The sequence below is a fragment of the Gymnoscopelus braueri genome, assembly GCF_963280865.1.
Source record: "Gymnoscopelus braueri genome assembly, chromosome: 14".
NCBI classification, from domain to species: domain Eukaryota; kingdom Metazoa; phylum Chordata; class Actinopteri; order Myctophiformes; family Myctophidae; genus Gymnoscopelus; species Gymnoscopelus braueri.
In genome coordinates this window covers 40,697,723-40,758,670 of record NC_137619.1, presented here as the reverse complement: position 1 = coordinate 40,758,670, position 60,948 = coordinate 40,697,723, and the positions used below count along the sequence as shown (strand labels likewise).

General features: G+C 41.2%; 5 protein-coding genes across 5 annotated transcripts; 2 read left to right on the top strand and 3 right to left on the bottom strand.

Annotated features, from left to right (window-relative positions):
- Window positions 1-227: 227 nt before the first annotated feature.
- On the top strand, window positions 228-3,093 carry mgme1 (mitochondrial genome maintenance exonuclease 1). The gene is made up of 4 exons (XM_080449144.1): window positions 228-870; window positions 1,965-2,202; window positions 2,301-2,433; window positions 2,600-3,093. Exons 1-4 carry the CDS (start codon window positions 342-344, stop codon window positions 2,738-2,740), a joined length of 1,041 nt encoding a protein of 346 aa, XP_080305270.1. The 5' UTR covers window positions 228-341; the 3' UTR covers window positions 2,741-3,093.
- A 1,876-nt stretch (window positions 3,094-4,969) lies between these two features.
- On the bottom strand, window positions 4,970-10,420 carry LOC308100642 (uncharacterized protein). Its single transcript, XM_080449707.1, has 10 exons — window positions 10,094-10,420; window positions 9,904-10,011; window positions 9,678-9,798; window positions 9,250-9,382; window positions 8,654-9,038; window positions 6,832-6,948; window positions 6,568-6,678; window positions 6,385-6,490; window positions 5,963-6,089; window positions 4,970-5,801 (listed from the first exon to the last, which is right to left on the bottom strand). The coding sequence occupies exons 1-10, from the start codon at window positions 10,166-10,168 to the stop codon at window positions 5,399-5,401; spliced, it is 1,686 nt and encodes a 561-aa protein (XP_080305833.1). The 5' UTR covers window positions 10,169-10,420; the 3' UTR covers window positions 4,970-5,398.
- A 1,609-nt stretch (window positions 10,421-12,029) lies between these two features.
- On the bottom strand, window positions 12,030-14,460 carry cst3 (cystatin C (amyloid angiopathy and cerebral hemorrhage)). Its single transcript, XM_080449374.1, has 3 exons — window positions 14,170-14,460; window positions 12,613-12,723; window positions 12,030-12,307 (listed from the first exon to the last, which is right to left on the bottom strand). Exons 1-3 carry the CDS (start codon window positions 14,371-14,373, stop codon window positions 12,215-12,217), a joined length of 408 nt encoding a protein of 135 aa, XP_080305500.1. The 5' UTR covers window positions 14,374-14,460; the 3' UTR covers window positions 12,030-12,214.
- Window positions 14,461-15,144: 684 nt separating this feature from the next.
- ephx5 (epoxide hydrolase 5) lies at window positions 15,145-21,019 on the top strand. The gene is made up of 9 exons (XM_080449478.1): window positions 15,145-15,380; window positions 15,873-16,086; window positions 16,198-16,378; window positions 16,472-16,681; window positions 16,765-16,894; window positions 17,171-17,382; window positions 18,969-19,077; window positions 19,360-19,485; window positions 19,585-21,019. Exons 1-9 carry the CDS (start codon window positions 15,358-15,360, stop codon window positions 19,784-19,786), a joined length of 1,407 nt encoding a protein of 468 aa, XP_080305604.1. The 5' UTR covers window positions 15,145-15,357; the 3' UTR covers window positions 19,787-21,019.
- Window positions 21,020-23,754: 2,735 nt separating this feature from the next.
- Window positions 23,755-29,125, bottom strand: mad2l1bp (MAD2L1 binding protein). The gene is made up of 5 exons (XM_080450010.1): window positions 28,764-29,125; window positions 26,911-27,165; window positions 25,733-25,981; window positions 25,061-25,326; window positions 23,755-24,605 (listed from the first exon to the last, which is right to left on the bottom strand). The coding sequence occupies exons 1-5, from the start codon at window positions 29,026-29,028 to the stop codon at window positions 24,078-24,080; spliced, it is 1,563 nt and encodes a 520-aa protein (XP_080306136.1). The 5' UTR covers window positions 29,029-29,125; the 3' UTR covers window positions 23,755-24,077.
- Between the last annotated feature and the right edge of the window lie 31,823 nt (window positions 29,126-60,948).

Below are 60,948 nucleotides of genomic sequence, written 5' to 3'. Positions count from 1 at the left end.
AAGTGGAGATAAAGGTTTGACCCAAATAAATAACTACCAGCAATTCAATGGACAACCCGGACGTGTTTCAATGATACACTGCGAAGAGCATTATGGGATTTAGTGTTTTTTTCCCTTCCTGATTCATTCTTAAACTGAAACAAGGAACTACGGTTCCCAGGTACGAAGATAAGTTAGATAAAATGTGTGTAACACCAAATAATGTCGTATGAGAGGCGGAGCTGAGAGCATGAAACCAGGCTGAAGTTAGTGATATCGCCCTCTAAACACAAAGTGACACAGTGGTGTGTAATGTTTTTTATATACATGGTGTTTGTTTATTATTGTCTGAAAGCAGGAGAATGCATGCTAACCAGTTACTGAACTGTATCAAACGTGTGGTGTTCTGTACTAAACGAACCCCTCGGTGCACATGCTTGTTTGAGAGGTATTTTTCTGTCCATCACATCCTGAGATCTTCCAAGAAGAGGACCAGCCCATACAGTTCAGTGGACAGTGGTCGATATTCTTCTCTGGTCAAATCTGTTGTGTCCAGTAGGGTCTCCTCTCAAACCCCTGAAAGCATTGAAGAGGAGAACTCGCACTTTTATGGACCGGTGGTCAAATCTCACACCAGGACATCACAGCTCAGAGTGCCTAAACATGTTCACCCATTCTTAAACTGTGATGATGACGATGGGGCTCGTGGACGTGAGTTCTTTGGACCCCCAGCTCGGATCTCTTTACAACGGGACGGCACGTCCTCAGTCCCCAGTGTGACCCGCGTCCTTCAAGACACACTTTCCCCCCAGCAAAGATTCTATCTGGAGAGGTGGAAGAGGAGGATGATCACAGAGCTGGGAGAGGAAGGCTTCAAAGAGTACACTCAAAGTAAGTTTAGATATTTTGCGCAATAAAATCCTTTGATCAGAGCAATTTGGTCACTGGTTATGGCCATTTGAAGCATTAAACACTGCTGCCTGTATAGTGTCCAATTCTTTTTTGTGTGTGTGACTATTCTCATGCCAAACCCCTCCCCAAACTGTGCCAAGTTTGGAGAGTATTGGAGCATCGGTGGGCCTGTGGCACCTTGGGGCCCCTAATGGGGGGGGGGGGGGTGCTGGTGTGACTATTCTCACAGACAGATACATGACACCTGAACATTGTTTACAAGTACCAAGTTTGGGGCGGATTGGAGCAACTGTGTGCGTGGCTATGGCCCCTTGTGGAGCGCCAGAGGGCCACTGGTGTGTCATGGCAAGAGTCCTGAACAGTGTTAGAGTTTGGTGTGCCTATGGCCCCCAGACCACATGTGACCCCTGGTGTTACTATTCTTATGACAGACCCCTCAACAGTAGTTTGGTGCTGATTGGAGAAACGGTCTACCCACCCTCTAATACTACCTAGACTCTAGGTAGTATTGGTGTAGAATTTGTGCACTCATGAAATGTATGAATTAATTAGCCCACTAAATTACTTTTATTGTGGTAGAGTTGGTGCTAATTAGGGCTGCAACTATCGATGATCTTCTTAGATATTATTCAATTGATTACTTTTTCCATTAATCAAATTATCAAAAAGCACGTTGTTATATATATATATATTTTTATACATCAACAAATCAACAAAACACTGAAGCTTTTACTTATTTTATACTTTGTCGCAAAACTGTCGGAAAAAAAACTACAAGCTCAAATACGTTGTTATTTTTCTCTTCTCTTTTTTAAAGTTTTCACCTTTAACGACATGCCCAAAATAGGGATTGATTAAATTATTTCATAAAATTATCGATATTTTTTTATAATCGATTAAATCAATTAGTTCCATTAACCGTTGCACCTCTAGTGCTACTTTTGTATGGAAGCATGTAGATCCTTATCTATCTTAAGCTACGGGGTTAATGGTTTCCTGTAAAACCTGTCTATGCACAATCCTGTGGGTTTATGATTTTATTATATATATATATTTTTTCCCCCCCAAAACAGATATATTTAGGCAAGGGGGGCTTTTCCATAATGCAGTGGAGGACACTCTCGCACAAGATGCTACAGCGACAGAGACGAAGCCTGATGTGATCCCAGGATATCCGTCTGAAGTAGAGGGATACATGGAGAGTATCGGTTACATCCTGGAGGACATCAGCGGAGTAAGAGCTATCGAGAGCACTGTACATCACGGGACACTAGATTATCGAGGTATTGTGGATTGCGTGGCCCTCTACAGGTAAATGTCTTAGTTTAAAATGCAAGTAACTATATTCTTTTGGTCTTCTGATTTTCTTAGTTCCTCTGTTCCCTCATGTATGCTACTTCTATCCACAGGGGTGTGCTGTGTGTGATAGAATGGAAAACCTCAGAGAAACCCAAACCCCACCTCAGCCTCACATATGACAACCCTCTTCAGGTGGCAGCTTACGCTGGCGCCTTGAATGGCGATAACAACTACAAGTACCAGGTGCTGTGTTTTAAGATGACATAACCCTACAGTATATATACATTGTTGTACATCAAATAGCGAAAATAGCTGATCTGCAGGCTCTTACACCATCTCGTCCATTCCTTTTCTCCTGTACTCTGTGTCTTGCATGTGCTTAATATGTTGTTTTGGTTTCCCCTGGCAGGTTGAAAAAGGACTGATTGTTGTGGCCTACAAAGATGGTTCACCTGGCCACGCTCATCCTTTGAACTCAACACAGATGTTGGACTACTGGGAAAGGTGGCAGGTACGCCTCGAGGAGTACATGGAGAAGAGGTCACGGTGAATGAAGTTACAGCTTGGTTTCCCTCTGTGGCTGTTTCAATGTGTACTCGGCTAAAAGGACATTTCATGCATGTGCTGAATGCTGACATGATTCTGCAGTGCCTGTTTTTGGAGGAAATATCATGATTTTGAAAGGACTATTAACTCATTTTAGAAATCTATTTTAATTAGTATTCTATTTTATTATCAATAAAGTATGGTTTCATAACACTTACTGAATGCATTTATAATGTATGTCTGACTGATGATGGGGTTACCTGCAAGGATTCATCCACCAGATGTCACCAGTAAGGAGAAAGCTTTGTATGGCTTGAGAGCGCTTAGACACCATGGGTGATAAATCATATACTGGAAGCCTAAAGCCAGATTCCAAACCCGAAAATCTCGGCCACTCGCTCACTCCCACTCGGTCACTCCGACTCCAAACCGGATGTGCTAAATTCCAATTACTCAGTTGCTTCTTGGAGGAGGCGAGTGGAGTCGAGTGGAGGAGCCGAGGAGGCTCTCTACTTCCGCATTTAGCGAGTGTACATCAAGTGTAGGCTCGACGACTCTCCACAGCTCCTCCGCGGCAGACTTCCGCATCACGTGTACACTTTTTTTTTGTTTTTTCCCTTCTCCCGTGACGTATACATGGTCCTCCTCCACATGTGGCCACACAAACAATGCTTGAAACCCGAAACCATGCCCCGAAAACACCGGCTGCCCCCCACCCCCCCCTTCGCCCCCGCCGATCACTAGTTGCGCATCTCTCACACACACACACACACACACACACACACACACACACACAGTGTAAATTGACTGAAAAGACGCAACAATACGATATAAAGTATAATACAATTAGCCTATATACATTGTATATTGTGCACACTTATTCTGTCTAAAGCTGATAGTTCATTTCTCTCCTTGCGTCATGCCTCAATGCAGTGCATGGGCTACTATAAATTACTGTGACAAAGATTATGTTTAAAATAATGTATTGTATTTATATATAGACTGAATATAGAAGAGGACACTTTACGCTTTAACTATAGCCGTATTCATTCAATTATGAACCGATTCTTAAAATTTAAAATTCTCTATTAGCTGTGAAGTGTCTTCTTTCAGTCATGATTTATTTCGCTATCAAGCAAAATCACAAAATCGTCTGAGTTTTTTTCTTTTTTCTTCGTCCCAGAAGTGGGAGGATATCACCCAAACTCTCAAAACCCCGGACATTTGAAGGATTTTATAAAACCCCCCCAGACAGCCCCCCAAAAGAGGATATGTCCGGGTAAAAGAGGACGTATGGCTACCCTGCATGAATGATGTAATTCAGAGTCAGACATACTCTGTAATATACGGTGGCTGTTATAAGCAGCAGTGCCGTGCGGGACTGCTGCGGGGGGTGGGGGGTCTGGGGACTGTAAGAGCAAAAAGAGGGACGGGTAAGGATTTAATTCATAAATGTTTAATCATCCTGGCGCTTCGTTCACTATTTCAGGAATGAATGGCTTTGCACAAAATGTTAACTATAAAGATAACAATGTGGCCATCCACATTGATGAATTGTCTATTCTTATATTCTGTATTATTCTATACCTGCATATTATTCTATGTATATTTTCATCCACGGCTCTGGTCCAGCTGTTTGAGACGTCATAAGTGATCGCGGAATTTTCCGTCGCTTTGAAATGACGGACCCAGTGCAGTCCGATCCTTTGACGGCAACCACTCGACCACTCGTCCTCACAAATAATCCTCGGCGCCTCGCAGGGGCGGGGCTTAGGCGCGAGTGGAGGAAGCGAGGAGAGTGAGCGAGTGACCGAGCTTTGGGGAATGGAATCTGGCTTTAGTGACCCTTTGACGTTTTTATTTTATTGATTTCTTTATTTGCAAAAATGCTAAACAAATCAAAAACCTTTTATACCCATGCTGTCTTTGAATGCCATCTGAAGGGCATTAAGATACATTTGAACCTTTTATATACATATTTCACTTGAAACTGTGAATCAGTTCAAATTAAATGCTGTAGCTTATCGGTATAAAAATCTACATGAAACTGGCCTGGTGGGACCTCATCTAGTATTACTGTAGACAACAGTCATGATGAAACTTCATTGCCAGTGGGATATGAAGTAATTCATAAGTAATTTAAGGACAATATGAGGCACTTAGTTAACAGTAGCAGGTAGGGCTGGGCGATATGGATAAATCAAACATGATATTTTTGACCATATTGTGATAACCGTTTTCCAATTTTACAAAGTATAAAATAAGGCTTAAGTGATTAACACCAGGAAAAGATGACATCCCAGACGATACAGTTTCATATGACAAATAGTGAAAATAGCAGATCACCAACTCACAACGTGTCAAGATGTCGATGTGACATGGGCTTGTAGATCTGCTGATTCTGCTATTTTTGGAAAGTCCAGTTTTCAAAATGTGCCCAAATGAGGAACATCAATGTCAATATGGTTAGTTTATGACTTTTAGATGATCTTTTGATTGATTGATTGAATACTTTATTTGCAGATTGTACAGAGGTACTGTCTTCAAAGACTTAAAAGGATAACACAAAAAGCCCTCTGGGCTTGTTTCCGTTGTGGTCCTGTAATCTTTACACTTTACACTGTATCTTTGACACTAAGTTCACATTTGTAAGGAGTTTATTTCATAGACTGTTGAAAGCAAGCCATGCAGCCCTGTATGAGGGGTCTTCGGTGAAGCCCATGTTCTTAAAGAGCCTGAGGGACACTGCGTTCTCTTCCTCAATGAAGCAGTACACCGGGTAGCCCAAAGCATGCAGTTTCTTGGCCATGCTGCTGATGAGAACTTTGGCATATCCTTTGCCCCTGTGTCCTGGCAGGGTGTACAGCATGCCCATGGCACACGACGTGTACGTCAGAATCCAGGCGACAGGCTGTTGGCTTTCTTCGTCCAGCACACAGCAGGAGGGGAAGTTTACGATCATTTCCTGGATCATCCCGACACTGTCCTCGCCTTGCCCAAAAGGCCATGTCTTATTCACCAGGGCGGTGTGGGATTCATCCAAGGAGCCTACTGAGACCTTTGAGCTGATGCAAAACAAAGAGTACATTCAGCTTTCAAGACCACAAATGTATTTGGTTTGTAAACTAAATTGATGAAAAGGGGAGGCCCATTACTACACAGTAAAATCCTCAAAGTTAAATTTAATTCTGAGTGTAAAAATGAACCCTGTACAGCGGATCTGTACCCGTCTATTGGGGAAAGGATGGACATGTCCTCAAGTGTCATCATGTGGCATGCTGCTACTTTCCTCCCAGACACATTTTTCTCCAAAGCAACTTCCATGATTATCACCTCGTGACAAAGATCTATTCCTGGAATGGGATTGAGTGACATTTCTTGTAATGAAAATAAAAATAAAATGTATCATTCAAATAAGCTTGCTTTGGGTTAATTTTAATCTGTCAATGAAATCTAGTGCTCAATTTTATTCCCAATTATTAGAAGTGTTTTTTCAGCACAGATGTTCTGATTAAGTAGCCTACTAAAACATGAACAGACCCTTGTGCTTATTTCGCTTGAACTATGTCATTTAAATAAATACAAATCTATTGGGGTGATATAATTTATTAGGACCAAGGAAAGGAGCCAAAGTAGGTACATTCTTACCAAAGCAAAGATATTTGGTCCAGTTAATGTTTGTCTTCCTTATGATTTCCTTTAGGGAAGCTTCTTCTTTAGCAAAGATGGTTGTGACTTTAAAGAGGTCACCCCTCTGCAAAATATATATAAGCAAACACATGAGATACAAAGAAGAGAGAAATTGACTCTTATTTAATTGATGCAAATTACCTGTTCACATTTTGGTTGGCAGACAATGACATTGAATTCTGGCCAGTGGTCCACTAGAAACCTGAATGAGTTGCACTGACATCTGTTTCGGAGGACCACACAACCATAAACCTTAGAAATGAAACAAATATTACATTTCAAGACCTCTCATTCTATCAAGGTAAATAGGCATGCAGGATTTGTTTCCACTTAGGCTACTTGCAATATGAAATATGAACAACTTATTGTGAATGAATCAGTATGTTATGTTATTTCATGACGCACCTGTTGTGACTGAGGTAAAAACATTTTCAACTGGGTCTCAACTATTTTTAGCTGGTCTTCTGTCAGTTCCATGTTGATGTAGGATTCTTTTTGCCGATGATGACATTCAACCACTGACATTCATCCAAGATAACCTACAATAAATAAATACACAATATACATGAATCCAAATGTAGTAATTCTAAATAAATTACTTCTATGTATTTCTTTTTATATTTTAAAGTTAACCAAACATTATACATTTCAACAAGTAATGTTCTTTTTTTTTTAACTGCAAAACCCATCTATTTCTATTGTGTGTTCAGTTGTAGGTATTATTGATGTCTGTGTTTGTATGTAATTTATATTCAGAGAGAGAGAGAGAGAGAGAGAGAGAGAGAGAGAGAGAGGCTCAGAGCCATTCAGAAGCTCTGAGCAAAACCAAATTCAAATCATAAACTACATAACAGTTACAGAGCAGTTATGGTTTTGAACAACCTTTGAACAGGAACAAGTGTGGCAGTCATGCAAGAATTAGCCTACCTAGCCTACCAAAATCTCCGCGATAGCAGCTTGTAAAATGGCTTTGGCAGAACAAAGCGCGACTTGGACAAGTGTCTTAAAAAAAATCACGATTGTTGATATATAATTAGTTTTTTACTTCTAGCTTGTTATGAAAATCTACACAGTACTATTTATTTGACGTGAAGACAAACGATTCTCCCCGAATCCCCGCCCCCGCCTCTTGAGTTACGTTCAAGTTCACTGTCGTTAACATGTTTGTGAATGTTACTGTGTGTGTGTGTGTGTGTGTGTGTGTGTGTGTGTGTGTGTGTGTGTGTGTGTGTGTGTGTGTGTGTGTGTGTGTGTGTGTGTGTGTGTGCGTGCGTGCGTGCGTGCGTGCGTGCGTGCGTGCGTGTGTGTGTGTGTGTCTGTGTGTGTGTGTGTGTGTCTGTGTCTGTGTGTGCGTGCGTGTGCGTGTGTGTTCATCATAGGCTCCTTTGGATATTGTTTTGTTTTATTTTTGTACTTGATGTACACACTACCTTCTTGAAAATATGCTTGAAAATAATTCACTGGAGCAAAATCATAAAATAATATAGGCTACTTTGTTAGTGGAATTGCATTGATATAACAGCTTGGGAAATACATAGAAAAGGGCTTTACAGTCAACTAAAATAATCTTTATACATTCTCAGTCTCAGAACAGAGCAAACATCACCAGTGTGCTGAATACCATACCTTTTATTGTATATTATTTGTTACTTTTTATCTCATTCTTAGCTCTCTGTGCCTACTCTTACATGCTCCTATCCTATATGTTTCAGACTTACTGTTGTTCAGAATCAGAATCATCTTTATTGTCATATCACAGGTTTACAGGTGTAAAACAGTGGGTGAAATTAGTTTTTGTGCAAGCTCCATCGTTTTTGATTATTTCCAGAGAGAAAGAAAAGAAAAAAGAGACAATAATTAAGGTATCTACGTACAGTTTTACACATAGCATATACAGCAACACCTGAATTTCCCCACAAAAAGTTTAATGCACCATTACAACTTAGAACAAATACAATAATTAACAGTTGCATGAGGTCTTTAAATGAATGGTAGGCCTATATTAACCTGGAATTGAATGGTCTTTTCTACATAAAATGTAATGAAAGTAAAATATAATAAGCAAAAATCAGCTCCCTGTAATCTTGTCATTACTATATTGGATGTCTGTAATGATGGTGATATAGGATCTTAAACTACATTTGCACGTGCTTCTTTAAATTGGGCTACTCTGGATAAGAGTGTCAGCCTGCAATACAAAAGCATAGCAAGCATATCAAAAGTTAAATTCGAACCAAGCAGCCCTGTATGAGGGGTTTTCAATGAAGCCCATGTTTTTGAAGAGGTTGTTGGACATTGCGTTCTCTTCCTCTATGAAGGCATACACTGGGTAGCCCAGAGCATGGAGTTTCTTGGCCATGCAGCTGATGAGGACTTTGGCATAACCCTTTCTTCTGTGTTCTGGTAATGTGTAGAGCATGCCCATGGCACAGTAATCATACACGAGTATCCAGGACACAGGCTGGCCCTGGTCATCCTCAATGCAGCAAGTAGGGAAGTGGGTGATGATGTTTTGAATCCTCCGGTATCCCTTGTCATTCCCTCCAAACTTCCAGGTTTTATTAACCAGCTCAGTGTGGGAATCATTAAGAGATGACAGCTTCAACTCTGCACTGTTGGATTGGGGTGGGGGTACAATTTATCTGGTTACATAAAAGGTACATTTCAACTTTTATCCACAAACAATATTCAGCTGGAACAGCTATACTGCACAAGACCCTGAATGTCGAAAGTTAAATGGGAAATGGTCTAGCTTTTTTTCTTTATGGGGCAGTACATTACGTATTATGTAGTATAGTGTACTGTACATAGGAGTAAGCCTACCTTTCCATTGCCAACGGGGGTAGAAGGCTACAGTCTGGTAAATATAGCTGATGTACCAAAACAAAGCCTCTAGAATTGATGTTTCTGGCTGAGGCCACTTCTTTTAACATGGAGGCATGAGAAAAATCAAATCCTGTGGAGCAAAACAGCAGGTTATGCTATTTGAGCACAATCTGGTCATTTCTCATGGAAATTACTGTCACCCAAAACAAGGATGATAAAGCTGATTGTTAGCTGATGTTCCAAGAGAACAGCACCATCTAGGGAAATTGTCTTGTACTGCTGCTAAATAGCTGATATGGGGTTGGTGAATGTATTTAGTGTTTAGGATATTTAAATTAGTCATATAGTTTTGCTAGGATTTGTGCCTGTGAGCTCATGCATGAAATCTCAATATGTTCTACCGTAACCTGCAGTAGGCTACTCACCTCCGATTAGGAAATAAGTGCTCCAGTCAATTGCACTCTCCTCAGTCAGCATTGCTCGCAGCACCTGCTCATCCATGCTATAGAATGAAACCCTTTTCATGCCATCTAAAGCCCTCTTGTTCTGTGGAGTAATCTTAATTTGTCATAACGTTCAGGACAAGATTGCAAACACGTTGATGATCATAGAATTCATAACAACTCAAGGATTCCTTGAATGCAAATTTACCTTAGCATCAGGGCGGCAAATGATGACTTTAAAATCAGGCCACGTATCCACAACAACCTCCAATGTACTCGGTTTATTTCTGTTCATACCAAACAAGAATCCATATACCTGCAAACACATGTTGCCATGCCAGCCATTATAAATGAATATTGCGAAACAGGAAACTCTTGCATCACATAAATAAAGTTACCTTTAAACTTTTCGGCAAATGTTTTTGCAGAAGTCGCTCAGCAATTTGTAGATCATCTGAGGTTAGGACCTTCATGTTTGCGTTCTCTGGATTAGACACTATAGGCTACTACAGCTTTAAACTACTACAGCTTTGAACTACTACTTCACTGACGACGTCCCTGGCCAATATTCGCTTGGCTTTGAAGAGTGTCAACAAACATGGTGCACAGCTCGCAGAGCTAGTTCAGACAGGCAACTCAAGGCAGAGCGCCAACCTGATCCGGTGACCTTCTCCTTCTTCTTCTACATGCACTCTTCTCTGATCTGCGCGGTTATTTAAACTTCACTGCCCAGTGCCACCTGTTCATTCTGTCTTATCTGGCTGCGCTGTCGTGCTGCTGCTGTTGCTCCTCTGCTGTCATCGCCGTCTCCTGCTGTAACATCTGCTGTCTGTCGCTTACCTCGCTGTATGCTGTTGGCCTGTTGCTCATGAATATTCTTAATCCCACCGCCTCCCCGGCATCCACCTGTAGGCTCTGTTTCTAGATTCCCATGGGGTCTTAATTCATTCCCTGACAATTCTATTTGGCATGTAACATTTATTAAAATGTTCATGCTTACAGGGAATGAATAGATTCAGAGCCCTGACGTCAAACTATGCTTCATATATCTATGCTCAATTATGCTCAATAAAAATATATTCTAAATCTAATCCAAGGGTTGTCTGACTGAAATGTCCATAAAGGTCATGTGATAATGTTAATGTTTTATCTAGACCGGACTTTTGACCTGATCATCTACACAACATGGCCGCGATTATGTCGACCCCAGTACAACATTTTAGAGTGCGTGAGTGGTGCTGGTTGGTTGACAATTTCAACCAGCCACACACACCTCAATATTGAGCTTTCTCTCACATTTAGGCCTATGTGTAGCCATAAATAAAATATTGTAGGCCTACCTCTCCTGTCATGACAGTAAAATTATAAAATAAGGGTCAGCAGAACATACAAAATGGGTTGAGGGATAGAAGGGGTGCAGGAAGGTGGGCTGGGTGGCTCTGAATGTGAATATACATTTCTATAGTTACATATGCATATTTCACAGTTAGTCTACATTGTTGACTAAGTTAGATGTTTTGACAATTCATTATGTATTTTTGTGAGTTTGAGTCACAGGGAGACTCCAGATTAAAGTCCTAGCCAAAAAAGTTAAAGAACCCATGTGCTTGATCATTAAAAAGAAATAAGGTGAGTGAGAGTGCAATACTTAGGCCCAGGGCATCAGACAGCATTGAGGGACCTCCAACACCATGCCAACTGCCATAAAACGTTTGCATAAGGGGCAGTAGGCCGCCTATGGGCCATTGATGTATCATTGTGTTGCCCTAAACTTCCACAAAGACTTATATTAGTTTACTATCTCATTAGCATTTTGCAAACCATGTGACAGCTGCGAGGAAAGTGTAGAAAGGCACATGCACTGCACTTCAGATGGTATTCAAACAGGCCAGATAGGCAACATTGCTGATGGTCACATTCTGATTGCACAAAATGATTACCCTTTTCCAGTTAGTCATGGTATGATAATGATAATACCAGAGCAGAAGTTATGCAGGAACTGTCTTGACACAAGATTCACTTCCTTTTTATACACAAAATCTAGCAAAGAGAGACAATTTATATACAGAACATTTCCAGTGTAATTAAGTGGTAGAATAGCCCCAACAGTGTTGGATTAATTCTAGTTAATATGACAAGTTTCATAGACTACTTGCATATGCATGATATAAATAAAAAAAAGTCTGTCTCAATTTCTTTAAGATAATGGTATATCCTTTTCAGAATAACTCCAACCATTGAGAAATATTTAGCAAAGACTGTCTGCAACAATGCATGCATCAATTAGAGGAAGTCAGTCTGAACTTGATACAGACGAGTGCAGGACAAAATTACTATGTTTTAAGTACTTTATTAACAAGTTAATCCTCTTACAGAGTTGCATAGTTATTTCCTTTTATAGTGCTATCGTATTAATTGGTGACTCATGCTAGAAAATGGCAACGTAACATAAATTGACAAATTGGGAAATGAAATGTTGAGGTTATATCAGCAAAAAAGCTCATCTTGGAGATGGTGGTTTAGTTGCTTGCTGCTGGCAGGCAGGTTTGCTTTGTCACCTTGATCATACCTGTCCATGGTTGGCTCCACACAGTAAATTCGCACTGGTAAGGCTGGGGGAGGAAAAATAAACGGAGAGGAAAAAATAAGCTCACAGGCCAAAAATACGGAAGATGTCAAAAGATCTGCTTTTCAATATAAAATGAATAGTGCAGTCTCACATATAATAGAATTCTATAAAATCTGTAACAATGTTGTAACATTATTATTCATTAGCTTGTAGATGTACCACATCCACATTAGTACTATTTTCTATGTGAGGGTTCCTTCACTATTACAAAGAAAGTAGCCTTTTCATTTGGCATAAATTAATGTCTAGATAGCTGCATAAATAGATATACGTAGATTTCACCATTACCCGAGCCAGTTGCAAATCCTCGTGAACCGCACACACTGTCTCTGTGCCGCCTCTCCTGCATGGGGTCTTTCCCATCTCCACAGTGATGATGTACTTCATGCCACTCACCACCTGAAAGGGAGAAGCAGGAGAGAGATGGATTCAGAACTGGTGGTGCGGGTTTAGGGTCATAGTTATACTCAAAAGGTCAAATACTCTGTGCCTTAGCGTAGGAACCCCCCACTTCACTGGGGGAGATATTAGGCTTTTGGTCTTCAAGCAGAGGCTCTGAGCCACTCAGCCTGTTGGCCTGAAAGTCTAATATCTCCCCTTGGCCGAGCCCCGCAAACATCCTGTTATAACACATTAGCATGTACTTACAGTGTAATAGTCTTATTCCTAATTCTAAACCTATACGATTACATGAAGTCTTGGTTAATAATTATTGTACAACATCTCTTAAGCTTTAGAATAAGTCCACACACATTATACATTCATGATTGCAAAGAAACAGCAGTTAAAAATACAATGAGTCAGCAAAAACAGCAGTTACTTCAGGACTGAATATTTTCCCCAAATTTCTCTTTGTTAACAACACACAGAAGGTACATCTTCTGTAGGCCTCATGGCTGTGGTTACACACACATATATATATATATATACACATATATATATATATAGAGAGAGAGATATATACATATATAATTTTTCTCTAAATTACGTTATGAGATAAGCTTCAGTATGGCTCAGGCAGGGTATTTATTTAGTCAATACACGGACAAGCGTCCTGTGACTATGACTCACAATTTATGAGCCGTTCCAAATTATGCCCATGAGCCAAATGATCTGGTTCTACATGGGTTGTTTTACAAAGTTTAAATTAGATAAGATAATATAGACCTTTATTGATCCACATGGGGAAATGCATGTGTCATAGCAGCAATAGCAGTAAGGGTGAAAGATACAGGTAGAGATATAATAATAAGAACATTTATATGTATGAATTCTCTATTGTCTTTGATTATGACATGCTATAAATGCTACCTGTATCTAGGCTGCTTGTGGTTAAGCTATCACGCACAACCAGGCTAGATTAAAAACACGCAGTGGTGGAAAGTAACCACAAAGTCAACACCAGAGGGAGCTCCACAATATTTTTTTGTGGAGATTTGGCTGAAACAAAGGGTTAAATTCGTTCTACTGCTATGCCACCAAAATGTGGAACGCCCTACCAACAGTCATAAAAACAAGTGAATCCTCTACTCTCCTTCCCCCTTGTTGGAAAAAAAAGCCATAGTGATTTTTTGGGTTTAATCCTTTTAGCAGACCATGTATAGAGCAATAGCCTACTTCCTGTGCTTTTTTTTGTCAAACTGTTAATAAAGTATTCAATCAATCAATCAATACTCAAGTATTTTTTTTATTCTGGGACTGAACAGAGCATTTCTACATTGCAGAAGTAAAACATTTGAGTACTTTTCCCCCACGATTGAAAACACGATTATGCTTTTCAGTCAGATTTAAATGAGAGAATGTACAACATTCCTAATTCAAAAGCATCCCATTATACGAACATACCTGCTTCTGGACCTTCACCACCTTGTGCACTTGGCTCAGGTACGCGTCGTTGGATCTCAGGTTGTGTTGGACCACAGCGAACTGCAGGGCCTTCTGAGCCCCCTCTTCGTTGACATCTGCGTCAGTGAAGCCCCCCACCATCCCCGCGGTGCCCACGGCGCAGACCGCCGCTAACACCACGGCCACGACGAGCTTCCACATCATGATGTTCGACAAAGAAAGAATAAAACACCCTCAACGAAAACAAGTTCACGTTCGGATAGTGGATACAGACACTCGCGACTGACTGTGCTGTTTATTATATAAACAAATTACGTCACAGCCTGTCTGTCTGTTTAGGGGTGGGACTACCAGAGGAAGCAAACAGCGTTGCCAGATTTTTAGAGAGAAACAAGCAACCAGGTCTATGAAAACAAGCCCAAAAGAAGTGAGCCCTTCGCCCTTTAAACACATTGGCTATTTTCAAAGAAATCTTGGAATATTTTTGAAACATTTTAGCAACACAAATCTTGTATGGGGGTCCCTGCTGGCATAAACTATTTTCAGATGGGGGTCCGCAGACAAATACATATTAATTTGGGGTCCTTGAAAATGTTTGAGAAACACTGGTTTAAACAACATTAGGAAGCCCAAATAAGAAACTACACTTAGAAACAAGCCCAAAAAAACACAACCTACAACTACCAATATAAGCAAGTTTATAGAAAAACAAGCCCAAAGTCGCTTATAATAAGTGAACATGGCAACGCTGAGCCAGACACAAAACACGTCACATGTTTGTTAGACTGGGATCGATTCATTTAGCAGGCTGTAGATCCGGTCTAGAACGGATACGGAAATCATCTATTATGTGTTTGGAAATGACGGGATATATTAGGCGGGCTCTAGACAGAATCTGAGCACTGACTTCCACTGAGCAGTTCTTTCCACAGGCCGGTGACGCGTGACGCGAGGTTATTGTTGACGCTATTGGCATCAGGTGTTCGTTTGACAGACCTTTTCCGCTTGTGAAAGTTCCTCCAGTCATCCATTAATATCCGATAAAGAATGTAATAAAGTGCAAAGTACAGGCAGCACAGGCGAGCAAGGTTCAGTGAATTACAGTATTTTCTGCTGTGCTGCTCTGGGTTGTGATATTGAAACATTTCCACCTACTCTTCCAGTCAAGAAGCCTCCGAGCATAACACAATGCAGAGACTTGTTATTTTGAAGTAAGTCGCCCCTTTCACACAAATCTGAATTAATCCCTTTAAAACTTGACTCCAATTCTACAAATGTTTTCTAAATCTTAACAGTTTTCTGAAAAACTTATGTTGCTATAATGGTGGTGCTGGTGCTCAAACTTTTTTCACGTCAAGGACCCCCAAAACGATATGTATTTGGGCCTCGGACCCCCCCCCCCCCCCCCCAGAAGCAAAGATTTGAGTTTAAAATGTTTGCTCTAAACTATATATTCAAAGATTTGCACACATTTTCGAGATTTTTTCAAAAATAGCAGATCTACAAGCTCATAGCTCTATTTTTGAAAAGTATAAAATAATGGTTAAAGTGGTTAAAATAAAAAATGACACAGATGCTTTCCCGGTTTTAATGACTTAATAATCCCTCAGATCATTTGCATATTATATTATCTATGCACAACACAACCAGTGCATGGTTGTAGTGAAGTAAAGGTTTCTTTCTCTTTGATTTAAACATTGCAGACAAGCTTTCTTCAATTTGGAGCCTGCTCAACAGCAAGTTGTAATAGGGTCAGCTGTGGCAGGTGGGCTGATCCTGGCATATCTGCTGAACAAGAAAAAAGAAGTCAGAACCATCCCTGTTGGGGAAGGTTGGTGGGGAGCAGGAGAAAAACCTCAAATAGAAGATCATAAAATCTATTCATTTGAAGTGCAAACTTCAGATGAAGAGATTACGGTAATTAATTTGGTTTAATTAATTTGATTATTTGATTAATTTGATTATTTGAATCAATGATGAATCATTAATCATATGTAGCATTCATATACACGTGTATATTTTCCGTAGGACCTTCATGAACGTATTGACAGAACCCGCTACACAGATCCTTTGGAAAATGGCTGCTTCCAGTATGGCTTCAATTCCTCCTACCTCAAGAAAGTAGTTTCCTATTGGAGGAATCAGTTTGACTGGAAAAAACAGGTTGTGGTCCTTAACAAGTACCCACACTTCAAAACCAATATTGAAGGTAAGCCCTGGTTGACAGTGACCATAATTTACCTGTTTAGCCCTGATCGTATAATATCATATTTGTCACTTTCTCCTTATTGCTTTTCCTCAGGATTGGATGTACATTTCATCCATGTTCGACCACCTCAAAAGGAGGGCCAGAGGGTTCTCCCTCTCATGCTTGTCCATGGCTGGCCTGGCTCGTTCTTTGAGTTCTACAAGATTCTTCCCCTGCTGACAGATACCCAGGATGACCTGGCATTTGAGGTGATCTGTCCATCCATCCCTGGCTATGGTTTCTCAGAGGCCCCTCATAAACAAGGTAAATGTAGATGCATCAACATGTAGATTTCAGTGAGATCAAGAAAGAAATGTCCCTGGATTTGACCCCTTGTGTCTCTCCAGGATTTGACAGTCTTGCTGCAGCAAGAATCTTCCTGACACTGATGGAGCGTCTAGGTTTCTCACAGTTCTACCTGCAGGGGGGGGATTGGGGCTCCCTCATCACCACAAACATGGCTCAAATGAAGCCACAGTAAGAATGGAATCTAAATAGAAGTCTTAATCTAATAATTGCATTGGAATTTGCTGTAGTCACTCTTTCCAGACAGAACGTTGTGAAATTCTTGGTCATATTGTGAAACACTGCCCACAGTGTAAAAAAATAGCAGAGCCTATCCCCATTGCTCTGTAGAAGATTCTGAAGAGGAGAATTACAGCAAGCTTCACCGAGCCATGTTGATAAAACCGTCCTCAACCTAATGATGTATTTCTAGATTTTTAGATTTCTCTCTGCTCCTACTTTTTTCAGGTGTGTGAAAGGTCTCCATCTGAACATGATTTCTGCACAAAAAGGTTTCAAAGTGCTTATGTCAATCCTGTTTGGACGCTACGTGCCCTATCTGGTGGGCTTAACTCGTGAAGATGTCCGTCGCCTGTTCCCTTTCATGGAGAAGAATTTCTATGAGATCCTGAGGGAAACGGGCTACTTCCATATACAGGCCACTAAGCCAGACACAGTGGGTGAGAACACCCACCAGAGTGAACATTATGAACAAATGTAGACAATCACTTTAACTGTTCATTAGTCAAAATAACTTCTATCTAATTGTTGAGCTCTTGGTTATGACAGTTGTGATGGGAAATTATATACATCCAGTTGAAGCTGATAAAAATCAAGTTTATTTGTGGAATCCAACAGCATCAAAAACAAACACGTTTGTCTTCAATGTCTTGTCCCCAAAGCCCAAGATGGCCTGCACCCTGAGCTAACTCTTTGCGCGTCCCCCCAGTGTATTTATACTTTTCTCTCCCAAGTATTCAAAAGTACATGCTTTGAAAAATACTTAAAGTAAAAGTAGGGGTACATTTCTTAATTTTTATATCAATGAATTGTTGTAATGAAGAGGCGAGCGGAGGGGGAAGCCAGACACAGGGCTAGTGTGAGAGCAGAAGTGTGGCCTTCCCTAAAATTGAATTTTCCCTAAAATTGAATTTTAGGGAAGCCCAGAAAGGGCTGGGAAGCCCAGCCCTTCCTCATAATTTGTATTTGAGGGAAGAAAAAAGAAACGGTGAACTTAAAAGTACTCAGTACTTTACACCCTTCCTAGAAATGTACTTGAGTAAAAGTAAAATATGTGTCTTGGAAATGTAATCAAGTAAGAGTAATACATATGAAAACAAATCTAATACTCAAGTAAAGTACAGATCCTCAGAATTTGTACTTGAGTACAGTACTCAAGTACATTTACCCTGTGTGTGTGTGGGGGGGGGGGACAGGGATCAAGTTGCTTTAGAGGTTGCTGGTTTGAGTCTAGAGCGGATACAGAAATGGTGCGTGCGTGTATGTGTGTGTACAAAATGACCAGATATGGAAAGCGGGCTCTAGACCTGGTCACACTGGTAATTCAAAATGAAAACCAGACTTTCCATGCGGTGGATGCGTTTTCATGAAGTTGGACTCGCACACCTGGTCTTGTGAAGTTGATGGTCATAATGACACGGCTACTCATTCACTCCTACTTTAACTCTTACCCTGCCAGAGTTTTTTCAAAAAGTCTGTAGCCTCTGCCAGGGTTTTGACCGATTTTGGTACCTTTTCGCATAGCCACAGAATATTTTTCTCCAGTATGATTGATCCCAGATAATTTCTAATCACAGATGAGATTCAGGTGTGGTTTCACAAATGTCAACGAGGTCAATTTGACCTTGTTGTCATGTGTTGTTTGATGTTTGAAAATAGCTCAAAACCAGTAGTTTCAAACCAAAAAACATTGTGAATTGTTTGTCCGTTTCAATTTTAACATTGAAGTGGATGGAGCAGCAAATCTTTGGGAATTGTTATCTCCTTATTCGTTTGGAATATCGAAAAGGTGTCAATCTTTTTTTTTTTTTTTTTTCAAAGACGTTTTTAAACGTCTTTGGCAGGCAATAGCTGAAGGCCCAAAGACGTTTATAAACGTCTTTGGCAGTTATAGAGTTAAACTTCTAGTTTCCTGTTTAGGTGTTCAGGCCTAAAAGCACAGTATCAGATGCTTTTTTTTATTACAATGTTTAGTTTTGTTGACTTGAGTACATCATTCTTATTGGCACTTTAATCATGTCTACAGGCTGTGGAGTGAATGACTCTCCTGTTGGCTTGGCGGCCTACATACTGGAAAAGTTTTCTTCCTGGACTGACCTCGAGAACAGAAACCTGGAGGATGGTGGATTAGAGAGGTAGAAAGAAAGACTCTGCTCAATTACCAATACTGCATTTTACGAGGAAGAGATTGCATGAAAATAATGTTGCACTTACATTTTATTCATCCATTGTGGTATAGTTATTGCATTGTGTTGTAATATTTTCATGTCAAAACAATCTCGATAATAATGAAAATAACATATTGAAAATGTATTTAATATACTAGTAAGGACAACTTTTTATCTTTGAAAGGAACATACTGTACTTTAAGTCATGCACCTTGGTAATAGCTGGTAGTACTTATTTTATTTATGCAGGAAGTTTAGCCTGGATGATCTTTTGACCAATGTCATGATCTACTGGACCACGGGATCTATTGTCTCTTCCATGCGCTTCTACAAAGAGAACTTGAAGACTAACATTGAAGACAGAGTGGATTCAAGGTGCCACTTTAATTTAACACTGGTGGTGACCTCAGTTTGGTTAAATAATGGCATTTGCAGATTTGAAAGACTCTAAATTGGCTTTGTTTCCTTTCTTAGGACTGGGATATTCGTTCCCACAGGACTGGCCGCCCTCCCAAATGAGCTGATGCACTGTCCTCGTTCATGGGCAGCAATGAGGTTCCGGAACATCTACTCCTACTCTTACCTGTCCAGAGGAGGACACTTTGCTGCCTTTGAGGAGCCACAACCACTAGCTGATGACATAGTCCAGTTTGTTAAGAAAGTGGAGAAGTTATAATGCTGTAGAACTAATGCTTGCCAACCCATGTAATGGTGATACATTGCCTTTGAAGTTCTGCACATAATGTGTGTGTGTGTGTGTGTGTATGTGTGTGTGTGTATGTATGTATGTATGTATGTATGTGTGTGTATATATATATATATATATATACACACACACACACACACACACACACACACACACACACACACATATAAATGTATATCTATTTGCACTGAGATTGTGTGATTTCTGTCATGTCTCTATGTCACATGAACGTCATAATGCAGGAAGACTGAGTCAATGTTGAGTTTACAGTAAAAAACAGAACAAACCTTTCATAAACACAAACATGAACACATCTGTTCAGGAGCAATTGAGGTAAATTGAAAAACACTGATTCACCGGACTAATTAATCTGAGAAACATGGATTGTAATAAAATAATTTAACCATCAAATAAATCATCTTTATTATAATGCAAATGATAAAATGACAAACCAATTGCCCTCTGAGACAAATAAAGTTGGTTATAATCACAGGTTTCACTTTTAATACCAACAAAAGCATGATGATACCCACAGGCTGTGATCTCCAGGGCCCAAGAGTTCCAAACCTTTTAATCTCTATCTTGAAATCGGGCCCGAAGTCAATACCAGTGCCTCCATGTTGATCTCATACAACTCTGGGCAGGACAAGAGAGACGTATATTAACAGAAGTATAGGGGGTACCAGGCTGAGGGAAAAAACACTTCCAGCTGCTGTAGCAACGTGTCCAACTCCGCTGACCCTTCAGTCTATGTCCAAAGCCACAGTAAGAATTGGGTCAATACAGAAATTGTAATCTAATCTCATGGAATTTGCAGGAGTCATTTGTTTTCCCAAACAGACCTAGTCATTATGGTGAAACACTGCCTGCAGTGTACAAAATAGCAGAACCTCGATTGCTCTATAGGCAATTCTGAAGAGAGAAAAAAAGAAGAACAAAAGGGTTTTAAGAGCCATTAACCACACTATCCTCCAAACTGCTCATGTGATGTATTTCTGTATTTCTCACTCCGGTCCTATTTTGTAGGTGTGTGAAAGGTCTCCATCTGTACATGATATCAGCATGGAAAGTGCTGATGATATCACAATATCACAATTGTTGAGCTCTTGGTAATGACAGTGCATTCTCCCTTAACATTCATCAGCAGAGGAGATGAAGTTATAGGTTAGAACAAGTAAAGATGGGAAACGGTGTGAGACTCTGCTAGCTGGTACTGTAAAAAGTCTAGCTTATCACCGGAAATGACCCCCCCCCCCACCTCCCAACTGCATAAATAAATTATATGGATATTAATTAAATGCACCCTGTCCAAAGTCTCTGGACATTTGACATCTGACATGGACGAAACTAAATATTTGATGAGTGAAGTTAAACTAGGTCATTAAACTCTTCTGAGAGAAGTCAAAGAACACCACAAACAATCACTCAAACAGCACAAAGTAAATAAATCAATTAGTAGCATTTCTTCGTACATGTGCTGACTAGAACCAGGCGTTTATTGGATAGAATGGCAACAACAACATTTTAACCGGTTGTTTGTGTCTATAAGGAAATATTAACTGAAGTTGTTGTATAGGACAACATGGGTATGTTGGCAATGGAAAGTGTGGTAAAGTACAAAAGTCCTGTGAAAGATTCGTAGGCCTTGTCTGAAGAGTAGAAAGGTTGAGACCGATAATATTCCTTAAGTCAATTTATAAAAACAGAGTACAACAGGGTTCCATGCAGTCTGAGCTCCATGGAACACTGTCCGGCAGCCTGCCCGGCAAGAAGTGCACATACAGTGCTTGGAGCAGGAGTCAATCATGACCTAACTACCGGTATCCTGCCGGGCGAGTAGTAACGTCCCATTTTCAGTTAGCTTGGTTATATAGCAATGGTTCATACATTAGATGTGTGTAGAAGAAATGCGGGTACATGTGTGTGGCTCAACCCTGGCCCACCATACGGGCTGATTGGCTCAACCTCTGATCAGTTGCTAATTTGTTTCATGAAGACCCCCTGGCTGTGTCATCTCTAAGTATCAGGTTTGAGTTGTCAAACAACTTTAGAGTAGACTACTGTCTGTAACCTAGAGATCAAAAACTACCACCACATGTTTTCCTGTCAATACACAAGTAGGTGTCAGAGCAACACCGCATGGGATGTCAGCTTTCTGTACATCAGCCTGCCCGTTTGTCCATTGCTTTGCCTGTCTGTTTGTCTTTGTTGTGCATACATCTCACAGGAAGTATTATGGCAGTCCAGTTGGCTGCTCTCTATTAGAAAATAAATGTAATTTTGGAAATGTATTCATGATTATAGCAGTGATGGAACAAAATCTAGAAAATATAATACTGAGGTCAATGTCTGTGTCTGAAATAAAACGTAATTATGTAGATTATATGCTGAAACTTTCATGTGATAACATGCACTACTGGCAGTACAGTGAACCATAACTTGATGTGTTTTCATCCAAGAAGTTCAACCAGGAAGATCTTTTGACCATTGTCATGATCTACGTATGTAGGACCACATACGCTTCTACAAAGATAACATTAACTAACATTGAAAAAAGAGTGGACATGAGGTGCCACTACTCTTATTGATGACTTTTATTCTTGGTGTCCTCAGTTTTGTGTAATAATGGCGTTTCCAGCTTTGAAAGCCTCTTAACTGGCGTCATTAGGAAACGATTATATTTGTGCCCACATAACTGGCTGCAAATAAGAGTTTAAAAAGTTCTGAAACATAACTTTGATTATTTCTCCCCTTCAATAATACCAATAGGTATTGTATTTTACATCATTGTTTAGCCACCTTTACAGCGAGGTATAACTTGTAAGGATCGTGAAATCGTGGAATGAGCAACACAGCTAAACGTGTGGGTAGTGCCCCCCCAAACAATTGGCCAAAATCCCCCAATATGCTTGTTAGTATTCACTCTCATTTTGAGCGACCTGCCAGCACAGCTGTGTGACTGGCAGTCTGGCACCTGAGCAAGGGTCCTGCAACTCTGACAGAGATCTGTCTGTGGTACCGTTTGTGAAAATCTTGCCTGTAAATCTCTGGAAGAAAGCCTATGGTTCTTCTTCTTGGGGTGGAAATGGTACCAGGGCTGACACCAAATAATGCTGCCACTCTGCATAACAGAACACCAGCTTCCACTTGCCCTATTGCACTAGGCCTTATCCTGAAGGGACAAGTGTGGCATCTTTCCATGGGGGCAATGTTGCTGCTTGGAGCATACTCAAACTCAACAAAGTTGCAAGACCCATGCTCAGTTGCCAGTCACACACCTGCTTGCAGGTCACTCAAAGCGAGAGCGATTACCAACAGAAGCATATTGACGGATTTTTTGGGGTCTACCCACATGTTTAGCTGTGTTTCTCATTCCACAATTCGAGTTATATCTCGTTGAAAAGGTGACTAATCAACGATAAAGATGTAAAATACAATACCAATTGGTATTGTTGAGGGGGAGAAATAATCGACCGAAGTCAAGTTTCCTAACTTTTTTTGAGGAGTTTATGAAATTCGTCATCTGCATTTTCCCATCTTAACTTAGGAGCAGTGTGCACTACTAATACAACACCCAGGGAGAAGTATTGTTCAGGGATTTAATCAGAGCCCCCTAGACCAGGGGGAGAACCAGAGACCCTCTGTTTCCCAGACAACCCATTTGCCCATTCAACTATAGCCTCCCATTATACATTATATTTGCTTCATTAAACCCTTCAATTTCAATCATTCCAAATCCAGGCACATTGGTCACTGTGTCAATTTGATTCGACCTTAGTTATGTTTGAACTACTTCTAACATAACAGCACAGTGATTGCTTGTACATTATGTTGGAATATAAATGTGAATCAATTCACGACTGCAAAAAAAGGTTTATATTATTATTTATAAGACAAAACCAAAAATAATAATGGCATTTTGAAATGCTGCACATAAAACATTTTTGCACTAAAATTGTCGAGCTTAGGCTGCTATATACATGCCGATATATATATATACACACAAATTACAGACCTTTCAGAAGCATTTGAGAAAAATTTAAAGACTGATTCACTTGACTGTAAATCTGAGAAAAATGAATGAAATATGAGGATAATGCACCCAATAAATCGTTTCACTTTTAATCCAAACTAAAAAAGAAAAATAATTACCCATAATAATTAATAATTAAAATATACAATTCAAAAGTCCAGAAATCACCTGAACCCCAATAAAAAATAGTTACAAGATTCCAATCACTGTACTCCCCTGCTTTGCTTGTCACGAGCTGAAGCCCTTGATGGCTGTAGGGGCCTGAAACCAAACATACTCTTTCCAGTCTGACCTCTCAGTCTGGAGGTCCCTACAGATGTCAGTATCAGTTGACAGGACAATAATACGTCTTTTTACCCGGGTTGGCACTTTAAAGCCTAGTTTAGGCCGGAACCAGCCAACGCCACATTCCCTGTGAGCCAGAACTAAGACCGTGGTGGCCGTCAGACGCACAGGTGCAGTATCAGACAAAAGATCAGTGACAAAAAGTGTGCGAAAGAGTTGCCGTAAGCATGACGATACCCGCAGGCTCTTATCTGCAGAAGACAATATCAGTGCCTCCATGTTGATCTCGTACAGTTCTTTGGGAAGGACCACAGAGCCACCTAGTAGCAGAAGTACACGGGGCACCAGGCTGAGGGAAAACAGCACCTCCAGCTGCTCTAGCAACGTGTCCAGCTCCTGCAGGCTCCGCTCACTCTTCCTGCAGCCCATGTCTGCTGAGTGCACTGGTCTCCAGCTTGCCACCTCCTTATTCTAGAAGGTAGGGAAAACACATTTCGGGTCAGCTAAAAATAAAAGGCCCCACTTTGATGTAGGTGTGCAACATTTAATCAAACTACTGTAATTAATTGAATTGATTATAAAATAATACATTTTGCTAAAGTAATTGAGGGAAAGTATTATATTGAAATGTCATTTTTTTCATCCAATCATTCTCAAAAATAGCTAAAATTGCAGATCTACAAGCTTCCAACACATTATGATGTGACACGTTGTGGTGAGCTTGTAGATCTGCTATTTTTGATCAGACTAAAAAAAAAAATTCACGTTGGTGCCTTGATATATTAAATAAAAATAAAAAAAATTATCACTAAGAAAATAAGTGATACAGGCGACAGGCCTTGCTTGTTGACACTGAAGTGAAAGGGAAATTATCTTGATTCACACTGGATGTGCAAATGACAGTCTTAAGAGGTAACTGAATTCACCTGCTTTGAAGCTTGACATTTCTGAGAAAGCTTCAGCTGGTCGTAGGTCATGGGCAGCTGCTGTCTCTGGTAGAGGACACATTTAAGGATCTCATGAACAAATCGACAGCAGCCCTCCAGAGTCACAGTGCCAGGGAACACCACATCCACACAGCCCTCCTCCTGTGCTCTTTTCACCATTTCAGCATCATGATCATGCTTAGTGGGAGTCTCAACGGGGGCCTCCGGACCCTTCAGGCGGGGGCTATCATCTTGTTGAACGTCATCTGTCGAAGAGATGTCAGTAAACAAGTTTATTCAGGGGAGGAGCTTGCCTGGCATTGCCGGGTTATTGTGTTAATCATAGGCGTTGTTTTTTGTGTGGATGAAATAGACTCTCTCTCCCTCCCTGGTCGAGCTTTGGTGATCAGATGTCACACACAACAGAATCTCTCTCGCTCGTCAGCCAAATTGACCTTATGGTTCTGTAACTCAAGAGTGTATAAATAGAACCAATGGGCACTATTTGGATCCATTTATACACTCTCAGAGATAAATTAATTAACACTGGGGATTTTACAGTATAGATGGGGATCCCAGAGTTAAAATTTGTAAGAAATAGAAGGGTCCTATTAGGGTTGGGAATCACTTTCTACACAGCAGGATAACTGGCTTAACATTAGCTATACTTACCACTATCTGTGGTTGTAGAGGGCACAGTGTTCTCTTTGCCTTCCATGATGCTACTAATGAGTTGTTCTGAATTGAGTTGATTCTCTGATGAGACATCTTCATCATTAGAAGACACGACGTCTTCCTGCATTGAGAGCTGTACTGTAGTTTCCACAGAAGATTGGCATGAGATAGCCTGATCTAAAGTTACTGAACCGGAAAGTGTTCTGTAATCCTTCAGACTGAGGCCATCATCTTGTGGAGTGTCATCTGTTGAAAATATGTCAGTAAACAACATTGTCATTATAACAGGTATTGTCTGGGTTATTGTACAAACTGACGCAGCGATCAGTGTGTTCAGGTTTCGGACTTTCGGTACAGTATTAGTTATTGTGTGGGTCTAATAGGCTCTCCCTCCTACTCACACACTCCCTTCCTGCTCCTCTATTGCTGATCAAGCAGCGGTGGCCTAAAGGTTAGAGGAGCGCCCTTGTTGCTGGAAGGTTAGCGGTTCGATTCCCCGCACCGGCAGGAAACTCTGGGTGGCGAAGTGAATGGTCGCCACTCCCCCAACACTGCTGAAGTGCCTTTGAGCAAGGCACTGAACCCCCAACTGCCCCAGTGGAGCTGCTTAGTGGCCAAGAGCATAAGACTGTGGTTGTACTGGTCAGCTCCCTGGTTTGTGTCTGTCTGTGTGTTTCTATGTGCAGGGCGTTGCTGAAAATGAGCACTTGTGCTCAGCTACTACCCTGGGTAAATAAAGAACAAAAAAGCTCTGGTTTAACGTCACACACAATAGAAACAGTTGGCTAACAACGCTGATTTGCACGGATGTCGGGGATCTCCATAATTATTTGCCATATATATGGGCGGTGTGTCAGTTATGTCCATATTTGTAGAAAGAATACAAGAACGCTCGCCCCAAAACACGCTCGCACCTGGTCAAATCCAGCGGCCTCGGAACGGTCGCCACCAGATATTCCTAAACGTATCCTCAGTAAAACTATGCCTAAACCTAACCTTATTCCTAAACTTAACCTCAGTAAAACTATGCCTGACCCAAAATAAATGTACAGTGTACATTGGGGTTCCACCCAGAGACAAAAAAACGTAGAATAAGAAGGGTTCTTGAAAATAAAAAAGCTTGGGAATCACTGGTCTACAGATCAGGATAACGGCATTAGCTTAACGTTACTTACCACCATCTGTGGTTGTAGAAGGCACAGTGGTGTTCTCTTTGTCTTCCATGATACTTGTACTAAGTTTTTCTGAATTGAGTTGATTCTCTGATGAAACATCATCATCATCAATAGAAGACCCGATGACGTCCTGCCTTGAAAGTTGTCCTGTCGTTTCCACTGAAGATTGGCACGAGATAGTCTGCTCCACAGTTACCACACCAGCGAGTGTCCGGTAACCCTTCAGACAGAGGCCATCGTCTTGTTGAGAGTCATCTGTAGAAAAGGTGTCAGTAAACAAGTGTATTAACAACAGGCAGCATGCCCGGTGATGTCAGGGGTTATAATCAGTGTGTTCAGGTTTTTGATTGATTGAATACTTTATTAACGGTTTGCAAATAGTACAGTGGTACGATTATACGAAGGATAACACAAAAAGCCCTAAGGGCTTGTTTCCATTGTGGTCCTGTGTATTCATCAAGGTTTCAGTACAGCATTGGTTATTGTGTGGGTCAAATAGGCTAGGCTCTCTCCCCCGATCTCCATAATATCTGGACAAATATGGACATAACTGAGTGACGCCCAGCACATGCATTATGCAGCTGTCCATATTGGTCCAGAGTTAGACATACTTCACAGACAACTTTAACTGTACAGAATAGATGTAGGCTAATTCCTTTTGATAGTTAGGACTAATAGGAACCAAATGAGTGCACAAAACTTGAAAAGAATTGACCCTTTTTTCAGTGGTGGAGAAAGTACTCGCATGATTTACTTAAGGAAAAGTATCAACACTGCAATGTAGATTGTCGTTTTGGTATTCAAAGTCCCATATTCAAAATGTACTTGAGTAAAAGTACAAAAGTATCAATATCAAAATATACTTAAAGTACCAAAAGTAAAATGACTCATTGTGCAGAATCACCAGAATGTCCCATTTCACAAGTTCAAAAATATATTTCTAGATTAGATCTACAAGCTCACTGTGAGCTTGTAGATCTGCTATTTTCAAATGGCCAAAATATATATATATATATATATATAGGGCTGAAGTGGTGATTGTATTTTGTAATAATAATAATAATAATCTAAATCTACAAAGTAACTAGTTTTCATATAATTGTAGTGGAGTAAAAGTAAAATATTTTCCTCTGAGATGTAGTGGAGTAGAAGTAAAAGTATTGAAAAGAGTGCATACTGAAGAAAGTAAAAAATACCTCAAAATGTCACTTAAAGTAGGGTAAGTGATTTTCTTTGGTTAAAATAAGTGTTAAATAGCTCTATATTCTGATAGTACTCATTGATATAGAGTGTTTGTTCAGTATTAGGAGTCTCCTTGTCTCTCCAGCTCTTTATTTAACAGAAAATGCATTTTCGTTTCAGTTTCAGTTTCATTTCCAATTTTATCCAACCAGGACACAGAACTCAATCAGGATACAGATTAAACAAGTGAAATTGGAAGTGATGACACTAAGAAATGAGTAGACAAAATTGGAACTGGAACACACAAAACTAATGAACACAAAATTAAGCTTAAAAATTGGTACTTTCTCCTGATTGGCTGAGATGTTGACACCTACCGAAAAATGTATTTTCTGTTTATTAAAGAGCTGGAGAGACAGGGAGACATCTGTTACTGAAAAAACACTCTATAGCAATGATTACTATCAGAATATAGTATTTTAACCTTTTAACAAAATACTTTTTGTTTTAACCAAAAAATATCACTTACCCTACCTTTAAGTAATAGTTACTTTACACCACTGCTGTTTTTACAGTGTCAGAAGAGTCACTAGATTGGGGTCCCCACTCCCCAGAGATTAAACGATAACTGCATTAGCTTAACGTTAGCTAAAGGTAGCTAAACTACTTACCACCACCTGTAGTTGTAGAAGACACAGTGGTGTTCTCTTTGTCTTCCATGGTGCTCATAACGAGTTGTTCTGAACCTAGTGGATCCTCTGATGAAACATGATCATCATTAGAAGCCATGATGTCCTCTTCCTGCATTGAGACATGTTGTCCTGGAGTTCCCACTGAAGACTGATGATGTTGTGAATGTGTCTGGTCTAAAGTTAACGAACCGCTGTCTTCAGTTCCGCCATCTTCTTCCCCCTCTGGTGAAAACGAGAGACACATTTTTATCTCACCAGTTTCACCAGTATTATTGTCAACAACAGCGTTATTAAATTCCTCTGCTCTGTGTTTCGTGCTCAGCCCTTCTTCAAGTTCTGCCATCATTTTGAAACTTGAAAGTGACCCGGGTGCGAGTCGTGGTGCATCATGGGAAACTGGGCTGCGTTCAAAAGCAACCTTCGCCATTTCTGGTTGGCGTCACATTGTTTTTGTTCCCCACATAATGCCTACAATTAATTTAGTCTCGCTAGTCGGCGCTACGAGTTAGAATAAAAGATGGTCTATACCAAATGATTATTATACCAAAAGAAACGAAACTGTTATAGTATATACCAAACTAAACACATTTTAAACTGGGGGAATCATTTTGAAGGTGCACGGCACTGGAGGTTCCGGTCACCTGATGACGTAAAGTTATTTCCGCTCCGACCGGCTACGCCGAGAATAGCCGATCTACAAGCTCAAAACGCTTCGCGGATGTTGATTATGTGGCGCGTTGTGAGCTTGTAGGTCTGCGGTCGTCCTCGACGCGCAACACCGTCGCTCGACGGAGCAGTTATTGCTGATTTTACTGGCCAATCATCACTATGGAAGTTTATCACAGCGGGGTCTTTGCTGATGTATTAGTATTATTATTCGTATTATTATAATTATTTGTATTTTTATTATGCTATTAACGGCCCCTGTAAAAAGCCAAAGCCCCCTTGAACTGTTTACTGTACATATTTTTTATTTTCTACTCGTTTATACGATGTTTTTGCATAGTATTGTATATTCATCTGTCATTAAATGTTTCGATGAATTGAGTACAAAGGTTTCGGAGGAGTTGATCTGTGGCAGTCTGGCAGATTTCCTCCTATGCACAGTGACAGTACATATCTCATACTTATAGTGCCCTCTAGTGGTGAGGTTGAGTTGCGCACGAGATGTAAGAAACTCAAAGTGACACAGGTGTGTTGATCATTCAACAAGTCAAGTAGAACAAAGTTGGTAATAAATGAACATCATCATAAGAACATTAACATAGTTTGCTCAGTTCACCATAAGCCCCGTTATATCTTTAATTAAGGCTCTGTTCCTCTGCCAGAGGTTATCCTCTGGTTTGTTTTGACCAGATAACGATGGCTTCCGAGTTCGACCCTTGGATAAAAGGTACCGTTGTTTGATTAAATCCTTCCTGGGCCTTCATTGTTTTACCCAGAGTTTAATGTAACGACAGTGGTGGGAAAAGTGCTCAAATCTTTTAATTTAAGTAAAAGTATCAACAATACTGCAATGTAGAAATAAAGGAGAAATACTCTTACATATACTACTAAAAGTCTAGAATTCAAAATGAGTAAAAGAAGTAAAAGAACATAAGTATTGGTCTCAAAATGTACTTAAAAGTGCCAAAAGTAGAAAGTACTCGTTATGCAGAATGTTCCATTTCACAAGTTTTCAAATGTATACAAATCTTTTGAAAAGTACTCAAATGGCCGAAATGTATAAAGGGCTGAAGTAGTTATATATGTTTTGTAATAAGTTTTCAAATTGTTGTGGAGTAAAACTGTAAAAGTACAATATTTCCCACCCTGAGCAAGCAATTTTGCGACAGTGGCAACAAAAAACTCCCCCTTAACTGGAAGAAACGTCAGGCAGACCCTAGCCTCGGAAACCCAGGCTTTTTTTAGACCCAGGCTCTAGGGTGGGCAACCCTCTGCCTTGACCGTGTTGGGGGGGAGAGAGAGAGGGAGAGACAGACAGACAGAGGAGAGACAGAGATTGAGATACAAGTAGTAGCAATAACAATAGTAGCAAATACTAGTACTGTATATGATAATATAATATGGTACACTGAAAAATTAAATATAGTAATGTTGACTAATGTGCACATCATCACGTTTCCATAGAGGGAGAGACAGTTATCATCTAAACAAGTGATTGTCCACATGAAGGGCAACACAACCACCATTCTGAATAAAAAGGTAGGCCATATCTTATGTCATACTGGAATATTAGGCATTGACTAGTCAGCCTACTCGATTGATTTTAATTTATCCAGATTGTATCTAATGGTAAACGAGGGGATGGATCAAATGACTGTGAGAAGACCTTCTCCTTTGATTTGGCTTATGATTCAGCTGGAGAAAGCCCTATTTTTGCATCCCAGGAAAAGGCAATCAAACCCTAATATCCCATGTGTCTTAGTGACTGAGAGAATGTTTCCTTGATTCATATTCAGGAGTTTGTGTGACTTGGGTTAAAATGATAATGTAACTTGATACTACTACACAGTAAAATCTACTATGTACTACTGAACTTTTTGAGATGCCAGACAAGCCATGCATCTCTCTGTCTCTCTGTCTCTCTCTGTCTCTCTCTCTCTCTAAAAAATAATAATTAGTACAGTATGGGCATATTTGCAACACTGTTCTGCCTTTACTTACATACGTACCTACGGCCAGACAGGCACTTGAAAATCCCACACTATGATGGGAAATGAAGTAAGGCTTCCTTTCACATTCCACGTTCTATGCGAGATGTGTATTCATACTGACATCCAAGAGCTGCTTTCTCTTCTTTTTCTGTTTCTTTAAACATCCTCATACGATGTGCTTAGAATAGGCTAATGCTGTCTTGCATGCTGATTTGACAGTCACAACAATCGCCCAAGCACACAGTGGCCCTCATTTATCAACGCAGCGTATAAACCGGCTTATATTTTTCCATATATTCGGCGTACACCAACGTCAAAGTCACATTTATCAACGGATCCTACACAGCCAATCCTGGCGTACATCAGGTCGGAGCTTTGATATAAATCTCACGTCTGAAATCGAGCGTCATTTAAATACAACGCCCTTAAATATTCTCAAAACGCACCCCCGATTTTACGACATGAAGAAGAATCAGAATACGACCAAAGACATCAAAGCCATAAGAAAGAGTTTCCCCCGATCGCCCTCGCCTCGCCTGCCTGTCAAGTGGCTACACACACACAACACACACACGAGCGCCACATACGCACCAACGTCACCACGCCTCACCTCTCTCTCTCTCTCTCTCTCTTCTCTCTCTCTCTCTCTCTCTCTCTCTCTCTCTCTCTCTCTGTCTCTCTCTCTCTCTCTCTCTCTCTCTCTCTCTCTCTCTCTCTCTCTCTCTCTCTCTCTCTCTCTCTTCTCTCTCTCTCTCTCTCTCTCTCTCTCTCTCTCTCTCTCTCTCTCTCTCTCTCTCCTCACACACACCACACACACACACACACACACACACACACACACACACACACACACAAAACACACACACACACACACACACCGCCCAACTGTGTCTTTCATGTAATCCGTAGCGGTACAATCTTTGTCACGTAGGCTTGTAGCCTACATGAATGACATATTATGATACCAATCACATCGCCATGAATGGAATACGTTTGTATATTAATTTATTTAACCCCATACCGAGCAGTGCACAAGCAGTCATGTAGGATAATTCCCCGTAAGACTCGGACGGGCGGCAGTCATTCCGCGGCAGTGATGCCGCCACGTTAATAAGAGATTGGAGCGTCGGGTTTATATCGTTAACCCAGCAAGGTTGTAGTCTTCATAACTCTCTATGACATAACTCCCTAACATAGGACAAGCTACTGTAAGTTTGTACACCTCACTGTCCATGAAAAGATCGTCGGGAGTCCCGAAAATGCGCTCGCAGAAGCGCTGTATATTTGAAAATAGCAGATCTACAAGCTCACAACGAGTGGCGATGCGACCCGTTTTTGAGCTTAGATCTGCTATTTTAACATAGCCAATGCAACTGAATGACTGTTAAAGCAGTTTGTATAAATTAATTTATAAAATGTTATATTTTCACAGGGATTATTTATTAGTGTAGATATACATTTAGGAGTGGATTATGTGTCCAGATGCCTGTCAGACAGTCAGACAATGCTGCTCCGCAGGTCTAGAATGGAATAAACGGGCGCAGCCAACGTCAACAACTGGTCTCGACCAGACGTGAGATTTCAGCTTACGGTAGGATGAAGCCCAAGTCAGGATATATTGATAAATGCCGAAAGGTGCGGTGATCTCGCCCTACGCCCATTATTTGGGCTGCACCGCGTTGATAAATGAGGGCCAGTGTATCTGTCCCTGAGCTATTCACCCAGTGAACACCTCGCCCCAAGTACACACCCATCTTTTATGGCAACATCTCAGCAGCTGTACCTCCTCTTCTGCCAGTGGTTTTAAACTTGGGGACCCAGGCTTGGCCAGCAAAATGATTCATAGCTATTATTACGTGTGCAAGTACAATAAATACAACTAGAGGACATACAAGAATGGTTTTTATCAGCGTTTCACTGTTATCTCTATGCCTAGAATATATAGACCGTAAAGGAATTCTGGACCAAGTGACAGACCATATCAGACCAAATCATGTGTAACAATAAACATGTTATTGGATTGGGGTCTCACTCCCAGAGATGAAAAAAATCTAATGGGAGTCCATGGCCTAATCTAATGCATTTTAGAATCACTGTCTTATGCTGTGCCGTCTCTACACAAATCAGAAAATATGATGATGGAAGCTGTGCCCACCTTTCTTTTATCACCTTGCACGGCATCAGATTTTTCTTTATATGGCTGATGAGATTATCTGCTTGTCTACCAGGAGACATATGCAAGGTCATCAGCAGAGCTGCTGTCAACGTCCTAGATAATTATACAGCTCTTAATACGTACTATCTGTTACGTTGTAATTAAAACAAGAAGGCACACAAATCGGAGTGGAATTGCTTTCACGCTTCAGTAACCCTGTATCAGATGAGCCAGTGTTTGTGTTGTTCAGCAGGCTTCGCATGTACCAACGTTTGGTCACAGAAATAGTAAAAGACACCCCATTAAGGGAACACAGTAGGAGCAAAATGCTGTTGTCCTTTCAAAGTATATTGACAGAATGTTTTGTGATTTTGGGCCTATGTGTACTTACTGTTCTCTCTTTTTATGTACCAGGGGGATAAAGGCTTAATCCCACGTATCAGTGAAGGCTTGTTCAAGATGTCACAGAGAAACGAGAGTGATGCTGTGTCATTTCGTGCTGAAGTCAGGTAACGGCTTGTCACACAGTACGTGAGTTTATGTTCCAGGTTTTCTTTATGAGGCCACAAATCTGGGAATCTGTCTTGAAATTATGAGGCAAGTCGGGCAACCACGTGAGCCATCTAAATATTAAAGCTAGTCTTTTTGTATTGGAATATGGCACCAGCATTAATTTTGCCTTTGTTATAGAATTTAATGTAAGTCAGTGGAGAGAGAAATCAAATGTCTCAACATCACATGCAGTGTTGGAAAAGAATGTACAAAATTGTAATTTCAGTTGACACTCAATCCCTGCGCAGCTGCTAAGGTGGTAGAGGTCACCTGGGTTTAGTTTTCTGGTTCAATACTGGCTACTTGTGGCTTTCCTGTGAAGTTGAGCAAGACACTGAGCCCCTCTGCTCCCTCAGTAGCTTCCCACTGCTCCTAATTAGCATAGGTTAAATTCAGAGCACAAATCGCAGGTATGTGGATGAATTTACCCTAACAGAAATTACTTGTCAATAGGGACTTTAGATCTGACTATATGAAATGATAAGAAGTGCCATGGAGTAAACAACAGTGAACTGAAGTCACTTTTCATTCTCTTTAACCAAATTAACCCTGGCATCACTATTCTGGGCAACACCCTTTGGTCTTCTACGATACGCATGCCAAGTTTGAAGTCAACATTTCACGGTCTCCGAGTTATGACACACACACACACACACACACACACACACACACACTCTCACACTCACACTCACACTCACACACACACATTCTGTGCGTTATAGATAGATAATCTCTCAAGACAGATTCAGAGCTCTGCAGCTGAATCTGTCGGCAACAAACTCTACACGTTTGCGTGTACAGTTTGTTGTTAGAAGAAATGAAAACACAGACAGACCACCGGAAGAGGAGGGCTGAAGGCGAGTGAACGGGCCGACATCCGGTCTCTCCACGGGATCGCGGGTGGTGACCTCAGAGGCAAATTCAAAGGAAAATTTTGTTTTGCCGATGGGTTCCCAGATTGATAGATAAATGGATACAGGACTTAAGTGGTTAAGTGTACAGGATTGTCTGCAAACAAGGTTGTCATGCTGATTGCACCTATTTGCATCACTCAGTGGGACTTCTGCTTCACTTGCTTTGATGGGGTTGTCTGATTGATTCTCAACAGATTCTCTGTTTCTAGGCCAAATCCATTATCAAAATGTGGACAACAGAATTGCCCAGACAAATGAACAAAAACATTTAAATGGAACGGTCTTCCAGAAGGCTGTATATGAGAGCTAACACTATAATATGCCTAGACAAAGTTTTTTTTATGCTGTTATAGAAAAAAGTTGTAGTTCATTTATTTGGAGCTTTTTGATGCTTATTTATTTTATTTATTTAAGACTTTTTTTAAATATCCTGTTTGTCATGGGATTGGCAGCCCTGAAAAGGGATTTTTGCTTTTGACTGTTGCTGTTGCAGAGTTGCAAGGGCTGAATTAATTCGTATTACAGGAAGACCCCAGTTCACTGCAGTGATTGTTGTGAAATTAAAATGACAAATTAAGGTAAAAGTCGCAACTTGGCTTGTCCTTAAATTAACTGGAATTAAGACATTCTAAAAGCATCCCGGGCCGATATACATACAGTATATACATTCAAATTTGCCATCAACTTTAAGCTAGGATTCCTGTGAATGATGAACCCAAAACAGAGATGGAGATTAATTTGGTGTAATCACAAACTGTGCTGTATGTATGGGTTTCACATACCATTGACAGGAACATTTCATCCAGGTTCCTGTCAATGCACCAGTCATGCAGTTGTTACTAGTTTAATTAAGGCCAGACTGTTAGTTTTGTTTTTATATTATCATAGTTAAGTTATCTCATACCATCATCAGTTGGGTAACATACTCTACTATCCATTTTGGATAAAATATTATTTTATTCAAATAAGTCCTGGATTGTAGCTTTAATTTTTGCTTCACCATTTTATATTGTGATAAAAACGTAAGTCTAATACATTATGTTGCATTTCTTTCTGTTCTTGGCATCAGCTACCTGGAGATCTACAATGAACGTGTGCAGGACCTTCTCAACAGGAGATCAAACCGACAGACTGTGGAGGGTTAAAAGTGAGAGAGCATCCCCAGGACTGACCTTTATGTGGAGAGTAAGGGCCCGTACAGACTGCAGGAGATTGGGTCCGATATTGCTGTCGCCGACATTTTTTGGCGCTCGCCGACAAAACCTCCCGATCTGACGCAGATCGGCCTTTGATCTGCGAGATAATGCTCGCTGTGTGTGAAAGGTTCCGCGAGACGATATGGCCGCGATTATCCGCTCTGCGACGGCTTTCCGACCGTTTTCAGATAACTACCATGTTAGATATTCAGCTCTGTGTGGGACAGGACAGCAGACAATATCATACACTATGAACGGGGCTGCGACCACCTTGCGAGGAGATGCACGCTACAGCCAATGAGAGCACATTACAGCCACCGTGGCCTGACCACAACAAACAGATCCCTCCCCCGCATAGTTACTGTCCAGTCCTGTATTAAGTTAAACATTATTATAAAACAGAATGAGAGTGAGCGAGCGTGCTCGAAGGGGGCTGTTTATTTGAGACTATTGCACAGAGATAGAGAGAGAGAGAGAGAGAGACACACACAGAGAGCGAGCGATCTGTATGTATGTGTGTGTGTGTGTGTGTGTGTGTGTGTGTGTGTGTGTGTGTGTGTGTGTGTGTATGTGTTTGTCTGTGAGTGAGTGTTGCCAGATTTTGCGAGAGAAATAAGCAACCAGGTTTGTGAAAACAAGCCAAACAACTGTAAGCCTATATATATAAATAAATACATTGGATACTTGAAAATAGACGATCTACAAGCTCACGTTGTAGATAGGCTATTTTTAAAGAAGATATCTGGGGGGGGGGGGGGGGGAATTGTGGAATATTTTCCAAATCCACGCAGATCTTGTATGAGGGTCTATGGCACGACATATTTTCAGAAGGGGGAGGTCTGCGCCTCTGCGGACAAATATTATTTTGGGGGTCCTTGCCATGAAAATGTTTGAGAATAACTGGTTCAAACAACATTAGGAAACAAGGCCAAAAAAGCAACTTTACAGAAAAACTATCCCAAAGTCGCTTATAATAAGCGGACATGGCAACTCTGTCACTGACCGCTTCTGCGCACTTTGACGTGCGAGCGAGAGAGAGGGAGAGAGAGAGAAAGAGCGAGAGAGGGGGGAGAGGGAGAGGGGGAGAGGCATATCACGGGATACGTCGATTAAAATGAATTGGAATAAACTCAAATGTATGTATTGGGTCTGACTCTGGAGATAGCATCCTAGTGAACTATCCTACAGTGTGTCAGCCCTTGTCGGGGATCAATCCTGTTGTGAAGACCACAACGATATTATGACAGCCGATTTCAAGAAATAAACTCCTGCAGTGTGTTATGCTTAACGATCAGATGACCCCCCGACCACTTTAAGGTCGGGCAGTCTGTACCTGCCTTAAGTAAGACGGTCTCTTATTCACCATTCTGTTCATACCTCTTTGGCTAAGTAGACTTCTAAGATAACGTTGAGTGTTTCGTGAAGTGTCATCATAAACCACAAAAACACAATGTGTCTAGACCTGTCCAAGCACCGTGTACACAACTACCGTGATGTAGAGGAACTGACGACCGCTGGGAACGGCAACCGCACCACGGCCAGCAGCAGTGGTGGAAGAAGTACTCAGATATTTTACTAATTAGACTCAGTCATGATACCCAGGCTTTCTATATGATGTCACACTGATGCCTCATGTTGTAGTAAGGTTGGACTTGTAGAAAAGTTTGACTGCAAAGTGAAAACTTCATATCCTCAGGTGTTTATAAACATCCGCCCTCAAGAGCTCTAATTAGCACTTTGTTGTTTGTCTATTTGATGCAATAATGCTTTCAGCATTTTTGCTTTAAGAGAAGTACCATCTTCAAAGCCATAGCCAGTTTACTTTTTTTTTTACATCCCAAGTAGCACTGTTGTTTTGATACTTAACTATATTGCAAAGTGCTCCTCTGTGACATTACCTCTTTTGAACCAAAAACAAGGATCTGTAATTTTATCCACGCCACAGGCTCAATTCCATGCAGAGCTGCCATGTGAGATGCTGAGTAAAATCCACCTGGTAGACCTGGCAGGCAGCGAGAGAGCTTATGCCACCGCGCACCACAGGCGCCAGGCTAAAGGAAAGGTGCCAACATCAACAAATCCCTGGTCACCCTGGGCAGCGTGATCTCAGCTCTGGGTAAATGGAGGTTACGGCATGAATCATGCACCATGACACTACCTTTTTCATATTACATATTACAGAGCCAGTCAACCTGCGGGTGGATAACAATTAAAATCTGGGCAAGAACACTTATTTAGTAGACTGTGCAAACACTCCAGCACTTGCGAAACAACACTTAGCATTTGGGGCTACTTTTCAAGTTTCCCAGTGTGCCAGAATAAAAAATTCTTCATTATAATCGTTTCAGAGTTTTACTCCAAATACTTGATGCTAGCCACATTATTGCTTGCTTAGTCGGAATACTGTCGGCGTTTTAAGCTATCTTAAGACCTTTACTGCATAATAACTACTCTGAGGTTGTAGTTATCTGTATTTGTGAATGGGTAGGCAGAAGCACCTGGTGGTGCAAACCCTGCCTGCACCAACAACTCTGCGTCTCGGTTTTTACTTTGATGTTTGACCTAAAACCTAATAATCTCTTAGGGGCAGCCAACTGATAATTTCCACTAAGCAGGCGTTGCGGGAAAAAAAATATCCCAGGAATTTTAATTACTGCTCCCCACATACAGTATTTGTGGAAATTAACATAAAGTAGCGAGTAGCCAAAGCATGTCAACCAGCCGATTAGAAATGAATGGGCCCGAGCTTAAAAACAGTCAACAGGGCCTGAACACACCAAGCTGTCTTGTCCTGACTATTAACAGACCACCTCAGGAGATCAGATTGGGAGATGTCGAGTGTTAAAAGGTGTTAAAAGTCCAAACACTGCACAGACTACAGCTGACAATCTGTGGATGACATTATTCTGCACTTGCGTGAGAGGAAATAAATCTACCATACTGGCCGAATAAATTAATGAATTATTAACATTATACCCCTCGCAAAAAGACGACCGACTCTGTATTGGATGCAGGTTTTACAAGTGTGTTTTGTTCATCTGCAACATGTACATAAAACATGACGTTCTTTTGCCAGAAGTAAGCGCATTCTTCTCTCCTTCTCTTATTTGTCATTCATACAGGTAAAAAAGTAATTCACAATGTTGGGTGACTAATTTCGGTGCAACACTGGTCAATCAAAATCTACACCAGCAGTTTTAATCTTCAACGTTGATCTGATCCAGTGCCTGTAAATTTAAACCAACCTATTGACCTGATGTACACGGAACACGTCGATGAGAGTTTATGTAGCCTCTGTTCTTGAAGGCTGCTTAAATTACAAAACAGCGACCACTGGAGTCAGACTTCGGTAGGTCACCACTTTTGGCAGTAAACAATACAACACTGGAGAAATAAAACATGGGTTATATTATACTCCTAACTCGTAAGTGTGCTTAACTAGGCAAGTCAATTTCCATTCAGGATGCATGTCTGGGTTTTTATGTTGGTTGTCGGCGGTCAGTCCATGCCAGCCATGAAAATATGCCCATCTGTTCTTGATTTTAAACATTGACCTTGATTTTGACATTTGTTTGATCTTTTCGATCCAGAAGTTAATCATCTCTTCAGGGCAGCCTACTGATCATTTGCTCTTAAGTTTCCTGAAAATGTGCCCATCTGTTCTCATATTCACACACATACACACACACACACACACACACACACACACACACACACACACACACACACACACACACACACACACACACACACACACACACACACACACGATTGGGCATGGTAATGAACATCCAGTAACACTTTATTTTCCCACACACAATGTAAAATGAAGAATAACATACAGTATGCAAGGCAAATCATGCAATTTGTTCACCTGAGTCAGCATTTCACTCTCTTGGCCCTCACTGAGATCAGATGGGAGGTCACAGAGACAACAAAGAAGAAGCTGATCTTCATCCCCTACAGAAACACTGCGCTGACATGGCTTCTGAAAAGTCTGGGTTACACCCCTAATAGGAATAGATGTTAAACTATTATTATAACATGTTAAATGTGTTATGTACTGTATGTTAAAATTCACCAAATGTAACTGTGAATTTCCTTTCTGCATACAATATCACTGCAGTTCATTAGTGTGTTTGTGTGTGCAGTTTGCTGCGTGCTTTCAGACATTTCTCCTGCTGACGTGAACTACGGTGAGACCCTGAGTACTTTGCGCTATGCCAGCAGAGCTAAGGACACCGTGAACTCACCTGTGGTGAACGAAGACAAAACCATCACGGACGGTGATCAGAGGTCTGCAGGCAGAGTTCGTCAAGGTCCGAGGGCTCCTAGAGCGAGCGGAGAACAAGGTGCGCACATCCCACAAAGGAATAATGAATAATATCTCCCAAATATTCGAAAATCCATCATGTATTAAAAACTGTATCAAGGAGGTCATTTAGGTCTGTTTCCTTAGGCTCCCCGTGGAGACTCGTCCTCCCCTCTGAAGGTAGCAGAGAAGCTGCACCGCAAGGAGGCCAAGGTGAGTGTTGCTCCACTGAATGAAGAGAAGATATATGTTGTGAACTTGTGATGCCCCCCCACATACACACACACACACACTCCCTTCCCCCAGTAAACAAAAACCCTCTGTCCTTGACATTCTCTCAGGTCCTGGAGCTTACCAGGGAGTGGACTAACCAATGGGCGGAGACCAAGAGCATTCTGAAGGTCTGCTAGTGCTAGTGTACCTCGATCATACATTTAACTACTGTCATCCGTAAAATAAACTAATGTGGGCAGATCAGAATCATCTAGCTTTCAGAAATTGGATGACACACACACACACACACACACACACACACACACACACACACACACACACACACACACACGCACTCGTTTGTATTACTATACTTGTGAGTACATCAACATTTTAGTGCGGCAAATGTATGAATGCCAGATTTACAATTTCTTGCCACTTTTAACCCTGACCGTAAAGCTGAAAATAGCAGCTCCACAAGCTCACAACGTGTTGTGCTGCAAGCCGTTGTGAGCTTGTAGATCGGCTATTTTCGTTGCATAACAATGGCACACAACTAAGAATAAATCAGGCCATAACTCTAAACCTAACCCCTAAATCCCTCATCCTAATACCAACTTGAATATTTTCCTAATTGTAAGCCTAACTCAAAAAATGTTTTAACCATAAAACAACTATTTGTCTTTAATGGGCCTCACCATGTCTGTTTATCAAATTCTTCTAGTAATACATGCACACACGCACTTAAGTGTAACAGATGGCCCTTTTTTGGTGCCTGTGTTTTCAGGTCTCTTGGCTGGCTCCAGCAAGCTTTTAGAAGTCGGTAGGAGCGTGACTTATCAATGGCATTTTAATGTGGCTTTCTGGCTGGGATCTTATACCATTCTGTTAAAGAATCTGTTTTGTTTTGTTTATGAGAACCAAACCACAGACCGTTTGAGTAATTATCTCGGGACCGATATAATAATGGGTCGCCTCACTTGCAAAAGCTTAGTTGTTTTCAATTTGTTGCGTGGTGCATTCACTGCATTGAAATGAGTTGGTTGATGACAACACAATGTAATTTAGGAGAATCATTTGATGTAGAGCAGCTTTGTTCCGCTGTTGTTGTTTTTTTGTTTTGTTTTTATTTAATCATGCAAAGGGATCCCATACGGGTCCATTTCTACACTCAGATTTAAATTATCACTGAGCATTTTACTGCGACGGAGAAAATTAACAGCTTGAAAGTAAAGGCTTCTGTTTTGCAATCTGAACATCTTGGAAGGAAGTTGATCTTTTATTCTGATGTAAACAAATGTTGTCTTTGCTCTTGCCACTAGATATATGTTGTTGCTCATCTGGCATTTCCATGCCATCCTTTCCAATTTAGCAATCTATCATTTTTGTTTTCTTATTACATTAGTCTAGCGTCCGGCTTCCTCTTTTTGTTTTCTGCCAAATGGCTTGTAGTTTTACTGCTGAACTTGCATATATTTCCCAGAATACCTCGTTCAGTTCAGAGAGTTGGAGACGTGGCTTCATTTATTTAACACCAACACCAGTTAAAATGGTCCTCTTTGCTTGCAGTTCACTTCTCTGCCCAGTTGGTGTCACTGCAAGTCCTCTGCAACAGCCTCGGCTGCCTTAGGGAATGGAAGGCATAGTAAATGTAGAAATTCAACCTGTTATTTATATTCAATTTTCCAGCTATTTAGATTGGAATGGCACCAACAGCCATCTAAGCAGGTGTAATGATCCTGAAGTTAAGTGACGGTGCAAGGACGGACACAGGGGAAAATGGTACCGATATGCCTTTTCAATACCGTTCCCATATGATGACACTTCCGAGTTGAATTTGTGCCAAGTGTCACGATGACTCCATATGTCATCATATGCAGCCAAATAATGTGCTGCATCATGCAATGAGTTCTGCTCTGGATTATGTCAGTGATATAATAAATAATTCTTGGCTATTATCTGCTAGATAATTCTCCTCACTATAGATTTTGCAGTATTGTGTTGTAGGTGGCATTATCTTGTCATGGTGCTGAATGGACTTAGAATATTTCTGATTATCAGCAAGTGTACCAGATTCTACTTAAGATATTGGTTTTGATGTGATACCATCGTGGAAGATCTTTCACTGACGTTCAGATGCAACTTGCATCTGAGTGTCATGTGGACACGTGTGCATCAGTGGGAAGAATGGACATGCTTTATGTGCTTAGCCAGTGACTGTTATGACATTTAGGAGCCCAGGAGCGTCAGTGTTTTATTCATGACGGCTTACTGGAACTCATTAGCGGCTGTCACAGCTGCTAATTAAGAGGTCTTCATTATTGACAACATGGCACTTGGGTTTCTGACTGTCCAGCACGTTAATTAAGGTGTGTTGCACTGTAGGTCTCTGATTGCATAATTGGAGGAGTGTTGAAGTTGCGCTCGGAGACGACAATCGAACTCGACCATAGCAGTGCCGAGGCACTGGAGCATAATACGAACAATATACCTAATTTGAGGCCGTGTTTGTCCATGTAGAAAGACCCGTTATCATGCATGATACAAACGTGACACCAAAGCTAAAAGGCCACTGTAACGGTGACTGTCTGGCACATGGTGTTGCCATATAACTCCAGGTGTTTGATGATTGAGTTTATGGATTTGACATTTGTCCTCCTGTGTATTTGCATTCTGTCTGGGTGAAAAATAAGTGGAATTCATGGGTGGAATGCGGTGGACACATTAGAGGCAGTGTGTACATAACCTTTGCAGGCCTATTTGGTTCCATTTGTACACTCGGCAGGCTAAATGAACACGGATGATTTTATTGTGTGCCCCTGTCTGTTTCAAATCTTTTAAACATTGGTGTTTGGCATGTTTCTTGACCTATCTATGTGTAAATAAGAGTGTAGGTTGCACATACAGTAGTTAGTGCATGTACACAGGTCTTTTCAAAGACCTGCACAATGCCTATATTTGTGTGGCTAATTCTGTTAATTCTCAGGCTGAGAGCTCGAGTAAAAAAAATATTCCTTGGCTCTTAGTGGGCTAAAATGACCGAGAGCAGTGTAAACAGAATTTGAATTCTGTATCCGAGGCGGAATTGGAATGCAAAGTTATTCATCCTCAGCCTCCTAGATTGGCTACAGGGCACGTGGGAAAGGAAAGGTAATTAATATGGGATGGATTCAAGAGCAGCCTCTTACTAAACTGAAAAGGCAACTGATAGAAATGGGGAGAGAAAATGGAATGGAGAAGAAAAAAAACGTCTAATGCATTGAGACACACACACACACACACACACACACACACACACACACACACACACACACACACACACACACACACACACACACACACACACACACACACACACACACACACACACACACACACACACACACACACACACACACCTGTATGTGCTACCACCACAGGAGTGGGTTGCATTCTGCTTCCTCAGAATCCTCACCCAACATTGAAGATCTCCTTAAAATATTGTGCTGGGGAATGAACCTTCTGAATTTCGTTTGATCTTGGCCATCTTTGTTTTCCCCAAGACTTAACATGCTGTAATCATATAAAAAAGAGCTGCCCTGATTCTTGCCGTGTTTAACCTCCATTAGCTTCTAGACTGTCAGCAGTGAAATATCATATTTCATCATTAGAGCATTTCATGACCTTATGATATTCATTTCTCAGCACTTAACCCTTGCTACACCACTGAATTTGCCTTTTGATTCTTTGCTTGAATAGTTCAACTTTCTGTGCCCAGTTTGACTCACAATGTAAATCAATGAAATTACATTGCTGTTTTAAAAAGGTTATTCTCAAGTCTTCTCCCAGCTCCAAAGACCTCTCTTGCATGGTATGGTATGATAGAGACACGCATGTATGATGGAGTATGATAGAGAGAGAAGTCTTTCTGCCAGAGCTAATGCTCGCCGACAAAATTCGGTTCACACCCCACGCCTCAAGAGAGTTGAGAGCCAAGCTCAACCAATGTGATGGAGGTTAGAACACTTCTCCTCACAAAAAGTTCGGAAACTTAACTTTGGTCGTTTATTTCTCCCCTTCAATAATACCAATTGTTTAAAAAAAAATCATTGATCAGTCACCTTTACAATGAGGCATAACTTGTAAGTATTGTGCAATCGTGGAATGAGCAACACAGCTAAATGTGTGGGTAGTGGCAAAACATTTTTCTTTTGGCCAAAATTCCCCAATATGCTTCTGTTGGTAATCGTTCTCGTTTTGAGCGAACTGCCAGCACTACACACAGTGAAGCAAGGGTGAGGAACCGGTTTTCTTGGGGAGTTGTCTTCCTGGGATGGCCACTTCTCGGTCTCTCTTTGACTTCACCAGTCTCACGGAACTTGGTTCTATGGAAATTAGTCCGTGAGCCAGGGGGGTTGGTCATTACCATCTGAGGGGAATAATGCTCATAGTGATTTTTGTCAAGGTATGCATGTCTAGAGTTAGAAAATATGTGATAGCCTTGCACCAATGGTAGCTTTATGGGTGCTATCATGCATTTTATGTTATAACACTAGGCGAAAATTACATGGGTCAATATATGAAAACATACTATTAACCCCCCCCCAAAAAAATATACAAAAGGGTTTTCAATTGGTTCTGGTACGTCTAGGCATGCTTAAGAACATACAAAAAAATCTAGGAAATTATATTTCTCGTAAAGCCATCATTTTCAAGATGGCGTCCAATATGACTGCCAGGAGCTTAAATGGCTTTATGATACTGTTCAACCTAGAAAGGTGGTTTTGGTGTCTAAAACTAGGTCTTAGGGTTCAAGAAATATGGCTGAATCAGTGAAATTACCATCAGTTAATTTTTTATTGCCAAATCAAAGATGGTGTCCATCCCATGGTGATGTTCCATTGTACTAAATTATGTTAAAAACAACAAAATATTGCAGTTGTGTGAGGGAATCTGTGAACTTCGTGAACGTGATTCATATGGGGACCTGGGGGGGGGGGGCATTCATAGGTGTAGAATCTATTTCTAATGTTATATTTTGACTTGCTGGTCAGTCTTTGGCCTATGTGCTAAAGGTCAGGTCGAGGTCTCTCTCGCACCTTATCGTCCAACCAGGTGTCCAAGCAGGCAGCAGATATGGTCACTGGTTGACATGTACAGCAGGCCCTATTCACCTCACAATTGACATGGAGCCGTTTGTTGACACCTTGCAGGTATATAAGCTCTATAATGTAATTGTGCATCCCGGTGGGATGCATGTTATACAGTCATTATTCAGCTGCATTGCAAAACTGATGCAAGGTTCAGCACTGGAAGTGGAAATGCATGTGGTTGCAGAACATGACAGGCAAGTTCAGTGGTCAGTCCTGAGTGTATCAGCAGCACTCTGAAGTGGTTTCTATCAACTTGGCCAAAGACATTTGAACAGATACAGCAGTAGCCTACCTGGACACTGCACATCTCCATCCTACTGGCTGACAGTGGGTAGACAACTTCTTCCTACACTTCACATCCACCAGTTTGAATGCGCAGGGAGACACATTGACATTAACTTCACCTTTTCTCTCATGAAGCACATGACTGAAGCACTTCTTCCATGCTGGCCATGTGCAGTGTGCTTGATATCTAACCCAGTGCCTGCTGAAGATGCATGTGCTCCATGCCATAGCATAGAGGCTAAGCTAGACCTTGTCTGTCGGCACCATGATGGATTCTGGATCACTGTCTCTGCTGACCAGTCTGGGGAGCAGACTGCCATAACGATCAGGAAAGATGCTGTCATGATGCATGTGAGTGGAGTGGACTGAAGCCTTCCCCAAAATGTGCAGAAACAGAGGGAGAGTTGAAGCACTGGTGTGTCTTGGTCATAAAATATTGGGGTGTAGGATTCCTCACACACAGAAAGATCATCTCTTCAATCCCATCCTTGGCTAATTTGCCCCCATGCTGTTGTGAATAGTAATGTGCTTTACCCACATGAGATGTCATCATGAAGAGTAAGAACATTAAGCAGAAGCCGTTGAGCATGTTGTACACCTTCAGTGCTGACGATAGATACTGCATTTAGTCATGATGAGGCAGACATCACCATGAGTTCCTATATCCCTGATGCAGCCATCTCTGGAAAGGGTGTGATACACATGCTCAGTGATTACACTGATGTTCTTGTCCTGTTGTATGCTGTGTATTGGGGTGTATCAGGTGGACCTACAGTGTAAAGTATAGATGGAGCATTGGGATGGGACAGTCTTATATGTATGACAAAGGCAAGATCAGAGCACACTACACTTTGCTGGCAGGGAACTTCCCAGGCTACCCTGATGTGCTGGGTGAGGTGGGTGCCACAAGTCAATGGCCCTTCCTCCAACACCGACCAACCTGTTGCACCACATGTGGGCTCATTTATTTACAAGTGATGTTGTGGAAAGTGGCAGACCACCAAGCCCCACCTGACAAGTCGTTTGATGTCACAAAATTTGGATAGGAGATCTAGGATATTCTTGTTCCTGTCATTGCTAAGGGTGACCCCACCGTCAGAGCTATGTGACATGGTGCAATATCAATTTAGGGCACAGAGAGTGAGAAGTACATCACTGATGTACTGTAACTGCTCTGGTGAAGATGGTTACTGATGATATGTTCAAGCTACAGATGAGGAGTGATGTTAATAAGGAGGATACTTGTAAGGATGAGGTAGAACAGGATGTGGGTTGGAGAATACAGATGTAGTTGCAAAAGATACATATTTGACATTAGATTATATCATTTTACATTCATGTTATTATGAATACCAGTTCTTGTGACATGTTAATGACACTTTTCACAAAACAAAATCATGAATAGTGAACCATGAATGTTCATCAAGTTGTTTCCATTTGTTGTTCTCCCAGAGGTCAATTTTAACCTTGACCTGACCTTTGACATGATTGACCTGATATTAAAAAAATAACATCAGGAATGGATTCTACATATGAAAACCCTAAAAAAGAGGTATTAAACAGAGGTATTCTAAGACAAGCAGATTAAAAGTAAAAAATTGCCAGGCGTGTGTTTAGTGGCCATTTTGGATATTTTCTTACCCATTGCACTATATTCTGTTTATTGAATTTCATAATACATTTCCTTAGAATCTAACATGGTTTTAAATCTATAGGTAATTTACAAAGGAACCCTTTGTGTTCCATCTTTCATTAAAACCAAAGTACATCTTATGTCACATATAGTCACTATGTTGTCACTGCCTGTAATAGAAAAACATTTTTCAGAGAGAGAGGGTCAATAATAAGAGAGAACCATCAGTTTGAAGTAGAATGCTTCATTCGGATTTTGAAAACTGTGTTTTGGCTTGTGGTTATAAAAGGAGTGATAACACACAGATAGCTACCACCGATGCAAGGCTATCACATTTTTCCTAGCTCTAGGGGTGTATACCTACCCAAAAATCACTATGAGAATTAATCCCCCCAGATGGTAATGATGACCCCATTTTTGGGGTCCTGGCTCACGGACTAAATGGTACCCGGGCTGACACCAAATAATGCTGCCACTCTGCCTAACGGAACACCAGCTTCCACTTGCCCTATTGCACGGGCCTTATGCTGAAGGGAATGGGACCGGGTCCTGCAACTTTAATGAGTTTGTGTATGCTCTAAGCAGCAACACTGCCCCCATGGAAAGATGCCACGTTTGTCCGTTCAGCATAAGGCAATAGGCATAGGGCAAGTGGAAGCTGGTGCTCCGTTACGCAGAGTGCATTATTTGATGTCAGCCCTGGTACCATTTCCAAACATAGAACCAAGTTCCGTGAGACTGGTGAAGTCAAAGACCGTCCCAGGAAGACAACACTACAAGAAGACGACTTCCTCACCCTTGCTTCACTGAGGAACCATAGGCTTTCTTCCAGAGATTTACAGGCAAGATTGGCACAACGGTACCACAGACGGATGTCAAAGTTGCAGGACCCTTGCTCAGGTACCAGTCACGCTGGCAGATTGCTCAAAACGCAATTACCAACGGAAGCAATATTGTGGGATTTTGGCAAATGTTTTTGTTGCGCTACCCACACGTTTAGCTGTGTTGCTCATTCCACGATAGCACGATCCTTACAAGTTATACCTCGTTGTAAAGGTGACTAATCAACGATAAAAATGATATAAAATACATATTAATTGGTATTATTGAAGGGTAGAAATAATCGACCGAAGTTAAGTTTCCAAACTTTTTGTGAGAAGTTTGGGATCTACAAATATGGGCTTAAAGGGACACATACTATACATATACACAATCGGGCTTCGATATACTGAATGAAATGTATATTCTGGAGATACAGAGGGCTTAATTCCTCTAATTCCAAATTGGCCATATAACTGCCCTTTGTCTATGAATGATTCAGTGTAACATTGTAAAACCTAGCAAACTGAGGATATCGATGCAGTTTTGCCAAGTTAATTAGCCTATCAAGCTAGCTGAGCACTTAAAACGGGGATGTTTTCTCTGTTGTTCTGAATGAACATTTTCTATTGATGTATTATTACTCGGTGAGCGGCTCCTCTGGGCATAATGTGAATAGCAGGTCAGGATGATTGGTAGGCTCTCTACAGTGTTTTATTTTATAACGCTGGCTAACCAAGCCAGGAAAATGAACTGTTGAAGCGCCGAGAAAAAATCCATTAGCATTTTTACCCAACCACAGATGATGGCTTTAATGGGTGGAATTTGTTGCCTGAGCTTGGCTGCTGGTCTAGGCCACAGTTAATTATGTTCACCAGCTGCCTCATCTGAAGTTAGGGGGAGAGGCAGACTTTCTCCTCGCAGCACACAGACCAACTGACTGGGTGTGGTAGGGAGCTGTTTAGTAAGAGCGAGAGACACTGTGTGTGGGAGACAGAATGTGTTTCGAGAGATGGTATGTGAGAGAGAGAGAGAGAGAGAGAGAGAGAGAGAGGATCTCATCTCTTCCTGGTGTGTGAGGAAAGTGACAAGAGTGCATTAATCTGCCAGACTGTTCCTCACCTAATGAAGTCTGTGAAGAATTCCTTTTAATTAAGTTCAGGAGCCGGGGTCGATTCCTCTCCCTCTCCATTAGAGGGAAAAAAAGGATTTCTCTTTTCTCATCACGTCTGCCAATGAGAGAGGTGGAGGTGTCACCTATCTCACTTCACGACACAATCTATATGGAGGACAGCACAGGGAGGTCGACGGCGCAGGGAGGCCGACTAGTTTATGCAGGCCGCTGACTCTGAATCCCCCATAACGTGAGATATTTCCTGCCGTGCCTTTCGGCGAGGTACTTATGATAATCCATAGCAATGTGAAGCCTTAGCCCCACCACTTGAACCCTAGTATCGCTATTCTGGGGCCGAACTTTCTGCGAATATCATAGATCAGCTATTTTCGGCATAGAGATTTTGTGTAGAGGGAAAAAATACATTGTTTATAGTCACCATAACGTTCCATTGATGTAGTATCGTTCGCGGTTTTGTTTTTCCTGTGGAACGGTAAGAGCAATGCTCATTTCTGTGCTGTGTGTGTGCAAGGTTGCATGCATTACTTTTTAAATCAAAACAAACCAGTTCTGTTGGTTTGCACAGCAATTGACCTGTTTTTGCAGGCAGTCACAGGGACTATTATCTTTCGTCTTATTCTTGTAGTGAAACTGTTTGAATTGGGATGCGTCTATGATTTTCATGTTGCCATATTTGGCAACTGTTTTATTTTGACCTGTTTTTGCAGGCAGTCACAGGGACTATTATCTTTCGTCTTATTCTTGTAGTGAAACTGTTTGAATTGGGTCCTCGGAGAGGTCCTCGGAGTTTCTCCGATCCTCTTATCCATTTGTAAAATGAAGGTAAACCTTGATCTTTCTTTAAAAAAATAATATGTCTGTCTATAGATGTATACAGTATAGGGCATAGCAGTGGCGGCCATTTTCTGGTTCCACTCCAAAATAGTCAATTAATTTTTCCCATTGACATTTCCAAAAATATTTATATCAATTAATTTAAGCCTAGAATCAAGCCATCCAGGGTCCTGGTGAATCATGACCATAAAACGTTTGATTCTGTGAAAAAACCTTTTTGAAAAAGGCAAAACAAAGGGTATTTATAAAATATAGTATATCATATAATTAAATATAAATAAAAAAAAATCACAGACATTTGTTTTTATGGTCATGATTCACCAGGACCCTGGATGGCTTGATTCTAGGCTTAAATGAATTGATATAAATATTTTTGGAAATGTCATTTGGGAAAAATGCATCGACTATTTTGGAGTGGAACCAGAAAATGGCCGCCACTGCTATGCCCTATACTGTTATAACTCTATGTATACAATATACGTAACTCCATGACTAAAACATACACGCACGCGCGCACGCACACACACGAGATAACACTTCCTCTTTTCCTCATCTGCTGCGTGTTGGAAGCAGTGGAGCAGGCAATGTATGGAGCAGTTCAGAGTATAGCCTTACTGCGCTATAGAAATGGCTTTCACGGATTAAATCAATTTCTCCAATTCTTATCACCTTCCTGTCGAGAGGTGCCGAAATGCCATTAAATACATATTTAGCAGGGATATCTGTACAAGTAGAATGGATTTTTCATGTGGACATTGATTTTCAGCTGACTTTTGGTGGTTTGTGATGTGACTGTAATGTTGCTGTGTGATTGGCTGTAATCTGAATGTCACTTCTACAGGGCAGCATTAATCAGTGCGGCATGTGTGAAATATAGACCGCTAAATCCTTTCCATTGCCACTCTGAGATGGGGTATTTGCACACACAAAAGCAATTTTTCATGAGGATATATCACTGATGCCTGTTTGAAATAGTCTTTTAGTGATTCATATTACCCAAAGTCTTCATCATTCTCAACAGAAAATGCTCTACCTTTTAATAAATATGACTGATTTGCATGAGTGCAAATGTGTGCCTACATGCATGTTAATAAATGTAGTGCTTGTGATTTATAAGGTTATAAAAGACACTTTATTTTTTGACCTTGCATGTAATACACATCCTCCTCATAGACACGCTGTAGGGTAGACAACATGACGATGTTGGCTCAGGTTTGGCCCAGTTATCTGTAGTCGACTCACTTTCATCAGCCTGTGAGCATTTTCATAGCAATGGGGAATGTTTATAGTAGTGTATCAGTAAAGCCAGTGGTGCATAGTATTTGTGTGTGTGTGACAGTGTGTCTGTTTGTGTGGCGAGCACCACGTACAGTACAGTTTGACTGTAGCCATGATAATCTGAATGATTTATGGTGTCTTTGTTGCCGTTAGCCACTCAACTGCTTCATGGCAACACATGGTCGGAACGTCGCTATTATTCTCCATGGCCTTCAGGCAAGGAAGAGCACTCATAAAGAATTCAGTTTTCTGCTGGTTGCCATTAAATGTCTGTCAGCATTTTTGTTTTATATTGTGTGCCATTCTGGCTACAGGCTGTTGAAGGCATTTCTCCCGTGGTGTGTTCTCTCCCATCCACAGGAGCAGACTCTGGCTCTGAGGAAGGAGGGGAGCGGAGTGGTCCTGGACTCTCAGCTGCCTCATCTAATTGGCATTGATGAAGACTTGCTGTGCACTGACATCATCCTCTATCATTTGAAAGTGAATAAGACCCTCTTTTACCAATCTGGGAACCCATCGCCAACTGAAAATGAAAAACAGCGCCCTCTGCTGTTTGTTCTATGTCTGTTGGCTCTGGGCGGACGATAACGTAACACCAGAGCACAAGGAAACCGGTGTTTGTGATGCGCCTTCAGCGCATCACTTCCGGTTGGTGCGACTATGTTTTCATTCCCACTAACAATATTTCTACACGGAACACTAACACCACTTCTCCCAGAGAACATGGATCGTTTTGGTTATAAGCCCACTTGTTTCTATGATGAAAGAGCAAGTTAAAATGTGAATATATTTCCGTGGTTTTGTCTGCTCTGCGGACGCTATTGTTAAATTAGTTTCGGTTTGTTTCGAGGGGGAAAGATCGATGGACATGTGAATCCCGCCCACTACATGTGATTGGGTAAAGCGCGGCCTACTTCCTGATCTGAATGCGCACTCGTTATGACGAACCTCCCCGACAGATTCCAACGCAGTGCAGAAGCTGTTCTTGAGAGATTACTCTTTTACAGACATTGCATGTAGAGATGTTCCAATACAATTTCTTTCCTTCCTGATACAGACTCTGATACTTGAACCTGGTACCAATCCCATGCCAGTGCATTAAAAAAAAAGAAGTATATATATATATCTGACTGCCATTACACTCTGCTTGCACCCATACAGTGTAGCATAAATGAGATCTATTATGATGTGATAAATTACGTGATATAGGATCAGCGCATAGACTTGCTGATACCGATCCAGCATTTTCGTTTGTATCGTAGACATTTCTGGTATTGGAACAACTCTAATTGCATGTTTACACTAAAAGAAACGTAGCTTCCCTTTTTAATTAGTAATTGTATTATGTACTATATCCTGGAACTGCAGTACTTGGTCGGAAGCATTTCACCATGATAACATTCTCAGATTGGATTAATATTTGTAGAGGGTTTTCATTCGTGTTTGGATTAGCAGTATACATAACAAATGGAGGCGGCAGTGGCTCAGGGGTAGAGTGGCAGGTAGAGCGGTTGTGGTTCCCAGTTCGATCCCGGGCTCCCCCAGAGTTACATTACATTACATTACAGTCATTTAGCAGACGCTTTTATCCAAAGCGACTTACAATAAGTGCAACATAGGTAGGGAACGAAACTACTAATCACCAGAAGTCTTAAGTGCATTCTCTTCTAAAACAAGCAACTAAGAGTATACCTAGCGCTAAGGTAAAAGTGCAATATATCAGCTACCTACTTTCTTAAACAGATGAGACCCCAGAGTTGGTGGGTGTTGAAGTGTCCTTGAGCAAGACGCTGAACCCCTAATTGCTCCCGATGAGCAGGTTGGTGCCATGCATGGTTTCCTCCGCCATCTGTGTTGGAATGGGTGAATGTAATGCACAATCTATGTAAAGCGCTTTGGATACAAGTGCTATATAAATGCACCATTTTCCATTTACATAACATGGACCTTCTGAACTCAATGCAGGAGGGCCGGACGCTGGTTGGCTGTGATGAAGCATTGTGTTATCATGATATTGGTGAGTCAGAAGGGAAGAGATATTTCCTGCCAGGGTGGAGTTCACAACTGCTGTGTCATCCGTGCCACCGAGAGGATGAGACCCCCTGTTTCAATTATTATTATTATTATTTTTTTGTCAGTGCTCCGTGGGCGTGGGATCCTGAAGGAACACTGTGTTCGAAAACTCTGCTGGGACTGTACGCCTGGTGCCTCGGAAGGGTGCACTGTTTTCAGTAAATGGGGTGGGGGTAACTCGTCCCCGCCAGGTTACTCAGGGTAAGGCTTGATTTTATAATTGGTTGCGCGCGGGTGTCATACAATTACTTCAACAACACGTCGCTTGATGCAACGTGAGCTTGTAGATCTGCTATTCTCAGGAAGGTTAACACCACTAAGTACAAATCATGCTTAAGGCTTCTGCGACACTAATGTGCTGCTGATTCCGAAAATGTAATCTTTGCTACAAATTCCACTCGTACTAATATAATGCAGATTTCTCTCTGAGTCAAATTATTGCTCGGCTAATGGGAGGCCACAATACTACTCCCTTTCTCTCAGTCTCTCTCTGTCTCTCTCTTCTCCATTCAAATGGGCTGGTATGAGCCTTTCATTTCTTCACATGGATGGAATTCACTTTATGCTCCCCGGCTCCCCCACGGCAGCACGACTATGCACGCTACAAGCACAAGTGGATGTGTGAATGCGGCTCTCCACAGGGCAGATGCCATTTCTCTTACTAAACATTTTGAAGGGCGAGAGTCCCCGGACAAAGCCCCAGACAAAGCCCCAGGCCCTCCATTTAATTGGCAGATGGAGCTGATAGGGCTGGCAGGTTTGAAGTGGGTCTAGAGGATTAACCTTTCAGAGGACAGAGCCAAGCTCCAACTCTTGCCCCCGAGAAAACCCTCCCTGGCAAAGCTGTGAGCTTTTGCCCTGCTAAACCTCCAACTCTGCCTGACTCACATCCACACGGCTGTGTCTGGAGAGATAAAAAATAAAAACCTGCACAAGAGACCCAGTCGGTGGAAGGCCTTGCCGTGCCTCTCTTTTTATAACTGTTTCAATAGTCCACTATCCCCCTTCAGAAACGGCTGCATCTGAAGATATTTCTTGAACAAATGATAGTAATTTTCAAGCCAGGATCTATCAGAGCCTGCCCTCACAGGTGCTTTGTCACTCGTCACAAGTCATTAATAGTGGCAAGATTAGTATTTGCCCGGCTGGAGAGACTGGAGGAGAATGGGTGATTGGAGCCCCAAATGAAATGGGCGAATGTGGTCTATGAGTGTGAGCCTGATATATAAACCCTAATATCACTTCAAATCCAAAGCTTTACCAAACTTCCTGAGTTTCTCTAGCCTATTTTATCCCAGTAAATCATCTCCCCTGGACTAGACACGGGGGTGATTGTATTCTTCCAGACAATGCATTTGCTTTTCCCCCCAGCAAATTTAGTTGAACTACGGAGCTACAAATGTGGTGAAAATTGTCAATCTATAAGCTCACAACGCGTCGCGGTGCAACACTTAAATCAATGCCCTATTTTCTACTTTGTGGCATGATAGTATCGCACAAACGTAGCAAAAATGGATGTCGCATGCATTGTGAGGTTATTTAGAGGTTATTTCAGATATTTTTTAAAATTCTCACCTAAAATGGAGACACCAGGCTGAAAGTTGTTGAGTCTGTGGGTTTTATATAATTAATGCAACCCATGAAAATAGCTTTTGGAGTTTCGGACTGTTCTGCCCGACAGCGACAATAATAGAGTTGAGTTCCCATGGTTGAAGTTTTGTGTGGCGTGCCATGTCTGTTTATGCATTTACTGTATGTGTGTGTGTGATGGATGCTGTCTCACAACTCTGGGAGTCGTGCCATCACCATGGCAGACTTTCAGCTCCATTAATGTCACTTAAGCCCCTATGGCAACACATTCCTCCCTCTGCCAGTCACTCCCTGAGTATACGAGTTGTGCAGTGCACAAACTTTTACGCCAAATCCTAAAGTCTGAGTGAGCTGTTACTTTGGTCTCATGTAACCTGTGTCACTTCGTTAAAGCTGAGCTTTTGTTGTCACCTCTAGGGACTATCATACAACACTGACAAAGGAGATTCTGCTTTAACCACCCCAGAGAGGCTGTCCAGCTCAGAGAGAAACACAAGGTACTTGCAGCCACCCAACCCACCAAAGTACTGTTTCTAAAACGGCTAGTCCCGTTAGTAGACATAATAAAACGGACTATAATCTACTCCTTAGATCAGCTTATAACATCACAGGTGCATTATTTGTTTATATAGTGATCCAGCGTGTCTGTAGCTGAACGAGGGAAGGGGAGCGTTTCCTTACTAGCCCCGCCCGAAGCCCCTCAGTCCCTCGCCGTCCCACACGGGCGGTGCTTCGAAGCACTGCCCGTATGTCTTAGTATATCTTAGTTACAATGAGATTTTTTTCTCTATGTGCTTGTTTGGGAAAAGTTGACGTCACAGCTGGCTGGACTGGTTGAGTAAAAGGGTGTTAGTCTCAGGAGGAAGTTGCTCTTCCTGGTAGCCGGCCGGGAAGTACTTTCTTGTAGAAGTTGTTCTTGTAGTGAATTATTATATTATATTATTATAACGGTTTTATGGGATGTGTCTGGTTTTTCATGTTGCCATATTTGTAACCGTTTTAGAAAAGCAACAAGCAATAAGCCACACTATCCAAAGTAATCCTCAGGCCACCCAAAAAAAGAAAAAGAAATGATCTCCAATGGATAATCGTGTGAGAGTATTGAAGCATGATAAGGTTCACAGATTAGACCTTGTACATTTCTTCAATTTCTCTTAATTAGACTAAATCATGACTTGCAGTATTGTTTACTTGAATACAAATATGGTAGGAAATTAAATATTCTAGGAGCTTTGTTTTTCTACACAACCATAATCAGTGGAAAATGTGTTTTTTGCAAATGTTTTAGTCAAAATGATCACTTCTGTGTAATTACTGTTAGTCTACTCCAACCAAGGGATATGTTTATCTTGATCCAAAGAAAACGCAATTCCACATCCACTTACCATTTTAAAAATCTCCCATATTCCCCTGTCTTTCTCTTTATCATGCATCTAAATTGGCAGAGAAATGAAGAACCAACAATAAGAGTCTAAAAGCCCAGCTAGCAGCCCCTAGAGGCCTTGTTGGTCATAACACCGAGCCAAACATTTTGGCTGAAGGGTAGCTTGACGGGAAAGGCCACGGCACGGGGTCACCAAAACCAGTAGGGTTCATCATATACAGAGCATGAAGGAGTACAGCAAATTGAAAGGAAATCCAGCCAGAATATGTTTTGGACTAAAGTGATATACGGACAGAGGGACCAATATAGCCATGCTTAGAGCCCTGCTGTTCGCAGAGCTAATAATGGGCTTAGAACATGGCAGGCAGCCTGATTGTGTGCACCTCTTCTTTTCAATCCAATATATTTACTGAGTCAGGTTCAGCAGATAATGGAATGTTTCCACACTGTTAAGTCTCTTAATGTGTGTTTAGAATACTGATGTTCAGACCCTATTGCTCTTTAATCCTTCTCCATGAAATGTATTTTATAGGCTGAGGTAGCTGGCTTCTCGAATCATTTGCCAACTACATGGAAATCAGATCATATTTTGAGTGTTGTTTCATTCTCAGTTTGATTGAGGTCAAATGAATCTGGTGTGGTTGCTTTTACAGAAAATGTTTGACCCAGTCGGTGAGTGGCTTATAATGGCAACAAATCAAATGATATCTCCTTTCAGCATTCCCTCCTACGGCAATGATAAAATGGACTGCTAACCCCTTTACATTACACACAACTGGACCTGTAGCACTGAAAGCTTTCTACTTTCTGCATTATTGAAAATTGAAAATGTTTTATAGCTGCATTGAGCACTGTAGTTCCCGACAGTGGTTGCATAATGGGTTTTATGGCATTTCATTGTTGTTTTTTTGTTTAGTTTTTTTACATAACCTCATAAAAGCTGCTTTAAAGTGTTTTACACATTCAAATGTTTGCACTATTGGCAAGGAGGTCCCTTATAATTTGGACACAGACTGGTTCTGAATTAAACTCTGCCAACTCCTTGAATGTGTTTTATATGTGATCACTCTAATGAAGACATTTCTATTCTACACAGCTTCTGTTGGGATGCAGAACATTTACATTGGCATAATTTATTTGTTGGTGTCACTTTTCACAATCCATTTTAGATCATTTTGCTCAGCTGTATGCAATTTATTTTGCAATTTAAATTAAATTGTTTTTGTTTTGTTTTTTGAACAAAATGTCCCAAGAGCTTGAGACCGTCTCACTTGAGGATTACAAATGCCACATTGTTTTTCCTCATTTTTGAAAGGTCTTGGATTATCCCCAATAATTATTTGAGACATTTCTCCAAATGTTATCAGACCTGTACTATCTCCCAGGATGTGTTTCAGTGAGTAACAGTGTTAGGTAATGAATGCTGATGACATAGGCCTACCGTATATTTACTATAATTTACCACAGTATAATTTCTGTAGTAAATTATGTCTGTTACAGGCAGCTGCCACTCATTAAAACATGAATATATTTTAATTCCAGCACACTCTCTCCCTTTGTGTTTGCAGAATTACGCTGCCCTCCAGTTTCAGCCCGTCCTTGGCCGACCTGTCCAAGTCAACTGAGAATCTATTCTACCCAAAGTGATGCTGCTCAATTCAGGGTGAGCCTTTTGTAGACATTTGGTGTAGCTGTAGGGCTGAGCAATATGACTTAAAATCAATATCACCATTATTTCAAACTTCTGCCTCGATTTCGATGAATGATTAATTTTTTTAATAGCTTGTAGATTGCCTATTTTTGTACGCCACCATCGTACAACAACGTGTAATACAGGGCATGAGAGGTTAAGGCAGCACTATGTAGTTTGGGGTATGAGTGGCCACTTTGGACAATAACATGGCGGGTAATGAAGTGGCAGCCAACGTCTTTGACTTCATTACCCAAGAGTCTCTGCAAGCATGCCCGACAAGGACGCGCTGTGATTGGCCAGTCTTCGCTTTGACTGGCAGTTCTGCCTTGGTGCCGTGGCAAATGCCAGGATGAAACTCATCGTCTCCTGACTCTCCTCTATACATAGTAATACAGTCAAGCCCCTAGAGACTATACATTTATGGAAGGATGATTGTTATTGCTTAAATATACAATTTTGTGGGACATAATATGCTATATAGTTGTTAAAAAGTTACATAGTGCTGCTTTAATTAGACTAATCGATTTCTTTGTGTCAAATCGTTGATATACAAGAAATAAATAAGGTATTTTTAAAAACCCTGTTTATTCGATTGACCAGCATGAGCAAGATTAAGTCTGTTATTGGTTCTAAATGTCGGTTTAGATATATTTTTGGTTAATTGGCCAGCCCTAAGCTGTATGCTCGGGCCATGTGTGTATTATTATGCTTTAGCAGAAAAGTGTTGTCATGCGAAATGTCGCTGAAAAACCACACCTCATCGTTATTATCTGTGTACCCACCTCAATCTCCACAGCAGCGCGCCTGCTTTTTGCACAGCTTTCATGTGGCACATAACACCAAATGAAAGCTATAAATCATGGTTGCATCCCTAGATGGGGGTAGTAGAGAAACACACAAATGCAGAAAAAAAGGATCACCTGTTCAATAAGCAAGGGAACCGATGCAGGCCTCAGCGTTGCGTACATCTGATGATCCCAAATTTACCCCTACGCTTAAGCCTGGCTTATATACTTCATCATATGGCGAAAATAGCCGATCTACAAGCTCGCAATGTCTTACCGCAACACGTTGAGAGCTTGTAGATCGGCTATTGTCTAAAGAAACCCTGTTGTGTAACAGTGGCTCTACCTCTGCGACATGTTGTGAGCTTGTAGATGTGTATCAGTGGCTCAATGGCGACGCATTGTGAGCTTGCTATTTTTGAAAGACTTCCTGATGTGTAACAGTGGCTCTACCTCTATGACATACAATTCTCTTCACACGAGGCAGCCCCCCCCCCCCCCCGCCCCCAAACTGCAGCGCTATCTGCAGGCAGGCTTGCGTGTGTGATTTACAGAGGAAAATGGAAGGAGATGGAGCCAGGGGCGAGTGAGGAGGAGAGGGAGGAGACCATGTTGGATTTATGTAACTCTGGGGTTAATGAGTGATACAAAGAAGGTTATTTAAGGAGAATGCCTTTGATCATAAACAGCCAGATCATCAACATGTAGTCGAGCACTGGCCTACTTCATCCGACTACCGTTCTTTTTAAGCAGTGAAGAAAGCCTGAAGAAAGAACTGACTCATCTTGTGTCTATTTCAGATGTCTGCCCCAGGCAGCTCTGCTTTAGCATAACAAGCTAGACCTTGCTGCAAGGAACACGCCTTCCTTTCAGCAAGGTCTAGCCAGGAAGCATTTGATCCTTAATAATAATAACAATTTTGCCAAATTATATTACAACCGAGCTGGAGTGGTGCTGTAGGAGCAGTGGTTAGTGAGTGAGTTTGTATTCGCATCCCCCCCTGTTTTCAATATTTATCCAAATATTGTAGGTGTGATTGCAGTGTAAATTTTTGCACAAACCTTTCAAACAATGCATTAGTTTTGTTATAGGGCTAACAAACCGATTTCTCTCAATCAGAAAGAGATGGGGCTGTGCATGCCCTCTCTTCAATGCAAATGCTGCACATCTAAACTTCATTTTGATGGGGATCTTAAGTGGTCAAACAAACCATACATACATCACTTTGTGTTGTGCAGTGTTTTCAGAGAAGCTTAGAAATTTGAATGGGTGGATGTATGAGGCTGCAGTACGCGTAGTGTCACTTTGCAATACAGACTGTATTAATATTAATCTACTTAAAGCATCTTTGGTACCATATTATGGAACCAAATTAGCATTGAAGATACAATATGTGAGTTTTATGTTGTTTCATGACAGTAATTGCAACTGTAATGGTTACAGCACACCAAACCGACGTCAGCGTTGATAAGTGTTGGAAAGCGTGTGTGTGGACGAACATCGTCTGTGGACGAACATCTGCTG

Excerpts from the sequence above, each read along its gene's own strand:
- mgme1 (XM_080449144.1), top strand. The coding sequence starts at position 342 with ATGCATGCTAACCAGTTACTGAACTGTATCAAACGTGTGGTGTTCTGT. Across the intron at positions 871-1,964 it reads CTTCAAAGAGTACACTCAAA|ATATATTTAGGCAAGGGGGG; the intron begins GTAAGTTTAGAT and ends CCCCCAAAACAG. Across the intron at positions 2,434-2,599 it reads ATAACAACTACAAGTACCAG|GTTGAAAAAGGACTGATTGT; the intron begins GTGCTGTGTTTT and ends TTCCCCTGGCAG.
- LOC308100642 (XM_080449707.1), bottom strand. The coding sequence starts at position 10,168 with ATGAAGGTCCTAACCTCAGATGATCTACAAATTGCTGAGCGACTTCTG. Across the intron at positions 6,491-6,567 it reads GCCAACCAAAATGTGAACAG|AGGGGTGACCTCTTTAAAGT; the intron begins GTAATTTGCATC and ends TATATTTTGCAG. Across the intron at positions 6,090-6,384 it reads GACCAAATATCTTTGCTTTG|GAATAGATCTTTGTCACGAG; the intron begins GTAAGAATGTAC and ends ATCCCATTCCAG.
- cst3 (XM_080449374.1), bottom strand. The coding sequence starts at position 14,373 with ATGATGTGGAAGCTCGTCGTGGCCGTGGTGTTAGCGGCGGTCTGCGCC. Across the intron at positions 12,724-14,169 it reads TGGTGAAGGTCCAGAAGCAG|GTGGTGAGTGGCATGAAGTA; the intron begins GTATGTTCGTAT and ends TCTCCCTTTCAG. Across the intron at positions 12,308-12,612 it reads AGGATTTGCAACTGGCTCGG|CCTTACCAGTGCGAATTTAC; the intron begins GTAATGGTGAAA and ends TTCCTCCCCCAG.
- ephx5 (XM_080449478.1), top strand. The coding sequence starts at position 15,358 with ATGCAGAGACTTGTTATTTTGAA. Across the intron at positions 16,087-16,197 it reads CTTCAGATGAAGAGATTACG|GACCTTCATGAACGTATTGA; the intron begins GTAATTAATTTG and ends TATTTTCCGTAG. Across the intron at positions 17,383-18,968 it reads CACTAAGCCAGACACAGTGG|GCTGTGGAGTGAATGACTCT; the intron begins GTGAGAACACCC and ends TCATGTCTACAG.
- mad2l1bp (XM_080450010.1), bottom strand. The coding sequence starts at position 29,028 with ATGTGTCTCTCGTTTTCACCAGAGGGGGAAGAAGATGGCGGAACTGAA. Across the intron at positions 25,982-26,910 it reads TTCTACAACCACAGATGGTG|ATGACACTCCACAAGATGAT; the intron begins GTAAGTAACGTT and ends TATTTTCAACAG. Across the intron at positions 25,327-25,732 it reads CTCTACAACCACAGATAGTG|ATGACGTTCAACAAGATGAT; the intron begins GTAAGTATAGCT and ends TCTCTTCGACAG.